The following is a 64,399-nucleotide window of genomic DNA, read 5'->3' on the forward strand; positions in this document are numbered from 1 at the left end:
GTTCCACAAGGACATACTCCTCTAGGAGAGTACCCATTCCAGGAAATCCAGATATATTACATTCAGATGCCCAAAATAGACCCATATGAATTTGTGTTGGACTGTGTAGACCTATTCTCTGGATGGCTTGAAGCTTGGCTAGTAGGGAAAGCTACAGCTAGAGCTATAGCCAAAAAGATCCTTAATGACATAGTGTGTAGATAGTCCCTCACAACGTGGACACTGACTGCGGCTCACACTTCAGAGGATAAATATTTGCAGAAATGGGTCAAGCTCTCAATATACAACAAGCCCTACACACTCCATACCACCTACAAAGTTGTGGAAAGGTAGAAAGGCTCAATGGCACATAGAAAAAAACAATCTCTAAAGTAATGGCTTATACTGGGAAATCTTGGACTGAATGCTTACCCATAGCCCTTTACTCTATTAGAATGGCTCCTAGGAAGCCACATGGTCTTTAGCCTTATGAGATATTATTTGGACGTAACCAAAAATGGGATTATTTTTCCCACAACAACTGCAAGCACTACATTCAGATTTAACAAGATATGTACAGGCTTTGCAGAAGGAGTTAAATAAGATTCATAACCAAGTGTACAAATCATTACCTGGTCCTAATTCCATTACAGATCTACACACAATACAACCAGGTGACTGGGTGGTAGTAAAGACGCACATCAAGAAAATGCTGGAACTTTAATGCAAAGGTCAATTTCAAGTCCTCCTAACCACTCCTACTCCAGTGAAGTTGGAAGGAAAAACTACTTGGATACATGCCAGTCATTGCAAGAAATTACTGCAAAGATGTGACCTACTGTATTTGTGTTTTTTATTTACCATATATTCATTTTCTTTGAAAATAATGGTCTTAGAGGTAATGAGGATCACTCAAATACATTATGGAAAATGCATCTGAAAATAGCACAAAGGGCTAATCGTACTAACTGCTGGGTATGCTCTAGTCCCCCCTTAGGACACGTTACCCCAGCCATGATAGCAGTCGCTGTGCCTTATGCTTTAACTATAGACTATTCTGCCCCATACAACTCCAATCTAATAATCTATATGAAAGAGCCCTATAGAAATTGGTGGCATACAAACATTATGCAATCCAATTTTAGCAGTCATAATCCAATATTTTGTGAAACACTAAGTAAACCTATCTATGTAACTGGTAAACAAGGTAACCCTAAAGTATGCTATAATATATTTAGGAAGGATGGCAAAAGAATTGGAAATACTAGATGCCCTACAGGAGTAACTATAGATATACCTCAGTCTTATGATTTTATAGACCCCACAGCTAATCCTTTGACCTGCATAGATTCTTACTGCGGGCCTTCCATTACTAATCAGACTTATACTTCATTTTTCCTCAAAGATCAAGTGATAAAAAGGATGGGTGAACCAAGGCTTCAATGTTTAGGGCCCCCTGCTCCCTTTTACTTCCTATGTGGTTCAGCTGCATATAAGGTATTACCAAAGAATGCCTCTGGCACCTGTACCTTAGTAACACTTGTACCTTCTGCCTATGCCTTGGAAAATGCAATAGGTGCAGTGTATCAATCACAGATGATATGGAAAAAACACACAAAAAGAGAATTATTTGGTATAAGAGATGAGACATTCTTTCCTGAATACACAGGTTGGGGAGCAATGATGATGAATAGATTAAACAATTTCTCCATTATAATTGATGAGGTACTAAATGAAACTACAGATGCAATATATTTATTAACTGAAGAAATAAGAGAGATACGTAAACTTGTATTACAAGAAAGAATGGCCTTAGATTTTCTATTAGCTTCAGAAGCAGGTTTTTGTATGTTTATAGGAACTGAATGTTGTACATGGATATCAGATTTTGATGATAAAATAGAGGCTCATTTACAGAAAGTTTCTGAATTACAACACCGAGCTAGAGACATAGGCAAGTATGGTTGGGACCCATTTACAGGATTAGGAAGTGTAGGTAACTTTCTATATAGTATAGATACCTGTGTACAAAAAGTAGGAGGCTACATACCTATGTTTTTAGCATGTATACTTCCGATTTATGCTTTAATTCGATTATGTTTCTGTGGAATCATAAAATGTATTCCTAAATCACATGTTATGCTTATGCCTGATGTACCCAGTTCTGAATGTTTTGTGATCCAGAAAATGCCCTCTTCTAAATATCTATGTACCAAGCCAGGTGCTCCATTGCCGCCTGATGAAGACTCAGAAATTTCGGGGCCCCTTACACGGCTTTAAGCTAGGGCCCCCCCGCACCGCCCGGTGTCCGCCCACCGCACAGTGTTCGCGCCGCACGGTGTCCGCAATAACCCCCCCGCACCGCTGAGCCAGTCACACTGTTATTATTATACATATATATACCGCAATGCTGTACAGAGAACACTGAGCCAGTCACATCAGTCTCTGTACAGAGGAGCTTACACTCTAATGTTCCCCCACAATCACACATTATGATTATACATGTATATAGCTCTGGCATATACCGCAGCGCTGTACAGAGAACACTGAGCCAATCACGTCACTCAAGCTTGGAGCGGTGAAAAAAAACAAAAAACGTGTGGCGTGCAATATAGTAAAATTATACAGCAATCAATGCAGAATGGCACTGGCTACAGAGGACTACAAATCCCAGCAATAGTACATTATAGTATCATGTTGTACTATAGCTGGCATTTGTTGTAGTCCTCTATAGCTGATGGTATTCTGCATTTCGCCGTATAATCATTATACAATGCACTGCAGAATACCATCAGCTATAGAGGACTACAAATCCCAGTAATAACACATTATATACAGTACAATGCAGAATGGCACCGGCTATAGAAGAAGACAGCAAATCCCAGCAATACAATATACATACAGTGTACAATGTATTGCTGGGATATGTGGTCCTCTATAGCTGATGGTACATATACAGCGCAATATACCATCAGCTATAGAGGAATACAACAAATCCCAGCAATACATTTTTACAGCATGTGGGGGGGGGGGTGCAGGTAGTCTTACCTGCACACTCTTTAAGCAACTTTCTTCCGAGATCTTGGGACTGTCGGCAGCTGCCGTTCTCCCACACTGCGGTCTCCCTGCAACGACATGAACATCTTGGCAGGCAGCGGCGGGAGAGAGCTCAGAGCTGGGAGAGGCGGGGAGCAGGTGCGGCGTAAAGCGTGCGGTGCGTGTGGAGCCGCAAAACAGGGGCAACTAATCGAAAGCTAACTAATCGATGATGGAAAATGTTGACAACATTTTCCATCATCGATTTTGCAGCACCGACAGTTGTTGCAGCCCCGGTCCCATCAGTCTCTGTACAGAGGAGCTTACACTATAATGCCCCCCCGTCACATCAGTCTCTGTACATAGCAGCTTACACTCTAATGTCCCCCCCCCCCACAGTTACATTACCTGCTGGACGCAGGGCTTCGTAACCCACTGGACACAGGGCTTCGTGAGCCACTGGACACTAGACATGTGCACCGGCAAAAAAATTGTTTAGTTTCATGTTGTTTTGATTCGGATTTTGCGTTATTTCGGGATTCGGACGAAATTCGTTAGCGGTATTCGGTACGAATGTAAATTTCCGTTTCATGTTTGTATCGTTCGTTTCATTGCAGCAAAGTGACATTAACATTAAATTGTCACTTTGCTGCAATGAAAATTCGTCCACAAACGAAAATGCGTACAGACGACTGCTAACGAAATTTCGTCCGGAAAACTAATTTTTCCAAAACGAATCGCACATGTCTACTGGACGCAGTGCTTATGCTTAGTTCACACCACATGCAGTGCGCTCCGGTCCGATTATGGCCAGAACGCACTGCCCGCATTGCGGCCGGCTCACTTTTTTGCCAGGCTGGAGGGGGAGTGGCGGGCCATTGAAGTGAATGACACCGTAGCCACGCCCTCTGGCTGCAATGCGATCACCCACACGGGATCACAAGGCACACTGTACCGCCAGTGCGTTCGGGTGTGGTGCAATAAAAATGCTGCAAGCACTATTTTGATCGCACCACACCCAAATGCACTGCAGGCACAATGTGCCTTGCCATCCCTTGCGGGCGATCGTATTGCGGCCGGAGGGCGTGGCTACGGTGATATTTACTTCAATGGCCCACCATGACCCCTTCAGCCCGGCAAATAAGTGAGCCGGCCGCAATGCGGGCAGTTCGTTCCGGCCAGAATCGGACCGGAAGGCACTGCTTATGGTGTGAACTAAACCTTAGTGACGCAATGGACTCTGGGATTAGTGACCCGCTGGAAAGGGGGCTGAGTGACGACGCGCTGGAGCAAGCCCTATTTTTTGCGTTTGCAGTGGAACGCAACGGTGGCAAAGTCTTGCCACACGTTCGATCGCACTGCGGCGGGGGGTGTGGAAGCGGTGCCATTGAATTCAATGCACCGCTACACCCCTTCCCGCCGCAAAACGCGGGGAGAAGTTTGTTAGCGATCGCGGTGCGTTCCAGCAGCTACCGCTCTGGAATGCACACGCTTTCGGTGTGAACAAGGCCTAAATAAGGGACCAATGCTGGGCCCCAGCTTCGGGCCCCTCTCAGCCCTAGGCACCAGCTGCTTGCTGATACTGTCCTCTGCAAACACACCCCCCAGTGGGCCCCCACCAAGCAGCTGGTGCCCAAGGCTGAATAGGGGCCCGATGCTGTGCCCCAGCGTCGGGCCCCTACCAGCCTTGGGCACCAGCTGCTTGCTGCTACTGGCTGCTGTCCTCTCCAAACACTCCCCCCAGTTAACCCCCACCAAGCAGCTGGTGCCCATGGCTGAATAGGGGACCAATGCTGGATCCCAGCGTCGGGCCCCTATGAGCCTAGGGCACCAGTTGCTTGCTGCTGTACTCTGCGAATGCCCATCTCCCCAGACAAAGTTTTTATAATCATTATGTATAAATTATACTAGCTAAGCAATATAAAATGCAACACCACAACACTCTCACCTAAATCAGATACTTGATTATTCTGCTCACCCAACTCATTCAATAATTGTTAATTTGCTTTATAAGTTTTTACCATGTCAGCATGTATCCTCTTTGTCAACTTGTACTTATATTTGGTAAGTCAACTCGTAATTTTATTTAATATCACACTATTTGCTTTGATCCACCTCTTGTAAATCAGAATTCTCATTGGTTCATTTATTACATATATAAAATGTATCAAAACTACCTCATTAAAAGCTGTACAGAATCTGCACTCCATTGAAGTCTGTTCCCTATGATATCATACATCTTGCACCACCAGTCACCAGACGGTGATAAAAACCACAACTGTACAAAAGTAGAAATCGTTGGCAGAAGCCTTCAGTGTTCAACATAGTTGGCCACAATGGGTATCCAAACAGGTCATATCCACCATCCTCAAACCAGTTTATGACAAACTACAACCAAAATGTAGGAACAAATGATGGGGGGTGGGGAAAGGGGAAAGAAGAAAATCGAACAAGAAAAAGGGCAGAAGCACACTGAGGGGCAGGAAAGAATATAACACAAAAAGAGCAGGGAAAGGGAATAAGGTACAGAGAAATAAAGCAAACACAAAAGAAAATTAAAAAGGAAAAGAGAACAGTAACAGAAGACATAGAGATGTATTCACTAAGGAGCTGAAGGATCCAGCCGTAGCTTCAGTCGAACCCAAGGGCTGCTGTATGGACTATTCACTATATGCTTCGGCTCGGCATATGCTCAGCTCGCCTGAGCCATAGGGGGTGATTTACTAACCTAAACACACGCACGCCCCAGGTGCGTGTGATTTTCACACAGCAAAACGTATTTATCAACCAAAAAGTCTCTAAAAGCATATTTCCACTAATGCCATATATGGAAAAATCATGCACATGATGCATATATAATGCTGCTTCACAGTTTAGACAAAAATGGTTAGCTCGTGCATTTACATTCCTGCATTCATCAACGCAAGCAACACAACATAGAGCTAATTTACACAACATCACCTTGCAATTCATGCAAGGCTTTGCACAACACACCTGCTGGGGGTGTACACACTACAAAGGTGTTTAGATTCCACCCATAGATCATGCTGGGAGGGAACACACTACAGAGGTGTATACTTGTTCGTGGTGTGTTTATAAGGTTAGTAAATCAACCCCATAGTCTCAGCCAAAACGGGGCGAACGATCTGCCAAAGCAGGCCATCGGCCCCGTAAATGACAACATATGGGTGGAGCCAACCGAAATGTCACGGCTGGCTCCGTCCAGTTGTTGTACTGTAATGGCAGATCAGCGTCCTCAAATGACCTGTCAACAGATCTGTCACTAAACAACACTGGGCGTTTTCACTAAACAACAACTGGGCGTTTTCATTTGCCTGGGACCTGCTGGAAGACTCTGGCAGGTGCCCGCCAAATATAAACAGTTGGGCAGAACTAGCCCAATTATTTATGATTTGCCAGCATCTGTCAGATTCTTCATTCTGCGGCGGGAGTTCGTTGCGTGCGAGCAGGTTGGCACAAAAATATATTTTTTTTATTTTTTTATTTTGTCGAGTCGTCGTGGACAACGCTGGATGTCGTGATTTACCCTGGATTACGTCAGTGGATCAATTTTGACTTTTTTTTTATTAACCACCTCTCGGCCAGCCGGGAGCTTCCTAGATCTGAGCGGGCGTATTTAAACGTCCCGCCAGGTCCGCCCACTCGCACGTGCGGGAAACTACCTAAATGTAAAAATAGGCAGCGATGCCTGTTAACATACTAGCGATCTGCCGGCTATAGAGCCACGGATCGCTTGTATAAGCTGCCGGTCCGTGTCCCCCCTCCGCGCCCCCCCTCCCCCCTGTTGTCATGCTGGTCCCGAGCTCTGCTGTGCCAGGTTCGAGCCCAGGACCAGCATAGTGGCTCTGTGACAGGGGATCAGAGGGAGATCGGTACACAATCTCCCTCCGGTCCCCTCGCGCTGTCAGAATGTGGACGTGACCCCGTCTTTTATATTTTACCAACAAATTGGGCAATAATAATTGTTTCCTAACATAATGTAAAAAATAACCTTTTTTTCCCCCATTCCCCCCAACATTTTCAGTAATTTTTCCTTAATATAGTAAAAAAATAAAAATTGCAGTGGTGATAAAATACCACCAAAAGAAAGCTCTATCTGTCCCCAAAAAATGGTATAAAATTAATTTCAGTACAGCGTTGCATGACAGAATAAATACTGCAGCGCTAAATACTGAGAAATGGCCTGGCCAGGAAGGGGGTGTAAACACCTGGTCAGCAAGTGGTTAAAGGATCCTTTGTTGTGTTTTTATTTCAATGAAAGGATTTTTGATCAAAGTGTGGCCTCTTTTTTTAAATTTTATTTTAACCATTTAGTGACTGGGTCGGGGGCACAAGTGCCCCTTACTCCTTCATAGGGGGGTGCATCTGGGTGCCCCTTTATTAAAGGGGTACCCTAATGTGAATAAGCCCCCATGCCCACACCCCTATAATCAACGCCCCAGGGCTTGTGGGGAAGAGGCCCTTGTCCCCATCGGCACGGGGACAAGGTGCTTTTCCATGGGCGACCCTGGAAAAGCACCCTCCCAGTGCAGAGGGCATGTGGCTTGGTATGGCGGGGGGGGGGGGCGTTCGCTCATGTCCCCCCCTTTCCTGCCCTGCCAGGCCTGTGCTCGGATCAAGGGTCTGGTTGGGAATTTTAGGGGGGACCCCAAATTTTCCCAATTTTTTTGGGGTGGGGTTCCTCCTTAAAATTCCTACCAGTCCTTAAGGACCTGGTATGACTTTGGGGGAACCCCTCAGAGGTAGCAAGAAGAATAGCTGAGCCGATTGCCGCTCGGAGGCATTCAACTATTCACTCACTTCCGTTCGACCCCTATGAGAATAGGGGCGAACGGCAGCGAGTGAACTGCCGGAGCTTCGTCTCACCTGGTCCAGATGTTGGGTCGGCTGAGTCAAACACCTTCTGCACTTCGGCTCAGCCGAACCTATAGAGCATGTTCGGCTGCCCGAAGCCAGCCAATGTATGACTGATTTCAGCTGATGTATATAGAAAAAAAAGTCAGCGCTCCTGGAATCAGCTAAAAGCTATTAACCCCAAAGCTGCTATGAGGAAAGGAGAACCTTGTATATTTGAATGATAAACACACCCTTAGCGCTGTGTTTATCATTCAAATATACAATCATTTCAGCTGATGTATGGCTGGATCCAGCCGTAGAGGGCTGAAGTGAATAGCCTTCGGCAGCTTTGTGAATAACCCCCATAGAGGGCCTTGATCCTGGTTTACCTACATCAGAGAACATGAAACTGACCCAGTAAAGCCAAGTTTATTACAGTGTTCCGGTCTTTCCCTGTGGCTATAAATCAATTCCTCCAGCTTGTGAATATTCTCTACTTTATTGAGCCACACAGAAATTGAAGGGGGCTAATCCTTCAATTAGCAGTATTCAGAAGGTGTCTCAATACAGATTTCTTGTAGGTCTTAATGGAAATAGCCTTTTTATGCTGTAGAAAGAAGGAAGGGTCCCGTGGTATATCAGTAAACTGCTGAGATATTCCCCTGACCTCACTCACTCAAACTCAACCAATGCCGGACAGGACCAAAATATGTGAAACAAAGGGGTTTTTTCACTAAGCTGCCGTAGTCAGCCGAGTGAATGACCGACCTAAAGCGAAGTGAGCCGAACGCTGTTCGGCTATTCACTTCAGGCTGGTACGGCTGATTTCAGCCAAAGCTATTCTTATAGATGCCGAACAGCAGTGAGTGAGGACCGAGCAGAACAGAAAAATAGTTTTAAAAAGTAGAAAAAAATAAATAGAAAACGATTGTGCGGAGCTAGCAGTGACAGCTAGCTCCGCCCAACTGCTTTCTATTGGCCGGCGGTTCTGCTGCCGTCAGAATCCTCTGTCCTACACCTCCAACAATGATCTGATGCAGTGGGTAAGGATACAGGCTTTTTTACCCATTTTGTGACAGATTTCTAGAGTTTGCACACTTTTTGTTCTGATGCACCTGGAACATATTTAGCTCATTTAAACTGAAAGCTCTGTTAAGCTGCCCTTACAATTTATCTGCAGATTTTCTGTGGTAAGATGGAAAACGTGCAACAGATTGGCCCAGGTGGAGATTACTCCATCCACACAGTTAAGTGTAGATGGAGGAATCTGTTGCACCTTTTCCATCTGACCACAGAAAATCTGCAGATAAATTGTAAGGTGTGTGGGCAGCTTTAGGCTTTTACAGATGAAAGCCTAAATAATTGTGGGCACTGGATGTACTACAGACTTCATCAAAGTGCACATTACACATGCAGTATATGCTGTCCTTCTGCCCCTCTGTGCCACACCCAGCCACCCCCCCCCCCCCCAGAGCCCTAGCAGTGAGGGGCGGGCTTCCGATCACTGCAAACTGGCAGTGTGCGCGTGCGCACACCGGCCCAATCGGCAGTTGTCGAACAAGCAGGCCACTAACCCGCAGAGAATCGTACGATTCTCGGCGGGTTTTCAAGCCTGCTTGTTTGACGGAAGACGTGCGACCGTACAGTAGAAACGGTCGCACGCCTTCCATACACTGTACGATTATCGTACCATCACGGGATTTCCCGCGATTCTCGTACGAGAATCGTACAGTGTATGGGCACCTTTAGTTTATCCTAACTTGCCCTATACATTTTTTTATTCCTATTTTTCTAACCACTCATATTAAATTAAAAGTGTGAAATAAAAAAAAAATATTTTTTTCCATTTGTAAATAACGTTGTAATGCTTTGTACCAAATTATAAAATATTTTTTTAATTTTTTTTTTAACACAGTAAAATAATTAATATTTAACAAATTATAAAATAACAGTTTTTTTCTACAATGACCGTTTCTTTTAAAACTAAAGCTGGCCATACACCTTACAACCATCGAATGACGATGCGATGTTTGTAAGGTAATTAAAAAAACGTACGATCTGCCCATCTTGGACAGGCAGATCGTACTTGCGATCATCGAAAGCCTGCTCATAAAGGTGCCGATTATCGTACAATATCCATGGGAAATCCCGCGATCGTACGATAATCGGCAGGTGTATGGAAGGCGTGCGACCGTTTCCACTGTACGGTTGCACGTCTTTTGTCTTATGAGCATGTTTGAAAACACGCTTAGAATCGTACGATTTTCGGCGAGCTTGTGGCCTGCTCGTAAGACAAAGGCCGCAAGGGCCAGTGTGCGCAAGCGCACACTGCCCATTCAGCATTGCAGTCATCGGAAGCCCGGCCCTCAGCAGGGTGGGCTTGCGATGATCGCAAGTATGGTCTGCCTGTCCAAGATGGGCAGATCGTACGCTTTTTTAATTACCTTACAACCATCGCAAGACGAAAGTTTTGCGATGGTTGTAAGGTGTATGGCCAGCTTAAGACCATGCAGTAGAAATGGTCGCACTCCTTCCACACACCTGCCAATTATCGTACGATCGCGGGATTTCCCGCGATTATCCTAAGATAATCGGCAGATGTATGGGCACCTCTACACTGATCAAAGTAGAAAAGAGGTTTTTTTTTAGTTTTGTTATGTTTTTGTTTAGGGATTCCCTAAAAATGAAACATTTTTTGCACTACAATATCAACAACTGAAATATTTGTTTAGCTGAAAAAAAATAATAAATGTATTACTTTGTTATCGTAGGTAATAACAAAGTTATTGCTGAATCAATAGACTTAGGCTGGGCACACACCTTACAACCATCGCAAGACTTTTGTCTTGCGATGGTTGTAAGGTACTAAAAAAAACGTACGGACATGTTCGAAAAAAACGTTTTCGAACATGTCCGTAAGTTTAAAGTCGTGTGACCTTACAGTAGTAGAGGTTGCACGGCTTCCACACACCTTACGATAATCGTACGATCTCGGGATTTCCCGCGATTATCGTACGATTATCGTAAGGTGTGTGGGGACCTTTACAGCAGAAATTTAAAAAATGTCTCTGGTCTGTGGGTGGTATACAGGTGTGATCTGAACCAGCTGAACTGGTTAGGAAGGACCTTTCTTCAGTGTTTTCTGAGGACATATGAGAAAAATAATTTTCTCTGCTTGCCATTTGAGACTTTTACAAATTGGTAGCAAAACCAATGCTGAAAGAAAGTGAAATGCTGACAAAATCTGGTGAAAACAAAATGCTAGACTTCACCATGTGCTTTATAAAACAAGCCCCCATTTACCAGGGATATCTCACACATTATATATGAAATATCTTATATTGTGTATATGAAAAAAGATAATAGTAATAATACATTGTTACCAAGCAAGCAAAACATTTCACAGATGTAGATCTAGTACCTCAATTTGAACTAAAATCTAGGTGAGGCTGAATAACAAGTTGAAATCTGTTTGAAGCTTTGATAGATTAGGCATTTTGACACACCCTTTCTAGCTTAACCTGTTCAATTATATGTATATGTACTGAGAAACTTTGAGTTCCAAGCTGCGCATATTCTCAAGGCAAGACCCTGAACATTGGAACAATTAAAGTGACACTAAATTCAGAAGTTAAATCTTAAAAATACATTTAAGTACCCTATTAACAAAAAATGTTCTTATTTGGGTGTCACTCAGCTGTAGGTCCTTAAATCATCTCTGAATTGGTGCTGACACCGTCCTTCCTTCTGGAGGGTGGCTACTTTTCTTCACCATGGTCTCTATGTGTGTGTTGTAAAGTAGCCACCGCTCCAAGCTTGCTCTTGTGATGGACTACAATCGCAATACGAGTTAGTAAACTAAACATGAGATTGTAGTCCATTACAGGAGTGAGTTTGGAGCGGTGGCTACTTTACAACACACACAGGGACCATGGGGAACAAAAGTAGCCACCCTCCAGAAGGAAGGACTGTGTCAGCACCAATTCAGAGATGATTTGAGGATCTACAGCTGAGTGATACACAAATAAGATACATTTTTGTAAGGGCTTGCGGAAATTAACAATTAATTCCTCGATTAATCGTTAATTTTTTTGATCGATTAAAATATTTTTGATCAGTACTCACCTCTCCGCCAGCTTCCGGGTATTTCGGGAGTTCCATTGGAGATCAGGTGACGTCAACGTGCCCGATGCCCGGCTCCTGGTCTCTGACCATCCCGTGCCCGGCTCCTGGTCTCTGACGATCCGGCTCCTGGTCTCTGACGATCCGGTGCCCGGCTCCTGGTCTCTGACGAATTGAGGGTATCCGGGTGGCTGGCGGAACGCGCTGTCGGTCCTAGTGAACCCCCCATGTTTCATTGCGGTGGTCTGCCCGCTGAAACCCAGGCTCTTTAGTGCTGGGGGGTGTGCCCTACGGAACCCTGGTACCCATCGCCTTTCTGTTGGGTCTTCTGCTGGCCTGTGGAGACTTCTTCCGGATCCAGGTGGTGGACTGCTCGGCCTTATGCCTGACCCTGGCGGGGTGGGTGCTCGGCCGGTCCCTGAACTTTGGCACTGGGGCATATGGTGGACTTGGCGGCCTTCCGTGCCCTTGGACTTTGAGGATGCGGATGGACTTTGTGGGAGCGTCCGCTCCTTGAGAGGGGGGTACGTTCAGGATCCAGAGCGCCTCCAGGTGGCGCTGGAGCTAAGCCCTACAGTTTCCGTAGTCACCTGCAGGGGTCTCCAGGCAGCCAGGAACTGCTAGGTACCAGACCTCCACTGGGTGGTGCTGGAAACTGCAACTCCAGTGCTCACCTGCAGGTGTCTCCCAGCTGCCACCAATCATCCACCACCTGGTGCTCCCTGGGAGGTTACTTAAGCCCTCCCTGCAGTAAGGTCTGCGGCTCAGTATTGTTTCCTGAAACTTGAACCCTGATTGTCTGTGAATCCTGAGTCCCCAGTTCTGTCGCCAGTTCCGGTGAACCCTGCTTTCCGTCCAGAGTCCTGTTACCAGTCCTGTACCCTGTTTGTGTCCCGAGCCCGGTTACCCCTTTGCAGTCCTAGATACCTCTTGTTGCCATTACCTGCCTTTCCTCCTGTTGCCATTACCTGCTTGTCCTCCTGTTGCCATTACCTGCTTGTAGTCTTGTTGATGTTACTTATTTATGTTTGCTTTTGGGTGTTTAGTTTTGCTGTTTATTAAACTGTATATAATACATTCTGCCCTGTCCGGTGTGGTCATAAGTGTTTGGTCTGCCTGTGTGGGTACCTGTGCAGTTGTGGGGTCATCTGAGCCGGTATCCTTGACAGAAGCTTTGACTAATTTATACCAGCTTGCCATCTTCCAGGCATAAAAAAGGCTTCTATTGATATAATAGACTTTCCTTACAGAGATGGAAGTTTTGAAATCTTTTCCATAGTTCCGAGTGGAATTCAAGCGTAATAAGTCTTTCTATCAATTCCTGCAGATTTTTACCTCTTTTTTTTTAAAATTTCTTTGTGTGGCCCTTTCCCCATTACCATTGTTGCTTAGACAAGAATTATGTATGTGCGTTATAAATAATCAAAATTAATCAATTAAAAAAAATTTTGATTAATCGAACACGAAAAGTTTAATCAGTAACAGCCCTAATTTTTGTTAATAGTTAAGGTAATTGAATGTATTTTTAAGATTTAATTTCTGAGTTTAGTGTCACTTTAATTTGGGTGGAGCCATATATCCTTCTGTGTAAGAAAGCATACTATACATTGCCGTGCTTTAGAGGAAGGGCTTTTTTGTGTGCTTTGTTGGGTTTTTTATTCTTGTACTTAGGTAGCACCCAAGTCCCTCATTGTGGAGTAATGCCTTGCACTGGAAAGCATTAAAAAGCACAATGCTTAATGCTAATTGTAATAGAGGACTTGTAAATTGTGCTGTGTCTGGATGGGCAGTTAGCCACAAGTACATAAAGGAATTTTGTTGTATAGCTCCACCCACTGCCCTAAACCCTAAGCATAAAGGCATAAACCCCTTGTTTTTTGTGTTGTATACATTTTGTGTTGTGTTATATACATTTTTTATAAGAAGGCACAGTGTACCATTTGATATGCTTTTTAGGAAGTCTTGCAATTTTCTTCTGCAGGATAATTATTTAAGGTTTTAGGCTAATGTATTTAGGAATTTAGAGGTATTTTAAGATGTCATAGTAAGTGAGACAGATGGACAAGAAGCAGCCAGTTTTTCTTACCCATGATTGTATTCTATCAAGTATTGCAGTGGCCAAAGTTTTCTCTGACCTGACTGATCATTTTAGCATGGAGGACTTGAAGTGTATTTCCGCTTCTGCATTCAAATTGGGATAGCACCTATTTTATATTTGTTAAATGTTTGCATACACATAGCATAACTTAAAAAAAGTAAACTTGTTGCTTAAATATTACTTGCTCTTTACTGAAAAAAAGTAAAAGTAATTTTCCTCAGGAATTCAAGGGGGTGGGACATTAATCCTTAACCTAATTAACCCTGCCTGTACTGTTGAGTAACAGTGCTGGCAGACCCCATTATCAATTGTAAACTCGATTTGGACACTGTCTGTCCTAACAGATGGTTAAAGATTTAGGGGGTTATTCACAACGCATGCTGAAGGATCAGCCGTAGCTCCGGTTGATCCTTCGGCTAGCTTCGGCTAGCTTCGGCCGCCGGAGCTCTGTATTCACTATGGCCCCTACAGCTCCCGAAGGCGGCCGAGCAGCTCAGCCAAGCTGAAGGCATATGCTTTGGCTCGACTGAACTGAAGCAACAGCCGAAGCAGGGCGAACGGACGGCCGAACGCCTCGCGAATGATTGTTGGGCGGAGCCAGCTGTGATCTTATCAATAGGACACGGTTGGGCGGAGCTTGCTGTCACTGCTAGCTCCGCCCAATTGTTTTTTTTAATCTTAATTTTTTTAACATTTATTATTTATTTACATTTTTAAACCCCTTGTTCTACTTTTTTTTTCAACTTTTTGCATTGAGTTCCTATTCTGCTCCGTACCATGGAGGTACCGAACAGAATAGCCGAGCCAAATACTGCTCAGCAGCATTCGGCAATTCACTCACTGTCGTTCAGCCCCTATGTGAATAGGGGCAAATGGCAGCGAGTGAGCAACCGGAGCTTCGGCTCACCTCACTTTGGGTGGTTTACTCACTCAGCTGTATTCGGCAGCTTTGTGAATTACCCTATTACAAGTGTTGTACAGATAAGCTCCAAAGGCCTGCTACAGAGACACATCTAAAAGGTAAGACATTTTTATTATTATTATTTTCAGGTATGCTGTGTCAATTGGAACATATAAAAACATAGTAACGTTTTATCATTTATTTGACTGCAAAAGTGGAAATATACTTTAAAGTGTATGTATAATCAAAACATATATTTTTTTTAAACTTTTGGATAGGGTAGGGTTAAAATCCCATCTGTGTCTCATTGTGAAGATTTTCCATCATGTCCTGTCCTGCAGCCACAACCAGAAGCAGAGGTGAGCTCTCCAAAGTTTGAGCATTCCCCTTCTTATCCAGATGTCATCAGAACAAGTGTTCCCCTTGGAAGATGCCCCCTTTTCTCCTGTTCTGGTGACAACCATTACATTTTGGATTTCTAATCTTCTTGTGTACTGGATAGAGAGGTCACCAGGACAATTGGGGAAGGTGAATCTCCCCAGTGGGGGCACACACAGAAATACAACCTGACAAAGGTTCTAACTCCTTATCCAATCTATCCAAAATGAAAAAAAGACTTGGCTATACCTGCACTTTAATTGGTTTCATTGATGGCAGATGTTGAAGTTAGGTGTTAAAAGGAAATCATTGCATATGTTGGTAAATACTGATAAGTTAGTCTAGAATTACTTTGGCTACAAATAAAGTGTAACTTAGCATCACTATGAACCTGTGGATACAAGAAAACCACAAAGGTAATAAAAGTAGCAGACAAGCCCAGCTGCTGTATAAAGTGATTGTATACAGCACAGCACACATGTTATTGTGCCCATAATACATGCACATTGGACTGCACATTGTTGCGTGTTAACATGCATTGCAGTGCTTTCTTACTTTTTCCCCCCAAACTAAATGTTATTTTTATGCAATGAAGCTATGATATTTTTAAACACTAAGTGAGATTAGAGAATGTAGACTTAGCAAAGTAAAATGTTCGCTTAGCTTATAAAAGAGGATTGAAAAAAGAAAACAAATACAGGAGTTCACTTAATTATAATTGGGGTGATTGAAGAAAACAGCTTCTTTTTAATCAATAAGCTAATTAAACAATTTATTTAGTGAAGTAAACATTGCCTACTCTAATAAACCCCTCTGAATGGAATTATTTTAGTATATCATCCACCATTGATTTTTAAAATATGCTGGTAAATTAATTGATATGCTTTTTTCTGTCAGTGTAATTTAGGCAACCATGGAACCCATAAGCAAAAACATTGCTGAATTTGGATGGGACATGTTCAAAGAGATAAATAGCTCCAAAAGTGATAGCAATTTTGTCTACTCTCCCATGAACATTGCCTCTTTACTTTCTCTATTGTCACTTGGTTCACGAGGAGACACAGAATCTCAGATAAAGAAGGTAAGAATCATTGTCATCATCAGGGCTTGAAAAATTTGGCGGTGTCTCACCAGTCAGTCAAAAATTTCAACAGCCCTGGTCATCATGTAATTGCAATATTTTGATAAAAGCAAACTCTAGGCAGCTACATTCTAAAACTGTTCCAAGAAATCTAAATAAACATCTAATTGTTAATTTTTTCATATTTTTTTTTTTCATAATTCCTTCAATGCTAAAAGTGATTTAGTAGGTCAGGTTTCTTACATACATTTACCCACAAAATACAAAGACACACATACCACACATCCATACACACACACAAGATTTAGGGTATAACGAATGTGATTCTACTCCTAACCCAACAACTACTACAATGCTTAGTTGAGAGTTGGACTGCTTATGGGTACACCTTGAGGGCAGAAAAGATAATTACCAACATTTGAAGTGAACATTTTCACCAACCTATTTTTCCAATTTGTTGTGAAATCTATGAGGCACTAGGTTGCCCCATCCCTGTTTTCATTGATGAGGGGAAAGGCAGTGTAAAATCATGCATGTGACGCTGCAAATTGTTGGGCTAGTGATATGAGTAATGCTGTAGGTCCTGACACACATGCTGTCCACTGGTTTTGGGGAGATATCTGCTTCTTCTGCAGCCTACCTTTTTTTCTGTAGGCTTTTTTCCAGAATAAGGCCCCGTTCACACCTTTCCGTTTTGTCGGGCGTTCAACGCTCTATGAACGCTCTACAAAACGTACAACCATGAAAATCCCATTGTTTTCTATGAGTATGGTTCACACCTTTCCGTATTTCCGCCCGTCTGAACGCCCTACAAAACGGCTGACGCCCAAACAAGTACATGTACTTCTTTGGGCCGTTTTGGAGGGCGTTTTCCATTGGGATACAGCCAAGTAGCCTTACTCTACATGTTCAGTACAGTTACACAACTGATATGGTGGCCACACATATGCCAATCTTGCCACATGGCACAATAAATAAGAAAAATGGTTAACCATTTCTTGACCTTCATGTTTTTCTAAGTATGACAGCTGTGCAATTTTTGTCCCATGCCCGATTGACATATAAAATAAAACAGTTACTACTCTACAGCTTGCTAATCTATCAGCATGGTCTTAGATGAGGATGCTGGCAAAGTACAAAATAAGCTGCACCTTAGCAAAACGTTTCTCAAAGTGCAGTGGTATAAAAAAATTCCTAAATACGCCTAACACGCAGGAAAAGCACCAAATTATTGTTCAGAAAGCATTGCAGAACACAATGTTTTTTTTCATGTAAAATGTGATAGTAGTTTTGCTGGATTTGTTCCATAATGATGAAGCTGTTTCAAAGCTTATTGAAGCCACTTCTTTACTTCTAATGAGTGTCAGGAAAAAACCCTGGAGGATCTTTAGCAAACATCACATCCCTAAAGGTGGCCGTACACTAGTACTGCAGATTTTCGGTCAGAAATTTCTGTTTCTGCCATGAACCCTCGTTCGATTATTGCTCGAATACTCCAAGTATAGTCAAATGTACATTTTGGAAATCGTTCGTTAGCCATACTGACCAACCAATTTTTGATGAACGACGGAAATGATTTCTTTTTGCGCATGCGCTGTGTTCCAGCTTAGATTTTTGACAAACGAAAACACTACCGATTCATTAATTTCAATTCGGTCGCAGAAAATGTTCCAATCTGGCCTATCGAAAATTTTCAATCATTATATCAAAAACAAAATTGGTGATGTAACATCAACTTTTCAATTTTCGTTCGAAAGACTTTCCAAATGCAAATCGCACAGTGTATGGGCACTTTAAGTCTTTGAAGCCTAACAATACACTGAGACAGAAGCTTGTGCATCCAAAAGACCCAACCCTCAAACACAAGCAAAGTAACTTGGCACATGCGGTGCAATATAGTGTATTGAGGAATGCACAGACCTGTACAATGCATAAGAAAAAAACAACCTCTCAACAACAAATAGTCCAAAATAAGAGGACGTGTTTGTTGTGTGTTCACACAGCATAAAGAAAATTAGTTTAAAAAAAGTATTTCTTACCTTTTAGATGTTTTGTTGCAGCAGGCAAGATGGCTGAATTTAAGTATTCCTGAGCATCTTGTGATTTGTCCTTATAGTAAGACTTAGGACTGAAATTTGAGGATTGTGTTTCTCTCATTAACTTCACTAACATACAGTGCAGAAGCCAGGGTGGTAATCATCTAACCCTTCACAAACTCTCCTAACATTACAAAGAAGGAGAAGCCACGTAGAAATGTTCACACCCTTAAAGCAAACCTTTGCCCCCTTTCACTAAAAATCACAGCAGCATGCAGCTCTGCATGCTCGGATATTCAATCGGCTGCCTTCGGCAGCTTAGTGCATAACCCCCTTAGTTTACCTTAAACTGAGTTCTTCGTAATGTATTTCAGCATGAATTCAGAGAACAGCTCTAGGTTTTATATTTTACCTCTGATTGGACTGTACCTTTAATGTTTATAATTCATTATGCTGTTTTTTTTGTTTTTTTTTAGGTTCTTCATGTTTCTGACCAAGGACATGCCACCGATTCTCCAGAAACACTGTGTGGTGGTGAATATACAGTAAGAAATTAGAATGCTTTAATAACATTGATGTATTTTCTGTAAAGTAAATGTATATGGCACTATTGATTTCACTGAACTGATTCCAAGGAGTGGTACTTTCTGCACTGCACCAGTGCTGTTATTAAAATGACACTGAAAATTTGTGCAAATGGTTAACAACTTCATGTGGTGATTTGCTAAAGAAGCTCAGTGAATGAGTAATCACTTCAATCATCCAATCATGTATAAAGTAATTTTGTACATGGGTTAGAAGATTGAAGTTTCCTCTCTATTTGGCCTGGTGACCATTTTTATCAAGACAGAAAGTGGAAGATCCAACATTTTACAGTTGGCTCAGTTTTCCAAAGTGGACACCTGTTTTGGTGACAACTGTCTAAAAGAAGAATTCCCCTCACTTTGTAGAGATTTTTTATCACTTCCTGTTGCATCCCTGGGACATGAAGTGAATGGAAATCTCTCCAATGGGACTCAGAAAGCAAAAATATACTAGCCTACTGAAAATGAAAAAAACTTTGACGTAATATTTTATAGCACTTTCAGACTTTTAAAATTACTGGCCAGCACTTTATTCTGGAGGTAAACCTTAAAATGAATTGAAATAACTTACCTATTAACAAAAATGTCCAATATTTTTGTATCACACAGCTGTAGATCCTCATATAATCTCTGAATTGGTGCTGACACTGTCCTTCCTTCTGGAGGGTGGCTACTTTTGTTCCCTATGGTCCCTGAGTGTGTTGTGAAGTAGACACCGCTCCAAACACGCTCCTGTGATGGACTACAATTTCACATTTAGTTAACTAATTTGCATTTAGATTGTAGTCCATCACGGGAGCAAGCTTTGACCAGTGGCTACTGTACAACACACACACACACGGACCACGCGGAAGTATAGTAGCCACCCTCCAGAAGGTAGGACATTGTCTGCACAAATTCAGAGATGAATTGAGGATCTACAGCCGAGTGATGCACAATTAGGTTCAGTTTCGTACACAGTTAGGTTATTTGAATGCATTTTTAAAGTTTAACTCCTGAGTTTAGTGTCACTTTAATTTTGTTTAGGAATGTAACAGAGGAGCCAACACTTTTCTTTAACATTGATCAACATTGTCTACCTCTAGGCACTTGAAAGTGATCAAGTTAGTGTGGATCCAGATGTACACAACCAATTAAAGGCATTGTTTAGCAAGCTGAAATCTGCAGGTGATACAGAGCTGAAAATTGCTAATGGGCTATTCACTCAACTGAATTTCCCCATCTCAAAGGTAGGTTGGTTTGTTTTTATAAGTAACCAAAATATGGTTATTATGTGGCAATATAACTCAGATTTGAAATGACTCAATAAGAAAGACAGTAAGTGGCCAAAAGTACATTAACAAACTTGTCTGTCCAGCTCTCAGTTCATTTCCAAAAGAGACCATGGTAGGTTTCTAAATAAACCAAAACACCAGTTCCCTGCAATAGAATAGGTAATATACTCACCTCTGGGGGCATGTGTATCCTACCTTCCCTTTGTTCCAGCATTGTATTGTTCATCAGTCTATTTGACATTCAACACTTCCTGAAGTAGTCTCCATAAGGTTTAACTTTGTCACTCTCTCTGCACAACGACATGGTTCCATCCTCTGACCCCTTTATCACTACAGGTTGCAGCAGTGATGTAGGAAGTTGGAGGATATAACCACAACACACAGGTGATCTCCAGACACTTTATTTTGGGAAGTGTTAAATACCAAGAGACTCACAAAGGGCAGAGCACAGGAACAGAGAGGAGGTAGGGGACATGGGTCAGCAGAAAGGTGAGTATAATACTGCAGGAAACAGGCATTTTGATTTGTTTAGAGCAGTATTGATTATCTTTCTTTATATAGCATGGCCCCTAATATTACCAAAGGGCCACACATAATATTTTGTGAATTTAATAGCACAAAAAGCTGTCAGACTGCAGACAGGCAACAGGAGATGGTCACACACTGCAGATAGACTAAAAAAGATGGTCAGACAGTGCAGACATACTGCAGGAGAATATCAGAGATTGTGACTATGCTATTGGAGTTGTTGGTGACTGGTGATGTGCTTAAAGAGACAATCATAGACTGGGGACATTACATGAAAGGCCACTTCCCCTTTGCAACTCAACACTTCCACATTTGTGCTTCCTACAGCCCCCTTAAAACTACTTGTGTCTTCTGTCAGCAAAACATTTTATAAAAGAATAATGGAAAAAAGAAAAAAAGGAATGGACAGCTCAGCAAAGTAAGATAGTATGATAGAAATAAACCAAAACATTTAACTACTATAACCCAGTCTAAAGAATATGTTTCCTTTACTTGTCTGAGTAAGTTAAACATAGACTACAGTTTACAGCAGTGGTTCTCAACTCATGGGTCGCGACCCAAAAGTGGGTCGCGACACCTTCTGCAGTGGGTCGCGGCGTCCTTCCTGCAAAGAGCGGCCCATGTTCAGGAGGGAGACATAGAGGGGTGATTTGTGCGAGCCAGCCTGTGGGAACTATATATTGAAAACTGTTCCCTCTCATACACCCCCCTGCGCGTGAACTGACCCGGGGAAATCGGACTATTTCCTCACTTTCGGGCGGCGGAATAATATGGAGAGGCGGAATAATATCGAGAGGAGAATGAGCTGGTCCCGCCTCTTAGGGGCGGAGCTAAGAGGGACGTCTCTTAGCTCCGCCCCCGGGTCGCCAAGACGAGGAAGAGGGCCATGGGCCTGAAGGAGAGGGAAGGTAAGTTTGGAGTGGGAGGGGGCGCTGGGAAGAGGGAGAGAGTGTGTGAGTGTGTGTGTTTTGCTGGGACTTGTAGTCCTGCATAGCTGGTGGTAATCTGCATTGCTATATGATGATTATACAGCAATGCAGAATAGCACCATCTATGTAGGACTACAAGTCCCAGCAATGCATTATAGGGTGGGGTTTGGATGCTGGTGGTATTCTGAGTTTACAGGGACCTGAGGGCCACACAGAAGATGCAAAAGAGTAGCATTCAGTCAGGGCTTTAGTGAATGAATGGGAATGGGAGGTTTAGGGGTAAATGTGGGTCATGCCTGGAGATCACCTTTAATTTGGACCTGCCTATGCCATTGTCTGTGCCTTAATCTGACCCTACATTTGCCCTATGCGTCTTATTTTATATCAGAACACTCGCCAGCCTGCCAAAAAACACTGTCTAACTACCAAGGTTAAAAACAGAGGTCTTAGTTGCACATCTTCTGCAGAATATGTTGAAGCACACTGTGTCGTGTGGTCCTAACTTTGATCTGTGGGAGCCTACATTTTGGAGCATATATGGCAAAGGGTTAATTTGGTGCAGGTTTGCCAGGAGGCAGTCCAACCTCCTTAAAGTTACAGGGACACAAAAGGAACCCTGCACATCACAAAGGGAGCTGAAGCCCCTAGTGTGTCCCCCGCTACAAATACAACAAGTAATTTATAACGAGCTTTAAGGTGCACATGGAAGGCCTTAAACAGTACACCTGTGTGTGTTGTAAAGTAGAGGACTGCAAATCCCAGTGATACATTATACAGCAATGCAGAATAATATGAAGCTACATACTTTGTGTTGCTCACCAAGGCTGCATCCGGGTCTCTCCAGGTCTGTGCGGGAGGGTGCGGGTCTCACCAGGGCTGTGTGCGGTCTCACCAGGGCTGTGTTGACAGGTGCAGGCCTTACCAGGGCTGCGTGCATTGTCTTACCAGGGCTGCGTGCCGGGTCTCAACAGGGCTATGTGCGGTCTCACCAGAACTGCGTGCAAGATCTCACCAGGGCTGTGTGGGCTGGTGTGGGTCTCACCAGCGCTGCGCAGGCGGGTGCATGTCTCAAGGGCTGTGTGCGGGGCCTCAGAAGGGCTTTGTGCGGTGTCACCAGGGCTACACATGGTCCCACCAGGGTTATGTGCAGGGTCTCAGCAGGGCTGCATGCCAGGTCTCTCCAGGGCTGTGTGGGCAGGTGCGGGACTCCCCAGTGCTGTGCAGAGTCTCGCCAGGGCTGTAAACAGCCACCGCAAGGTCCCCACACGGCTGAAGTGAGGTTCCCAGCAAGTGTGAGACCTTATGGCAGCCACTTGTGTTTAACAATTTAAAGCACCAGTATCGGACCTTAGTATTGGGTATATATATCTATATATATCTATATTTGTATATAGATATATATCTATATCTATATACACACACATTTCATAAGGACATAGAAATAAAATGGTGTTTTATCGAACATAGAGATAAAATTGTGTTCTATTAAGTAAACAGCTTAAAGTGTTTCATATACTGGACAAAGATAATAGTTGTTTAGCTGATTTTTTGTTAAAATAAAAAAAAACTAAAACAATGCTGATATTTGAACTAAAGATATTGTGAAAGGGTCCTTCCCTATTCATAGTTGGCTGTATCAAAGTAAACCCTACACTTCTATATAGACTACCCCTCTGCTACGAATATTTGCCTTCCCCATGCTCTCTGCCACCCTGTTCATGGAGGCCATGATAATACCCAGAACTTCCAGCTCTGGGGAAAAATGCTACCTTCTTATCTCCTTCCTGCATTGCAGTGCTCAGTACCTGAGCAGCCAATGACCAGACCCAAGCCCTGTCACATGGTAGAAGAGAGGTAAGGTTCATAGCCCCGTGGAAGCTTCAACACGGACCGTTACAATGTTTAGAAGCTTTCTAACCTGGGCCGCAACAGGTGAATGGGGCAGTGGGGTAGCGTGGTAAGTATTGGGAGCAGACGAGTAGAGCTATAAAGAGAACCTGTTACTGTGCCTTCTATAGACAAAGGGACCAGTTCAAGTAAGATGTTACCCTTAATCAGCCTCTCTATCCTCCATCAAATGAAGCTGCACATAAAGTGTTAACACATCTATTTGTGAATGTTGATGCAATTTTTTATTTGTTTATCCCTTTTCTATTTAGAATTATCTGACATCGTCGCAGGCACTCTATCAGGCAAACGTGAAGTCTGTTGATTTTGGGACGGATAAATCAAGAGAAGACATAAACACATGGGTTGAAACAGAAACAAATGGTATGTGATAGCACTTTTTATACGGTGGAATCTGATTGGTTCAGGCAGCCCCTGGCTTCAGTTATACTTCATCAAAGAGACTTAACTGCCATAGTTTTGTGTGTTTCTGCCCACCTTTGTGTGCTCCAGCTACTCCTGTTTGATTCTCCATAACAAGAAATAAATGCAAAAAGTATATCTAAACCCTCAAATAAATGTTTCCCCAGTCATCTTCCAGGACAGCCATCGAGATATAGGCTCCGCCTGCCTGCAACAGGAAACACATCAACCACATTAAATAAATAGACCCCTCCTTCCATCCCAAGTCAGTTTTTTTTGTGTTTCCGTCGGCTACACAGGACCAGTCCTGTGATGTAGTAGCTGCACTAGACTTTTTTTCCCCAAGCTTTTTCCTTTATATTTCTACCTGGTAATGCTCGAGTAACACATGTTCTGTTCTAGTAGGGCAAAGCTCCACAGTCCTATCTTGTTTCTGTTGTCCTCATGCAGAAGGGTTTCTATATCAGGACATCAGAGACTTATGGATCTTGAACCCTTTCCTATTCTCCATAACAAACAGTGCTATTCTGACTCCGATCGTTGTGATAGCGAAATATATCCCTTGCTGAGACCTCTATGCCTGGCCTGTATAAGCAGATATACTCACTGCGGACAATCCTCGTCAGATAGCTGAACTCGTCAATACCGATTCATTCAAAAGAGGTGTTTATTCTTTAACATCAGGGGTTACAGCAGATAACAGGAACAGCAGATGAATGGTGATAGTATTGTGCGGTCAGAAAATGATGCCTTTCCTACGTACTGTGCAGATCACGTGTGTGTCCTTGTTACATGTGGCTCTTAACTGTGGCCATGACACAGGAAGTACTGCACACAGGAAGAAGGGTGGGGCATACATAGACTGGAAATATGTCGTCACATGGGGAACAGAAATACAGAAAAGACATGTGTGATATCACAAAGGCCACTAGATGGCAGCATAGGATAAGACATGGATTTGCTATGGGGAAAATAGTTAGGCAAAAACACACTATAATAACTCTATCTAAAACAATGCTAATATTAACTGAGGCTATGCATCTCATATTCTATGCCCCGTTGGGGCGGCACAAGTGCCATGGTTCTGTAGTCCTCAGAGATTGCAAGAAACATTGTAATTGATAAGAGACAGGCACAGGCAGAGAGCACACAAAGTGATTTAGCTCACAGGATTTTCTGGCAAGATTAACAAGTATTATGACTATATAAAAGAGATATAACAAAACATTCAATGCTATATTTAGCAGACCAAAAGGGGGCAAATAAAGATGTTATTTTTAGGATTTACATACATGTTAAGTACAGACATTTTGCCAATGGAGTCCCTGAGAAACATACAGTACTTACAGGTGGTTCAAATCCCCAGCATCTAGCACAACTGAAATAACAGTCGAGGTTGGACTTACCTGCGTATTTGTAGGCAAATTAGCTATAATTTTGTGCTGAAGTTGCTAGAGGGCCAACTTTCCACATCTCGTGGCGTCAATGCCAAGAAGAATCACCGCAAGGCAAAAGGTGGCCCAACAAAGTACTGATGGGGTGGTCATAATAATCTGGCCACTCAGTGTATTTGAGTTGTAAACCTGTTTAACACTTCTTTTCATTGTCGCTCTTTTTAACATTATATGTGTCTTTCTTTTTTTAAGGTAAAATAAAGAATTTCTTTGCCCCAAATTCATTGAGTAAGGATACTTCCCTGATCCTGGTGAATGCCATTTATTTCAAAGGGAACTGGATGAAAATGTTTCAAAAAGATGAAACTAAAGGTGCTCTATTCCATGTAAAAGAGGTAAAAGTACACGCCGAACACATTTATCTGCTGCCAAAAGTACAGTGCAACAAAACCCCAATGTAACTTTTTTGGTGGTTGTGAAAAAAGTGGACTTTATATTGTTTTCAAGTAATGGGATGCAAACTTATATATCTATGTAGTACCTAAATGGTTTTAAATGTACAGTATGTTCATTAAAACATGACCTTTTTAAATATAACATCTTTTACTTTGTGCATTGGCACAAGGACTATAGATGTCAAAATGGGAATGGATTTGACTCTGGTATGGCATAATAATCAAAATGCATTTAGTTGATGATAACTAAATTTTGTTTTTTAATTGATATCACTGCCACAATCTTTTTACTACACTAGAATGTATGACTGTATAGGATAGGGTGAGTGTAATAGCTCCCCACATTTAATTTGCAGAGGATCTGGCCGTCATTAGCAATCAGATGTTTACTGCAGATTTAATTTTGTACTATCAAACAGGGCCGGACTGGTGGGCTGAACACCAGGGCTGAACACAATCAACCTGATTGTGTTCGGGCCGGTCCGCTATGCCCGATGGCCAGCTCTGAGAGCTCCGTTTATCAGGAGCACAGAGCGGCACTGTGACCAGGAGAAGCTGTAAATAGTTATGTGGGAGAGGATGGATGGGTTGATGGAGCCTGGTAGCTATTCTGGAATGTGCTGTGTGGCACAGGGAGGGCAGGAGCTGTGTAGTATGTGTGTAAATAATTAGATTTACTTTGTGGCTTTGCTGCTACCGGTGCACCTTGCAGCTCACACATCCCTTAAATCAGTCATTACAAGGAAAGTGGTTTATGCTACCGGGACTTGTCTACCCCTGTGTCAGTTGTGTTACTGTGATATACAGCATTCCCACAACAGTCCTAGAGCTTCTGTACTCAGGCTGCTGAGAGGGGCGTGTGTCAGGGCTTACAGTGAGGCATGTTTTAGAAGACAGAACTGTGGGCATATACAGCCTAATCACTTCTGACCCCTGCACTATGTACATACACGCATCTGACCCCTGCACTCATTATGATACCTACTTCTGACCCCTAAAGTCTGTACAATACATACACCTGACCCCTGCACTTTGTAAACTACATACCCCTGGCTCACTGACCTCTGCATTGTATGTAGGCTCAAGCTTTAAGCTCCTTGCACTGTTACTACAGATGCTAACAGTTAGCTCTGTTAGCACGCATAATGCACTGTGGCACACTGTACACACCACCTAATTTTTCTCTTATTTGTACTCGGGTTGAGCTGGGGAGTTTGGACCCTGTCAGATAGGTTGTATGGGGCCCCATGATTTCAAATGGTGTTCATGCTTCATAAATGTTCTATTAATTATCTGCAGAATGCCTCTGACATTATGTTTTGCTTACCTTCAATTATGTAGCTTTTTTCCCTTTGTAAATTAACTTCTCCCTTCTATACTAATATTGGTTTTGTTCACAACTTGGTTTTTATCCACAACTTGGTTTAGAATGCAACATATCTTTTTTTTAAATGTAAAAGTATTTAATTTACAAATATTCATATTCTTTTTTAGGGTGTAAACATAACAGTCCCAATGATGAGTCAAACGGAAACATTCAATCATGCAGTTGTGGAAGAAATAGATGCACAGATAATTGAACTACCATATGAAAATGGCTATTTTAGCATGTTCATCCTTCTACCCAATAAAATTTCTGGTTTGGAAAAGGTGAGACAGTATTGGATTCATTACGTATTACTTAATAGTGTTTATATTATTAGTTATATTTAGTGTTTGTATGTATCATTTATGTTTATATTCAGTATTAGTCACCTAAACACAAAAGGTTATGTAACAAATACCTGAAAGCCTGAAAGGGCTATATTTGTGGTTTCATGTTGTATTGTTCAGGTCTGCAGGTAGCTTTTATTTTCTTGTAAGCTACATATGCATATGAATATTACTAAAAGAGTGATATCATTTATTGTATGCTAACTAGCTAGGAGCAGGTACATATTGCTGATTCATGAGGCTTGTAATTAAAGTAATTGTAAGTAATTAAACTTTATCTATGAAATAGATAACAGGAGTCCTATGTTTCAGTTTAGCATAGTGAATGCCAGCAAACCGTTACAGTTGTTTTAGAGAATTCTGGGTTGGTAATAGCTCTGTCCATGGTGTTAATCCTGTGTTATACACAGTATCAGCACCTCCCTGGTTCATATATTTAATTCTTTTTTTGTGTGTAATTTAAAAACAGCAAATAAAATCCACATGGCCATCAACTCCCTTCCCCCAAACTCTTTGAACCTGCCACACCAGACTCCAGGCTACTATCTCCATGCAACGTGGCAGTAAAAGCTGACTATGTCATGCTGATTCCAACTTGCATGCAATTTAACATGAAAAGTGAATTAAGTGCTGCTCATGAATGCAGAATATGAGGCTATCGTTGTTGAGATCCTTCTGAGACCAGTAGTTTTCTGGGCGTCTTTGACCTGAGTATTTTCCAGCTCACTGATCAGGGACAAGCATGCAAATGTTGCTTGCGTGCTTTGAGAATAGTGCAATAAGTGAACTATGTGCAGCGCTCCAATTAATAACAAATACAAAACATTTAAAGCACTTCACTAATTCAAACTTAAAAACACCTCAATAATTATGACCAAAACAGTAAAGCTAAATCTGTGTCAAATTGTACATCAAATCAAATAACCATTACATAAATAAGACAAGTGCCTGTTACCCACATAAAGTGCTCAAATTTGAAACAATCTGTATCAGCTATGCAATAAACAGAGTCCCACACTACTGAATAGTGTCCTGTGCAGTTAAACGCAGTCTTTATCAGCAAACAAATAATTCCCAAATCATAAGTGATATCCATTGCAGGTAATATCCTGAAAACTCCTCCCCCTCAGTACTCTTCAGGTGTACCCGCACCTATTAGGATGGACCTAGGTTTACACACCAAAGGTCATACAGAGCTCCTATGCAACCAGATGACTTTCCCTGGGACTTTGCCTCTTCTGCTGGTTTCCGCTACAGCACTCTTCTCATACAGGGCTAGATCGCTCTCAAAGTAAAATAAAGCAAACCTTCATAGTGTAACTCCATCTATTTCTTAATGAAATAAAAGAAGAATGCAATCACATAATAAAGGCAGATCCACAGTGCATAGAAAATAGAATGTCCACAGCTAGCAAGAGTTCTGGCGGCCACTCCGCCCAGCACGATCATGTCACAGCTCCTCCCACCTGATGCGTATTGTCCACAGGACTTTTTCCTTTGTGAGTTTAGTGTATCTAAGTCACACGTTATGTTGTCCTTTACTGCGCTGCGCATTGCATAATTGCACAACAGTCAAACCATTGCTCCTTTATCCTTTTTGTTACTGTGACAATTACAGCAGGTATTAAGAAAACCTGAGTTGCTTAACCCAAGAAAACTTAAATAGATTATCAGAGTTTTTCCAGGAATACCATATCTCTAACCACCAACATTTTAGAATTCTCAGTAGCTGTCACTCCCTGATAACCACCTGAACCTGATAAGAGTTGGTCTCAACTGGAAGCAAACAGGGTGTTTTCCTTCCCCTTAAAAAAGCAGCAAAATCCTCCTTACTCACGCATGTTAAAAAGCCACACGCAAACAATTTGAAAATGCAAGACGCGTTTTCAAAGTGGTTTGCAAGTGTTAAGTTCATGCTGCCAGTGAAGAGACGCCCTTAGATGGATGCGCCCGGTCCGCACCCACTGTACTATAGACAGTATACTATACACAGTTCTGAACTGATCATGCCATCACAAGGACGTGGTTATACCACTCCCAGTGTCAGGGTACCAAGAAATCAGATAGAAACTTAAAAAATAAAAGGAGTTTGAAAACAACAATAAACATAAATGGCAAAAAACAAGGGAGAAAGTCCAGGACGTCATCAGTGCCAAGCCAGAGGTCAGATGCCAATGTGGGTAGTCAGCCAAACCAGGTCAGGGAACAGCAGGATGAATGGAAAGAATAGCCGAAGTCAGGAACCAGAAGATCAGTCAGCCGGAGCCAAGGTCATACACAGACAGGAAAAGCAGAGCAGTTGGTAGATCAGAACACACGCAAGGGCAGAGACTGAATGGACAAGCTGATGGTTAAATAGTGAACTGCTGTTGCATTATCACTCTGAGACAAGAACTTGCCAAGAGTTTTGATAGAGGTTGCAGAATGATGATGTTTACAGCTTTGGCCATAAGAGGGCACCAAAGAGGAATGAACAGTGTCAGACACACTGCACACAAGACAGGCTTCAGGTAACTGGGCAAGGAAGGGTAAGAAACCCTTACACCCAGCCTCACACTGCACAGAGATTTCCCAGCTCACAAGACATCAATCTCACGCCAGCAGACTGGGAGTGATTATAACTAGGCTTGGTTAACTCATTAGTTAACCCTTTACACACAAAATAATAGCTGCCACCATGTGTTGTAATCGAAACATGTACTGTGTAATCGAAAAAATGTAACCCTTTCGCTGCCACCGATGTATGGCATATGGCGAAACACAACCACTTGCAGCTGGCCACGTCACGTGGCTTTTACCCTTCTGCTATAAGCTCATGGTCACTTTAGCGACCATAAACTTATACCAGAAGGGCTCTTCTGACTCTCCCCTGTAAAATAATAGCTGGCATGACAGCTATTAACAAAAATTCCAAGTGCCCCCCCCCCCCCCAGCAAAGGCGCCGGCATCTGTCATCTTCTCCTCCCCGTCATCTTTTCTTCGGATCCCCGCTGCTTTCCCCCACAGGGAGGAGAAGGAGGAGAAGATGACAGATGCCGGCGGCGGCAGTGCTGGCGGAGGGTGCTCAGGATTTTATGGGCTGAGGCAGCGGGAATCCGAGCAGAAATGGACAGCTGCAGCCGGTGGGGGTGGTGAGGGGGGAGCCGTTTGTCATGTCAGATGGCTTGGCTGTGTGCAGAGAGGAGTCAACGGCTGTTGGATCCTGGCTGGCAGCTCTGTGATCTGCATGTGCTTCAAGATGGAGAGCGGGAGAATCAGTAAATATCTGTGATATTTACCAATCCTCTGTGTGCAGAACAAACACTGGAGTGATCAGCTGACTACTCCAATGTTTGTAAACAACAGAGGACACATAGTATTATGTGTCCCCAGTTATGAATGAACAGGAAGTGCTTTACATCAGTTTCTGTTCATTCATGAGTTTCTCAATAGGGAGAAGCACTCACTACAGAGGCTTCCACCCATTCGCAAACTGGTTGATAGTATATATTTTATTATCACCAGTTTCTGAATTAATGGGAAGCCTCTGTACTAAGTGCGCTGCATTGTACTAATATGCGCTGCATTGCATTGTTAGAACACATCGCAGTGCTTGATTTTTTTTATTTTTAAAATAACATTCATTTAACTGTGGCAGTGTATGGCAAAGCGTTGTGACACACAATTTAAATTTACAAATATTTGTTATTTATTAACTCAACACAGTTTTATCTTTTAGATTTAGTCGGAAACGTTTTTTTGTGCACTGATACTGATTTTAGTGTGGTTTTATTCATTTAATTGTGCAGTTTTATTGGGTTAATAATGATTTGATAAACCTTTGTGCAATTATTGCAGAACCTACAAAATTAAAGCACCATCTTTTTATTTTACCGGGCCTATGCTTTCAGAAAATATATGATTTGGGGGGTATTTTACAAACGCTAGCAACCCAGCAGTTGAAGAAAAGCTTAATGATTTTTAAGATCCCTTTTAATAAAAGAAACGGTGCAGGAAAAAATATGCAGAAAAAGATGTCACAAAACAATATAAGACAAAAATATAACGGCAACAAAAATAAAAAGGGAATACAATTGAAAGTACTTAACAGCCCTGGGTTTTGTAAGTTCTGACAGAGTGCAATTCAATAGAAGATGGGTCTGGGTGGCTTTCTCAAAGTAAAGCAAACAGTTGGTTCTGGATGGTAATGCGCTTCTTCTTTTGATGACACCAGAAGTATTCTGTGGATGTTACGAGGAGCCTTCTTTGGATGATACAACAAGCTTCTCAGCTGCCCTTACAGCAGCTTTTTGTCAGTCCTCTAGGGGGTGTCCCTGAACGGAACCATAAGGCTGGGCTGAGGAGGGTGAGCAGGAGGGCTAAATCTTTACAATGTCCTTCATGTTCATAGTTTAGTCCTAAATAAACTATAGATAATTATATTTCATGAAATTAGCTTCAGATGAATCCCAAACTTGGCATGTGTGTGAATTAAGGCAGGCTCAGGATGGTCAATGGGACTTGTCAAGCCTCTGACCATCGTAACCCACCCATGATTGATATGTGTAGATTACACTTGACGAGACACAGTTATTTATGTGATTAATTTTACAATATTATTGTCTGATTCCAATTTATGAAAATTGGCTTAATATTGGAACTCTCAGTCTATGGGGGTGATTTACTAACCTAAACACACACACACACCAGGTGTGTGTGATTTTCACACAGCAAAACGTATTTATCAACCAAAAAGTCTCTAAAAGCATATTTCCACTAATGCCATATATGGAAAAATCATGCACATGATGCATATATAATGCTGCTTCACAATTTAGACAAAAATGGTTAGCTCATGCATTTTCATTCCTTGCATTCATCAACACAAGCAACACAACATAGAGCTAATGTACACAGCATCACCTTGGAATTCCTTCAGGGCTTTGCACAACACACCTGCTGGGTGTGTACACATTACAAAGGTGTTTAGATTCCACCCATAGATCATGCTGGGAGGGAACACACTGCAGAGGTGTATACACTTTCGTGGTGTGTTTATAAGGTTAGTAAATCAACCCCTATGACTCAGTGGGAAACATTCCTTCCTTATCCACCAGGCAATTTGTAGCAAATTAGCTGAACTGTGTGGGACAATTACCGCAGTATTAGCTCTTTACGACACCTGTCATAAAGAGACCATTAAGGCTAATTCACACAAGGCCTAGGAAAAGCTTTAGATAAACAATCAGGTTTTAGTGCAAAGGGCTTTAAATGATCAAAGGGACCAGCTTAGCATATCTGGAGCTAGAGTTGAGAATGTCTAAACAATTTAGGAAGGACGCATTCCTTCCACAGTGAGGAAGATAGACTTCATAATTATTAATGAGATGCTCAAATCTCATTACTGTCACAAGCCCTAACAGTTACTATCTAAAAACTATCTTAAAGAAGACGAAGTTACATTTTATCACCCCAAATAATAATCTTTATTACTTATCTTTTTTTTAAACTAGGTTACTGAAGAGATGACTTTGGAGTTTTTGGCGAAATGTACAGATCCCAAAAATCTGCAAAAGAAAAAAATAGAGCTGAAATTTCCACGTTTTAAGATAGAAGAAAGCTATGATTTAACTTCACATTTACAAAACATGGGAATGATAGATGCCTTCAGCCAACAAAAAGCAGATTTATCCGGTATATCTGCTGTTGGCCTCTTTGTGTCAAAAGTGATCCATAAAGCTTTCATTGAGGTTAATGAAAAAGGAACTGAAGCATCGGCTGCAACTGGAGCTGTTATTGTACCAAAATCACTTAAGCCCCCTATCAATTTTAAAGTAGACCATCCATTTTTAGGTGTCCTCAAACACAATGCAACCAATACCATTCTTTTTTGTTTAAAAATGTATTCACCAAGCCCATAATCTACCGTCCAGATTATGCACACACATTGACACATTTGCTTTATATGCATGCTCTCTTTCATTACTGCAGCTTCCTCCTTTGAGCTATATAGAGGCGAGTATTCTGATTACCTAGTGAAGCTCTGCTGACTTCCATCATCCAATCACATGGAAGCCAAAATGCTGTTTTGTTTTTTTTTTTCTTCAATTTTCCTTGAATGTCAATGGCTATTCTTTGAATTTTTACTACATTCAGTAAAACGCCATTTCAGGATATACAGCCTATTTGCCTCTAGTAAATCAATCCCATAGTCTTTAAACTGACATTTTATTCATTGCCCTTGATGTTTGAAGATATACATGTATAAGAAATAAAGTTTAGTGCCATATCTTGCTGTGTTTAAACTTCAAGTACAACCTAAAGTTGGCTAAACACCAGTAGAATTTTGTTCAAACAAATTAGTTTTTTGAACATTTGTTCCATTTTCAGCAGTTAATTGGGTCAAATTGAAAAATGTGAAATCTGCGCTTATGGAAGGGTTAAGTGTTAAAGCAGCTGCGCTATAGTTTTTAACGACAATGAAATAATGAGTGTGCAGCGCTGTAGGTGTTTTATGTGTTACACATCTATTAACGTGCTAAAATCCCTACACTGTAGGGATTTTAGCACGTTAATAGATGTGTAACACATAAAACACCTATAGCGCTGCACACTCATTATTTAATTGGGTCAAATTGACAATGGTTTTTCACTGCAGTGATGAAAAAAAAATGAAGGGGCAGGATGTACATTTTTTTCTCAAATAGATGAAGTTCTAAGAGCAAATATGGTTTTCATATAAGAAACTCCATTCATTTCCAAAATTGAATGTTACAATCAAACAAAATTTCAAACAATCTACAAGTCTTTGAATGCATTATCGAATGTTCTTACGGGATTTTTCATATGAACTTTCGTGCAAAAATCTACTAGTGTAAGACCAGCTTAAGCAACTGAAGTTTAAGGTTACAATAGGTTTGGAAAGTAAACTTTTTTGTTTTAATCAGAACATTTGGATCAGCAACATGAACTGCTCCATAGAGGATAACGTAACACAATTCTCAACATCCAAACATTTAAAAACAATAATATTATTTAGAAATGTGGAATAAAATACCTTTACTTCACAGGTATTTTGAGCAGAAAGAAGGAGTTGCTATTGCTTTGTAATTTGTAAGATAAAATATGTCCCAAAATTCAAGAAGGGACTTACTATAAGCACTTTAAACATAGAAAATACCTCTCCAGGTCGGTCTACTCTTTCCCACAAAAACTGCCAAGTGCCTGTCCAGCTGGTTGCTTAAGATATGTGCAATAAAACAATGACAGTAATTCAGCATTAAATCGAAATTCAGGTTTTAAATTCAAATCCAATTTCAGTCTATTAAATGGGGTACAGAAAATAGCAGCATGTTTTATGCTCACAGGAGCTTATTCATAAGGTGATTTAAAAAAAACAAAATCCCTTTTATTAGATACAACTCCCTTACTTCCAGGAACAAGTGAAACAGCCTCAGCTGATCAGGAAATACTGATCTTGTTGCTTTCAACCTTCTAAAAACATTATAACAACATTATAACAACATTAAACAACAATGTTAAAGATATAGGATATTTTCCAATTTAACCTTGCAGTGGGGCTACCCCCACACTGCAAGTGTTAAGTGCTCTTTGTGGTCTAGGGGCGAAAATAAAGAAAATACACTCATCTGATGCTCAGTCCCACCTGGCTATTAGACCGGTCCCTCGTGTACAGAGTTAAAGTGACATTAAAGTCACAAATATTTTCTCCCTCCCATGCTGCTTTAAGGACGTACCTTAAATGATGCCTCTTGATCTGATCTTCTTCCTTTCACTGGTATTGAGAAGTGCCTGCAGCGCTGGTGCCAGTCTCTGATATGACTCCTGTCTCTTCCTGTCCCATGGTGTCTGTCAGATATGCACGCTCCTGGCTGCGTGCATTCACCTCCGCTGTGTCTCTCCTCACCAAAGACCTCTACTGCGCATGTGCCCTCCCCATCATCCTGCTCGGTCGCTCGAGAAGCTCCAGATCTTCAGATGGGAGCGAGTGGCAAAGTAACAAAGGTAAGTAAAAACCTTTTTGGTAACCTTTTTATTTTTTGAATTTTTATTTTACATATGTCTACTGCTTGCTAGCAGTAGATATATGCAAAAAAAGAGTGTTCAATTATACTTTAAATTCTCACACTGGATTAATGCACAGATCTGGAAGAAATACACAAAGCCCACCAAGATTTAAGTAAGAATACACACGCCTCTTGTATTTAGGCAATATATGCTTATCCGGGACTTTAGCATTAACTTCTGTATATAATTATCCTTATACAAGCACATATAGATCATGTCAAATAAAGACTGACAGGACTAAAACTAACTGTGTGACACTCATAATTATATCATTAACACAAAACATGCATAGGCAAAGAACAAGTGTAGGAAGAGAATGTTACTGAAGCTAAATCTATGCAAATGAGAGGTAAACTCTTTATTGTTAAAAAATATGCAATGTCCCATTCATGGTGTGAACCACATTGGATCCTTGTCTGCAATATGCATATCCAATGTACCTTCTTTCATTTTTCACTTGTACTATAATATGTATAGTAGATACTTCTCCATTATCACATTTATTAAAATGCTTTGCAACATTTGTGGGGTTATTTAATTGATAGCACATAGGTGGTAACCCTTTTCTTTAAGCTGGCCATACACTGCTTGAATCTGAGCAGGACTTGGCAAAAATTCAAGCAATATATGGCCCCATTGGCACCTCTCTGTTCAGCCAAAGTCGATTTTTCTTCTCTTGTAAATTATTTATTTAAAGTGGACACGGGTATAAAGCACCGACAAAAATAATAACATCAAAATATAGATTTAGCTCCTAATAGTCTAGGCGCAAGCATTTCAGGGCCCTCTAACAACAGAGAAATACAACACAATTACCAAACATATGTGTATGTCAGCCTTCTTCAGATTATTGAAACCTATACGTTGTTGGAAAAATGAGTACACCACAGTCCAAAGTTTGTTACCAACAATTCTTCAAAAGCAGTCATTAGGAAAAAGTTGTAAAGGAGAAGAAAGGAAATGAGAGAAATAAATGAGAGAAAAAAAGGAGGGGAGGGGGAAGGCAGGGAGTAGGAGAGGAGGTACAAAGGTGAAAGTAGGGCGTTTACCTAATGGTCCAGGGGAAGCATTGCGCCCTGGAACCCAGTCCTTAGGATGTAATTTTTTGCATGTCTAATGTAATAGACCTATACTCTTGGAAGCAAGATACATGTATCCATTAGAACCACGTGTGCAGTAATTGCTTATTCCTGTGATGTAGAGATGCAGTGAGATTTTCCATGTTCCTGATCTCAGCAATTTTAGCAAACCAAAACTGTATTGTAAGGGGAGTATCTGGCCTCCAAAGAGATGCAATACAGACCCTGGCTGCATTCACTTGGTGGATCAACAAGGAGCACGTGTATCGGTGTCTGGAAAAGGAGATACGTGGCTTAAATCACTTTTTGTCAAAAGAGCCAATCTGCAGAACAGTTAGTGCAAATAAATCAGCTGCTGTAGTCTCTGTTATTTATTTACTACAGGTATTTATATAGCACCAACAATTCACACAGAACTTTACATAGTGCACATTCACTACAGGAGGGGCAGAACCGAAGGGGCTGCTGTACAGGTTATTAATTATCGCCCGTACAGCCGCCGAAGGTGGCGGAGCGGCTCAGCCTATCCGAAGGCATATGCTTCGGCTCGACTGAACCTGAAGTGACACCCGAAGCGGGGCGAACGGCCTGCCGAAGGGCCAGCCGTAAGCCCCGCATATGACAGCTGGACGGAGCCAGCTGTGATCTCACAGCTGGCTCCGCCCAGTTGTAACTACCGATCAGCGTCCCCAAATGACCTGGAGAAGCTGATCTGTCATTAAACAGAGGATAACATTCAAAATATTAACAGTACCCTATAAAGCCATCCACAACTCCGCCCCCGGATATATCTCAGACCTTGTCTCAAAGTATCACCCTAACCGTCCCCTCCGCTCATCCATTGACCTCCTGCTTTCCAGCTCCCTTGTCCACTCCTCCCATACTCGCCTCCAGGACTTCTCTAGAGTCTCTCCCATCCTCTGGAACTCTTTACCCCAACCTGTCCGTCTATCTCCCACCTTGACTGCCTTTAGGCGTTCCCTAAAGCCTATCCCACCTCGACCTAACCACTGGACCTTCACATTCTCAAATAATTAATTCCCACAGCTACCTCCTCATGTATAATTGTAAAGCGCTGCGCAAACTGTTGGCGCTATGTAAATACTATGTAATAATAATAATTAAACAATAACAAATGGGCCGGCTCCGCCCAGTTGTTATTCATTGGCCGGGACCTGCTGGAAGACTCTAGCAGGTCCCGGCCAATAGGAAGCAGTTGGGTGGAGCTAGCGGTCACTGCTAGCTCCACCCAATTTTTAAAAAAAATCTTTATTTATTTATTTTATTTCATATTTGTTAACATTTTGTAAAATATTTATTAAACTTTTTTTTTTCCTATTTTTTTCACTATTTGCTATTCTGCTTGGTACCACATAGGTACCGAGCTCGGCGGCATTCGGCTATTCACTCACTGCTGTTCGGCCCCTATGTGAATAGGGGTGATCGGCAGCGAGTGAGCTGCCGGAGCTTCGGCTCAGCTGATCCAGATGTTGGATCGACTGAGTCGAAGTGCTTCTTCACTTTGGCTCAGCCGAACATGCAGTGCATGTTTGGCTGACCAAAGTGAAGCCGATGTAAGGCTAAAATTAGCCGTACTGAGCCGTAGTGAATAGCCGAACGTTGTTTGGCTCACTTCACTTCGGTTGGGTTATTCACTCGGCTGCCTTTGGCAGCTTTGTGAATAACCCCCCAAGTGTTTTGTAATCCTACCTACATATTGAAACAGGCATTCACTACATGTAATTACATATACCACATACTGACTGTTGCAATGTTTTTTAGATTTAACAAGGAAACACGTATACATTACTATTTACTTTTTTATGTGCACCTTTCACTACAAATAAACAGTGGACATGTGCTTGAACTACATTTATAATTTCTTTTCAAATACAAGCACGTCTCTTTCAATGTCTTCAGTCCCGGATTTCCCACAAGGCCACCGAGGCCCTGCCTCGGGGCGGCAGAGCGCAGAGGGGCAGCAGCGGTGACCTTGTGGGGAAGTTGCGGGCGCCAGTGTAAGGTGTCCGCCGGCCGCACACTACGGTGACCCCCACCCCCCGCCCGCCATCTGGTTGCCATTCTCAATTGATGGGGAGGGGGGTTTTCTATTTTACAAAAAAACAATGGGTTTATTGTATTTTGGGGCAGTAAAATTAACTTAAGTGCATTTTTCACTAAAGGTTTGGGTTTGATAAAGAGTTGGGCCAATATTGTGCAACAAAAAAATTTGCCATCATTTTATTCTACAGAATGTTGGCTTTCAGAAACTATATAATGTTTGGGGGGTTTGAAGTTATCTACAGGCCTAATATGTGGATTATATCATGTGTGCAAAAAAAAAAGGCTTTGGCAGTGAAAGGGTTAAATAAAAAGTGGCAGCCCTTAACCCTAACTTTTGTAGGATCGAAGAATATAAAATGTAAACATCACAGGTGATCCATCCATCATCATCTTGCATGCTGCCTTTTTCCGCTGTGCACAAGATAGCACCGGAGGTCACCACACCCCGGTAACTTTAGTTGGAAATATTTTACATGTGGATTGGAGCATGCTTTTAAGGAAAATTAACCCAGTATGGACACAGCTAATTTCTATGAGCATAGGAAAACACACACAAGGTTATCAATGGACAAAATGTCACCACAAGCTGTTTGAAGTAACAGCTTTGTGTTACACATAAGTAAGTAGCTGCCACCTTTTGGCAACTTGGCTATACTGCACTGTATCTCGAGACAAAGCTTTGTTTTTTATTTTGTTTCCCGTTGAGAAAAGTTACAACCTTGGGCAGGTTTTTGTTATCACTTGTATCCCCTCTGGTACACAGACATCAATTGTCACCAGGACAGAAAGCTAAGACAACCGCAACATTTGCCACCTGTATGAGGTGATTTCCCCAGACTTCAAAGAAACTTCCACTTGTTTCCCACTGTGTCTTTAAACCAGGAAGTGAAGTGAAATCTCTACACTAGCACATAACCGAAAAAAGAGTTGAGAGAGGTTTTAACCATTCCTGACTCTAAAAGTAATACATCATCCAGAGCCTAAAAAAGCCTGTTGCCTGCCAGCATGTGTCAGAGTGGGACCCTTGCTCCATCTGTGGAAGCAGTAATCTCCTTTGCCTAGAGATACAGTTAACTCTTAACCTGAACCTAACTTTTTAAACCAACCATTATAGTCACTAGTACTCTATTATCATGGCAATAGTTGCAGTAAATATGATACTAGAAGCCATGGCTAGATCCTTTTGCAACCGAACCGAGGCAAGAACAGAAAATTGCTCTAGTCTGCAGAAACTAAAAAATTTTACGAAGCTGTGTCACTAAGGGGTTAAGCAGGTGGGCTATATTTTAAAACACAAACGCAAGGCACAGAACAATCTAAACTGCACAGTGTGTTTCTGGGCATTGTAAATGTGTGATGGGGCCCAATTACAATTAATGAAAATGTTCCATCACATAAACACTGCTTTGCAGTGCGTTATACAACACAAGGTATGTGCATTACGCATTACACAAGCTCACCATCTAAGCATAAAAAGCAATACTTTACATGGGTTACCTAAACTCTGTCCTAGAGTGCACCAGGGAATTTTAGTCATGGTTGCACAGTGCTCAAATACCACTGCTTAGTGTTGTCTATGCTATTCATGTAGCAGGCTGGCAGGGCTACTAGCTTGCCTGCTAAATTATAGTATACACAACACTAAGAGGCTAACAAAAAACAGAATTTTTATACTTACCATGAATCAATTTCTTGGAGTTAATTACAGGAGAACCATTGAGAGAGTAAAATATACTCTTTCCAATGGTTGTGACACTGCAGCTGTAACATGTCTGTTCTATAGCTCGAGAACTGAGCAATCACAAACCGCTGATAACTCGGCTCCTGGCACCACTCCCCACAGGGACTCCCCCCTACCCTCTCTGTTTCTCCAGCGCTCATTGGAGGGACAGACAGGGGAGGGGGCAGGTCTCTAAAGAGGCAAATACAGCTGTCAATCAGGCATTGGACGGATTTCTGACACATGTGACTAGATATGTGAATATGCACATCATCTCAGGGGAGGCAAATAACTTCCCCTGCAGTCGCGTGAGATTACAGATGAGATTTCCCAACAATGCTCTGTTGATGACAAGGCAATCCCAGTGTGCATTACTTTGGCAAACTGAAGTCATTTTGCGCTTTCATAGTTACATATTGTATTTGAGGTTGAATAAAGACACAGCTCCATCAAGTTCAACCGTTATGTGACTGTGTGTGTGTGTAGTGCGTGCATGTGTATATATATCCCTGTGTGGTCTTAGTTTTTAAGAGTACCTGTACCCCTGTATGTTATGGTCTCTAAGAAAGGTATCTAATTGAAAGTAGGAAGTGAATGCTCTGCAAGTGTAAGTATTTTAAAAGCGCAGCATTTTACACCTGACATGTCTATATTATTATATATCATCACACATACAGAATTGGTAGAATTTGATTTTTAAGTGTAACAGTCTGCTTTGAGACAATTGGGATGTCCAAAATCAGTCCAACTGATGGGTGGGCAACAGCCACAGAGATCCAATGAATAGGAAACATTTTAACTAGAAGCACTCTATGCTTGAACAGAGCAGGATGAAAAAATAGGGGTGCCAATTATGGAAATTGCTAAACCATCAAGAAGAGGTTCCAGCAAACGCTGGGGGAAGACTGCTAGGTAAATAATGATTGACCTCAACAAGAAGCAGAGGACAACCAGTAAACCGCCATAAGAAAAAAAAAATCAGGTTGAAGTAAACATAGAACAACAGCTAATTTGACAACAAAAACAAGCCAAAACCTAGGATACCAAACCCTGAACCTCTGGGAAAACAATATGGGAAAATATGAGGAAAGAAAATGCTAACTGAATGTAAAATGTAATGCAATAGACATATAGGGACCTCAGAATGGGAAAGATGAGAAGGAGAAATTTCAAAATCTAACCACAATAAATACAGAGTTGTGACAGTCAAAATGCAATTGGGTTGATTTACTAAAGACTGTTCACTTAGCAAAGAGAATTTTCACTTTGCAAGGAAATTTTCCTTAACATTGTGAATGAGTAGAAGCTCTGCTGACTTCCATCATCCAATTATGTGCAAGCAAAAATACAATACAGAAGTAGCTCGCGATATACTGAGCTTTGGGTCATGGGAGGATGCTAGTTTATGTCCTCCCGTGACCCTTAGGAGAACTATGGGGAAAAACACCTACCCCATAGTTCTCCTTTACATAAATGTTGCACCAGTTAGTGGGAAGCAACTGACCAAAAGTGAGGCAAGGCAACGTGTACTCACAAAACCAGACAGTAGAAGCTAGTAAGAATTAAAGGCATCTTAAGGTGACAAGGACACTGAAGGTAGGCAGTGGAAAAGACCGGTGAATAGACAATACACAATGCACTTCAGCAACGTAAGCTCCTGGAAGTACTTGAGCTGAAGGGCAGGAAAGGTAAAAGCTTGTGTGACACTGTCTCTAGTAGATGGCGCCATCACTAAGTCAGCACTAAGTTCCTCGCTCAGGAAAAAGGGCAGGACATTTCAAAAGAAAAAAGAGCGCCCGGCAGACAATATTGTGACGCAGTTCCCTTGTTGCAGCCTGCTGGTCCTACCATTAAATGTGTTAGGAGGGGTTGTGTCCCATCTGCAGGTTGTGTCACAGCTCCAAAAATAGGTAGAACTCCGCCAAAAACTAAAAACAGTACACAGGCAACAAAGAAGTGATATAAGGCAGAGTTATATTAATCTAAAAACAGAGAATTATTCAGAAGGAAATAAGCTACAGACACTGGGTCACACCAAAGGTTGTGCCACAGCTCGGGAAATGGAGGGTAGTTGCGGCAAACTGACACAGTACAGAAGGGTCTGAAAAATGCCACAATTTAGAATCCATAATGGTATCGTATTAGAGCATTCGGAGATGAACAAAACAAGAGACCAGAATTTGTGACACCGCTCAGGGATCAGGGGAGCACTTTCTGGGAAACTAGGTTAGTACAAAAAAAAGTGTAAAACACGATGATGCAGAGTACAGAGTTTAAAGAACATACACTAAGATACCTAACTTATATAGTACACAAAGGTCTGTAAAGTGCCATAATGCAGAGCCCAGTGCCCAAAGGACATTTAGTTTGTCTTTGCCCCATCCACAGATTGAGTCCTCTGAAACTGGGCCACACCAAAGACTGTGTCACAGCTCTGACCCTGGAAAGCGCCCTGCACTTACTAACACAAAACACTAAGGACTAGAAAGAACCATTGGCACAGTCCAGTGCCTGAAGGTCACATTCCAGGCAGGCCCCACTGTCTTCGGTCTAGCAAGGTTTTAGAGCACCATCAAAATACAGCAGCATGACAGTTGGAGCTGGGCTTACACAGGGAATGGCTTAATATTTTTGTTAGCTAGTGTCCAAACCTCCTGAAAGCAGCAATAACCCAATTGCCTTAATAGCTGAATCCTGTGTCCCTTAATTAATGAGAATGAAATGTGATCAGACCTAGGCAGCAATCGGAATAATAAACTGTGTCATGAGATCAGCATTAATTGCCATAGAGACCCTGAAAACTAGTCAGTCAGTCATGGAAGCTGTAGCAAGGAAAGTTTGAGACATACACAATAGGCTGACAATTATGTAGACACTTTAATTTTTTCAAATAAAAATGTTTAGCACCGTGCCAGGACTACCTGAAAAGCCCACTAACATTCTACCGCAATAAAAAAAAACAGATGATGCCATTCTTATTGCAAGGAATACAGTATATGTTTGCAATTGCTTGTATATGTCAAGGGAGTTATTCCTTATATAAGAAATTATAGAGACTCGCAAATCATGGCTGGAAGCCAATGAAGCCAGTTATGATTTGCAGATCTCCACCTAAAATTCCTTGAGAAGGTGTATATCCCTCGCACTTCTACTGAAGTGGAAAATGTATAATGCTTCATTCCTGTAAAAGACATGTGAGTTAATGTTACATTAGCAGAGTAGATATCCAGAAAAAGTAACAGCCACAGGTGCATTCTGCAATAACATAGGTGCTAATGCACTAAAGAACGAGTTTTTATTGCCTATGTTTTGTCAAGGTCCGGCGACCGGGGCACACAAAATGACTAAAAATAGCGTGCAAAAAATGGTGTCTGGGATAAAGATCACTGAAAACACAGAAAGTAGGTGTCTGTGCGTTACCAGGGACACACTAGAGGCGCAGATTCTATAAAAGGACAGGTGTTCGAGAGAGCCTCTAATAGTGAGGATGATTGGCTGCTGGACACCTTCCAAGTTGCGGCCCTCTAGCATGCACACACAGAGGCTAGTTACACCACCAAGGTGCTGGATACAACACCAGGCAGGGGTGAAGCCTATACACAGACAGTAGTTCTTGATATTGAGGGACATTGAGGGTAGCAGTCCAAGTAATAGTGTGAGAGGAGGCAGCAACAACATGACAATCCGGGATACACTGAAGAGCGAGGCTGCATGGAACAGGCAGCCACACAAGATGACAGACACACAGGTAAGCATAGGTGCAAGGACTCACTGAAGATGATGATAACAATCCACTTGCTGGATGTGCAGGATCTTACTGGGAGCAAGAGGGAATCCAGAGACACACAGGGAACAAGGTAGGTAATAGCAAACCGCAGGGATTTCAAAGGCAAGTGCTAAAGTGCTGCCGCTGCCTCTCTCCTCCTCACCTCTCACCTTCAATCCCGGGATCCGCTACCCCATCTGCAGCCCAGGACCGGCTCGGGAGGGTGTCAGGAGGTAAGATGGGAGGGAGATCAGCATCTTCCTCCTTGCTGACCTCCCTGCGTGCTGTGAATATGGAAGTAATGTGTAATTCATCACTTCGGCATTGACCTATCAGTCAGCTTGCTGCTATAGCCAGAGAGAAGAACCTGATGAGGCAGATATCTGCTTCGTCAGCTTCTTTTGGGGTCCCCGTCAGCTTCTTTTGGGGTCCCCAGGTGACATTAGGGGTCTTAGAGACCCCTAATGTCTCCATAAAGAGGACCTGTCAGTGTGCCTTTGCTATTATATAGGGGGGTTGTTATCCCCCTATGTGATAGCAATACCAATAAGTGTAAAAAAATAAAAGTCACATTTTAAAAAAGTTAAAAAAAAAATAAGTCCCCCACCCCCACGTTTACGCACATAAAAAAGTAAATACGCATCCGGTGCGCCAATGACAATTGCGCTACACGTTACATATCGCCGCAAACGTCTGAGTGTGAGCAATAATTTTAGGGCCATCAATCACTGATAACACTAAACTGATGAGTGGTAAAAGCTTTTAAAGCGCCGCCTACTGTCAATTTTGGGTGTTGTAGCTTTTTGAGGTTTCGTGCGCAGTTTTAAGGCTTGACATGTTTGGTGTCTTTTTACCCGACGTGACCGCATCTTTTATATTTTACCAAAAAAATGGGGAATAATAAATGTTTTATCATTTAATATAGGGGAAACTGTTTTTTTTTTAAATCGTTACTTTTTCCTTAATATAGTAAAAAATTAAAACCCTAATGGTGATTAAATACCACCAGAAGAAAGCTCTATGTGTCCCCCAAAAAATTGTATAAAATTAATTTCAGTACAGCATTGCATGACGGAATAAATGTCAGTCAAAGTACCACAGCGCTGAATACTGAAAAATGGCCTGGATAGGAAAGTGGTTTAACACCTCGGACTTCAAGTGGTTAAACTACTCAAAACAGGTTACTCTAAACCCCAATCAAAAAGAAAGGAAAGCTTTTGAAGAAGAAGCAGCAGACAATGCAAGTGCCCAGGTATACTGCCATAATTTGTATTCCAAATTTAGGGGTTTATTAGCACAACAAGAAGCACTAAAAACTTTTCAGAAGAATCTATTCTAAGTCTATCGAAAACAAAAACATAAAAAAGGTTTTGGCTCATGTTGGGCTTTAACTTTTCCTCATCTACCAAAACTCAAAATAATGGTTTTGGGTGGACTAATCCTTTAATTTAAAAACCATTGTCTATGCACCAGGGAAACACTCCTGGCATAATATCATGTCACAGCTTTACATTTCAAACCATACAATAGGCAAACAGTGCACTAAACCAGATTCTGAATTACTGGATTGTTTCTGTTTCCACAGTATCCACGGAAGAAAAAGGCAATCAGGGCTAGTAAGGAAAATGAGAAATTTGACAGGAAAGGTGCTCGACCAACATAATAGTAATTATTCTGTAACTGGCTTTGGAATACAAACTGTCTTTGGGCTTCTCTCTGTCTCTCTTCTCTCTTTAAAGTTTTTCTAACTTTAGTACATTCTTGAGAGGACACTGCTGGATTTTGACAGCTTTGTCATCTTATTACAATAGAGGGTGTATGATTAGCAATAGCAGGAGACATGCCTATTCTAGTACACTTAAACATTCTGTATTTTTCCTATCCACCTCCCACAATTTTTTATTGCTGCCACAGTTTGCAAAGACATGTTTAGTGCTGCATGCCTATCAGCTTTTTTGTGATTCAATTGTGTTGGCAAATCTGCTTCCTGTGAGCCAAGAAGTAAAAGGTACGTGCTGAGGCAGGGGATTAAAATATTTCAGGAAACAGTTGTTGCTTTAATTGATGTTGAAAGTATAGTATATATTTGGGTGTAGTTAGCAATGTAACAGTCAGCTCTGAAGAACTTCAACATACCAGGTACTTTATAATGTTATTGACTACATACAGTGAATCTTGTAAACTGTAGAATATAGAATATGACTAGAGATGAACATATTATGCTATGTTGATACTTAAAATTGCAGTCTAGATGTATTATACAGATGTAGGTATTTTAATAGTTTCAACATTTTAGCAGGAAAAATATAAAAAATACCTACTAAGGAAGTCCATGATGCAATGAACATGAATTTAGAGTAGTAAGCCAAAGTAACCCATCACATTTTAGTAGTCCTACAGTAAAACACAGCATATGCATGGTGGAGATTTTTTTTTTACTTTATTTTATTTTGCAGATAAATTTATTCCTCCCGTGAGGACAGTTTTATTTTGTGAAGTTTAAAACAACTATGGAAGCATTGGTTAAATCGTACAATGAAGTCTGCATGAAGCTTTATCAGAAGCTTATTGAAGACAATGACCAAAACATAGCATTTTCTCCATGGAGTATTGCAGCCGCTGTGACCATGGTTTATGTTGGTACTAAAGGCAATACAGAAGTCCAGATGTCTGAAGTAAGTACCTCACTGCCAAATTCACAAACAAGCAATTGTTAAAGTGGTCAGCACTTTTCGAAATAACAAACCAGTGTTTAATAAGGTAAAACACGGGTAAAGTGCAACTCCTGTAAGTTGTAGCACCCAGGTACTATAGCAGGCTCAGATAATAGATGATTTTGGGGTCACTGCACTTTGCATGTCATTATTTCTTTTGGCCTTATTGGATTCATCTAGTTGACTTGCCTTAGGTTTACCTAACTGCTATAGTCACAAACAAGCAATTGTTGAAGACCCTTTTGTTCTGTGGTCAGCACTTCTAGAATTAACAAACTAGGGTCATATTAGGTAAGACAAGGTTTAAGTGCAACTCCTGTAAGTTATAGCAACCAGGTACTATAGCAAGCTCAGATAATAGATGATTTTTGGTTCACTACACTTTGCACATCATCATTTCTTTTAGCTGTATTGGGTTTATCCACTGGATTTGCCTTAGGCTTTCTTATTGAAATATATAACAGGATACAGCTTTTAATAGTTAAACTGTATTTAGCAATAGCTTGTCTCTCTTCCTCTTTAGTCCCTCTTCAGTTGTTAATTAAAATACAGTTATGACCCATTATCAGGTTTAGGTTACATACCACTCTGTGGAATATTATAGTGTAGTGCTCCTCACTACCTCTTCCACTTATATATCCAACAGTGCAAAGAACAGTAAAAAACATCACATTAACATTAAATAGAATCTGTCATGAGAAAAACCATGAAGGTTGCCATTGCTGAACTCTCTGTTTGAGAATGCTAGTTACCTGACTCCCATGCTGATGCCTTGGCCTCAGTGCTTTGAGTCACTTACCCATAACAAGTATAGAGATAAATAATTCTGACTTATTTCTGATAGCAGATAGAAAAAAAATTAAACAATTTTTAAGCACAAGCAGTGCAGACCTGAATTTGACCTGGTATCAGTCTCTGTACAGTAGACCTGAATAGAGAGACAGATACAGCAACACAAACACATTTTCTTGTTCAGTGGAAAAGCATTAGAACTGTGTTTTCCTGTCCCAATGATACGGGGTATCAAGAGGACATAAAGTGAGCAAAAATCTACCCGTCGGAGTCATAGACAACAATACAGACCTGACAGAAGTTCTCACTTTTCCCCACTCAAAAACTCTCTAAAGCTATACTGGATGGACTTTAAAGTAATAGTAAACTTTTTTCAATAATTAATCCAGTTTAAATAAATATACATTGCCCAGCAAAGCATTGCTTTACTTTTTTGCCCAAATACTTACAATCATCAGGTTTCTGAACAGCTGCTTCCAAGTCTCTAAGGTTCACTGAACTTCCTGTCTGGTGCAGGATCACATAGGGCAGAGCAGACTGCAGCAACTGTTCGTCTACTAGCTTGGAGTAGGGAGGAGAGAGGGCCAGGGAGGATGGAAGTAGCTCAATTTGCTGTGTCTGTGTGTTTGTGGAGACACACACAGCTTACTAGCACACACAAGTGTGACTGCATAGCACTCTGCTTGAAAAAGGAGCCACTAAAACAGGAAGTCAGGACCAGTGCTCATTGGACCAGCTGATTCTGCAGGAAACTCAAACTTTTAAACATCAATGAGCATCATCCATTGTCAGTGATTTCATCAGCATTTGAAATAGCTTAAAATCCTTTTGACTTTAATATCCCTTTAACATCAGGGCATAATGTTTTCCAACATGCTGGGAAAGTTATATCACTAAAGCTAGAAACGTAATTTCTTTACTGAATTACTGACTTATTTTATGTTACCCCATGAAGGTATGTGCGTTACATATTCAAAACAAACAAAATTCCTTTTTAAAATAATATTTTTTGAATTTTCATAACATGACCTTGCCCACTCAGGGAAATGGGACAGTTTTTCTGTAAAGCCCACTGCTGAATGGGCAGCATTACTTTAGGGTTCCTACACAGTCTAGATGGTGATCGACTGTGCATGCGCAATCCTAATGCTGAAGATCATTCTTATGAACAACGGTCATACAAACAAGCAGGTTTACATCAGGCAGACTTGCCTATGGAGAAGAATGGGGTGGAGCTTTGCAGGAGCTCTTTGCAGAGAAAGTTAAAGTGTTAGGTGGAAAAAATAAGATCCTGGCCAATTCATTGTTTTTCTGAGCAGGCTCAGGCAGGAGGCATTGGAAGCATGTTCTCATGTCTTTAGCCATTCTTGCACCTACACAGAAGACAGTGGGGTTGATTTACTGAAGGGAAATAGGCTGTTTATTTTGCAAGGGAATTTTCCTTTAGCTTAGTGAATGAGGTGAAGCTCTGCTGACTTCTATCATCCAATCATGTAAGGAAAGATACAGTTATTTTACTTCCTTGCATGTAACTGGGTATACTTTGCAAAGTGAATTTTCACCTCAATCACAAGGAGTTAAATCTTAAAAATACATTCAAGTACCTTAACTATTAACACAAATGTATCTTATTTGTGTATCACTCAATGGTATTTGACCACACAATTGTGCAATCATTTACAACTTCAAAATCAATATATAAGTCATTTTTGTAACAGAGCGGAGAAGTTCTAACCCTCCCCCGCTCTGCTAGAAAATAGTTTTTGCTCCTGTCTTTCTCCCTATAAGAGATGGGGTTTTTTGTATCACTTCCTGTCTCCCTGACACCCTATCACTGTAACCGGAGGTGACTGGAAATGTACCCAGTGGAAATCCAGACAGCTAGTTGGAGATAGGAAATAAAGATAGCATAGGAAATTCCTATACACCTGGGCTCCATCTAGTGGCCACAATGTACTGTGAATTTTATTTGCATAGCTGTTCGCTATGCAAATGGTTTATAAATCACCTCCTTAATAAATATATGCAAAAATGTTCATGAATCTCACCAGTTAGGGTCTGTGTCAATGGGCTTTTGTTCATGTCAAGTGGGTTTTGCATTCCCATACAATGAATTTTGAATAATCTCAGAAGCTTCTCAAAACAATGTCAAACTGATGCCGTCTATACAGGCCCTTATGTTAATTATACGCTGCAGTGGAAAACTGAGTTTATTTGTTGTACATTATGCTTTCCATTCTGCATCAATCTCATCCAAAAAAATCATCTTTATAGGTTTTAAACTTCAAGAAAGCTCCAGAAAAACAAACCTGTTCAATGTCACAGACGAAGCAAAAGGTAAAGTAACAGAACGCTCGTGGACATCTCTGTTCTAGTAGTATTGGACAGCAATGTGCATTTTTGACATAACTGCTCACATTGTAGCATTGTTCCTGTATGCGTTGCTGGCAAATAGCAGCAGCCAAGTCTTTTTGAAATAAATCAATACACTAAAATGCGAAAAGCGATACTGTTTAGTGCCAAACTAAAAGTATTTTTTATAAATGCAAGCTTTCTGAACACAAGGTTGCTATTTCAGTTATGTTGGCAGGCAAAAGGTAAGGTGGTAAAGTATAACAATATAGAGAGAGCTCCAGAATCTGTATATACTGTATTTTTGTATTTAAAAAGCACACAACACTTTAAGTCAAATATCGGTACATACTGTATGTAATTGTTGATAGCAGCTTTTGATAATACCCCTTAAAATGCAGTGTAAAAAGTGTACAAGTTTTGGACTTTTAATTGTTTTATATATTTTTAACAAGCAGTAAATAAGCTTTAAAACAAGACCTCACTGACCTGCAGGCATATTTTACCTTTTCCAAAAAATTAATAAATGTCCACGTTGTAAAAAGAAAAAAATGTGCATTTAATAATAGTTTCCGATTTATACCTGCAAACAATTGCATCCAGAATTGCAACTACGATCAGCAAATTTTGGGTGCATTTCCCAGTTGACTGCAGACTCTTTCTCCCAACCTCTGTTTGTACCTAGGTATGGGCTTTTGATTACATGGCTGGAGGAAGGAATCAATAGACTACAAGTGTGGTGACGTCGCCATGCTTCTATTCCATTGAGAACTGCAAGTCCCTTTGTCATGGGGGACAGATGGACCTTGTAGTCTTTTCATTCACACTGTGAATTTATGAGTGAAAAAAATGAAGTGGCTGTGCCAGTGGAGCCATGCACAGCCACACTAAATTCAAATCCAACCAGAGTCTTGCATGGAGAAAAATACCTGTTATTATAGTAAGAGCTGCCCCAAGGCCAGGTTCCTCAAAGCGCCCCCCTCTATAGTCTTCTATTGCTGTTTGTCATTCTCTATTGCTGTATATTCATTAATTATACAGCAATGGAGAATGACAACTGGCTATAGAGGACTACAGATTCCATCAATCTATGATTACACAGCAATTATACAGGGGTGCGTGCAGATCGCACCAGGCTAACGTTTGGGTCTCACCAGGGCTGCGTTTGGGTCTCAGCAAGGCTGCGTGCAGGTCTCACCAGGGATGCGTGCAGGTCTCACCAGGGATGCGTGCAGGTCTCACCCTAGGGCTCTGCATGCAGCTGCTGGGCTCTCTAGGGCTGAACCGGTGGCATCCGGCTGGCTTTTTCTGGGCTCCAGGAATGTGCTGGTGGGTGTGGGGCTCCCAGCAAGCTCAGGACCTCAGGTAGCTGAACTTCCTAAAAAATGTAAAGGACCAGTATCATATGTGCTGCCTCTCTACTCCCTGCCGCCCCAGGCCACGGCCTCGGTGGCCTTGTGGGGAATCTGGCCCTGGCTGCAACCTAAATATGGGTGTACCATGAAACATGGTCACAAAGGTGGAGTTTGCTTCTCAAGCTTACAGAGGAAGCTCTTTCACTTTCAGCAGCTGAGCTAAACTTGCTCCACCTATCAGCAGTCAGTTGGCAGCCTGCCAACCTCCCAATGCTCTGTGTGAACACAGAGCAAGTGTACTGGAGGGGAGCAGGAATGAGAACTGATACCAGATTGAAACAACTTCAGTCCTGCTCTCGTGAAATGAAAGGATGAATTTTCCCATAGAGTCTGCAGCTACAGAGATCATTGATGGCTTGTTGTAAATCTAATTTACTGCTTATTAACAATATGTAAATACTTGAATATCCATAAGCATTCCAGCCCTGAGGTGTGGTGACTGCATTGGTTTTTATTTGCAGGCTAAGAACATTTCAGCAAGTCCAGTATTTACCCCTCTGGGTGATCGGTGTTCTATACAAGGATTTTTAACAAATTTTCTTACAGTTCCCTACCTGTATCTGTTCTGAAGAAAAAGCTGCTTGTTGCAGCATGTCCTTTCCAAACTGATTCCTGAATGGGAGGGTCTGGGTTCATTATAATCAGATGGTGGACTTCCTGGGTTATAATAGGGAAAGTTGCAGTGTCTGCATCCCTTTAGTAGTAATTAACCCTTAGGTAGTATCTTGCCAAAAATGAAATTCCTATTGTAAGGAATGCCAAAAATTATACTTTTATCTTAGTGCAGACTTCTGGGAAAATCAGTCAGCCAATCACAAAAGCAGTAAGTGACATTTCTGAGGTTGTTCTGTACACCAGCTGTGTACAGAACGCCTGCAGGTCGCCATATTGCACTGATTTTTTTTTACAAATTTAGAGCATTACAGTTTTAAATGGAAAGGTAATCTTTAATAACATAAAATTATAAACTGCCGTGTGTGACAATAATATACGTTATATTCATTTTTTACAGATTCTTTCATTTTTATTTTTTTAAAGTGTAGTTACACTTTAAAGCAAACTTTTAATTTTAACAACCCTTTAAATGTGACACAATAAGAGGATATACTATGCCTTCAGATTATTTTCATATCCTCCCTTTTCCTTGTTTTAATCTTTTCTGCCTCATATGTTCCACTGCTTGCTATCAATATCCATTTGATGCCATACCATTGATAATGACATAACATTGATAATGAAAATGTCATGTTGAAATTGGTCATATTATCTTTTCTTTATCTTGATCACTAACATTGGTAAAATGACTCACATCCCTATGATTTCTATTCTTTTGAGAAATCTGTCTATTGTTATTGCTATGGTTATCTAATGTGATGTACAATATGTTGTACAATATGTCGCCTTAAAAAATGAACGAAAGCGAATTAAAGCAAATGTTAAAACTAACTCTGTCCACAGAATACAGGCACTGTACATATACAAAACATCCCCAGGGCTTTTGAAGAGCTTTTTTCAAATGTCAATCAACGCAGGAATCAATTTATTCTGAAAACCGCTAACAGGCTATACAGTGAAAAGAGCTTCCATATTGTTCAGGTAAGGCATTTTCAAGATTCCAACACGCACATTTAAATGAAGTAATAAAAGGGGAACCTGTATATTAAAAACTGTAGCACTGTATAACTAGCCTGCTGGGACTAATAATTCAAAGTAAAGAAGCAGAGTACCACCACAGCAGCTTCTGAAACAAAGCAAGATTGTGAGCCCATTTGGAAATTGATTTATGCTTTCTGGAAAGCACTGTGCAAAATGCTATGTGATATAAATGCAATAAATAAACATTTATTTTAATTAATTTTTTATTCATTTTGAGTTTTGGATAGAATGAAAACATTTTGGGCATGCGATCAGGTGTTATTATTTCTGGTGTCCCCTGTAGGAAGATTTTATGTTTTTATATTCCTGATGCCATCAGTACCTGGAATAGAAAGTACAAAAAAAAGCACACATCAAAAAAAGCCCAAAAGACACCAGATCATACCCTACCTAACCCTATGGGGATGATATATACAATTTCGGCCCAGCGTATAGCTGGTGAATGCCGTTTGCACGGCACTGCCGCCACCAGATGGAATTCCGATGCTCCTCAGCGCCATCTAGTAGTGGTATTGCCATGTGAATGGCATTCACCCAGCCATACGCTGGGCAGATGATTTATAAAGAAACAGTAAAAGTGTGCTCTTTTACTATTACTTTCTGCTCTGTGTAGCACCAGTAACCAAAGGAAATGGAGGGAAATCTCACCAATGGTGACAAATCAGCAATAAAACCCTGAGAGAGGTTTCACCAGGACAGGGCCTTCATTGCTACTCATTTTATTTTCCTAATCCACTTACTTTATTAACAGTAGAGCCACACAGTTCGCTGTTTTATACAAAAGAACTAAAGTAGAGCTTCGGGAACAGTGACTGTGTGGCTCTGCTGTTCATAGAGTGCTGCTTTTGATGTATTTAATCATTTTCCATTTATCCTAGCAATACCAGCAACTAATTAAGAAACATTTTCGTGCTGAAATACAAGCTGTGGACTTCGCTCAAAAAGCAGAAGATGTCAGGAACAAGATTAATACTTGGGTGGAAGAGCAGACAGAGAGTAAGTTTGATCATGTTAGTGTAGCGCTTCCCTCGAAAGGGCCACGGTAATATACAGGTCTTCCATAGCCTGTCTGTCTATTTTAAGCAACCTGGATATCCCAATAGCTCTTACCACCCTCTGTGGCGACCGACAAAGCAAAGTCCAGACTGCAGATAACTGCTAAGAGACTTTATTGCTGAACTTCAGGGATAGAGGGTTAGGGTCATGACCATCCAGGACGATGTAGACCCCTTCATCAGTATAACACAGTAACTGTATGTAATTGAATGTGCAGCGCTCAGGGTCACCAAATAGTGAATCAACTCCGTGTAACACAGTTGACATATAAAAAATAATCTCAAATTGTGCAAAAGTGTATAAATCAGATATTGAGCAATAGTGCCTCACATATAACAGTCACAGTGATATCTAAATCTCAAAAGTGCATAGAATTTCTATAAGATAGATTCCAAGAATCGAAAATTAATTAATTAATTCAGGTGTTAGACTGAGGAGGAAGTCAGGGACAGTGCTGTCCCTGACTCCCTAATAATAAAATCTAAAAATATAATCTAAAAATAAAATAGAACTACAATTCCTGGAGTTCTACTTTAAGCTTCCTTAAGCATTGGTCAAAAGCTCCTCTGAATATGAACAAATGGAATCCTTATATATTTTATAGCATAACACCTACTTTATTTAAAATGTTGGATATAGTGACAACCTAGGTGAGCTCACTGAAAAATGCAGACAACATGCCTCCATGTAGAAAAAGTTTTAATTAGCTGGGGAAAGGCACAGTTGCAACCACGCCCCTGCTCACAGGCTTGCAACAGTTTCCAGATAAGTTACATTTACATTTCTTCAGAGTGCTCCTGTAGAGCAGAACTAAAACTGATATTGGGGGACACAGTGACTTTAATCTATGTCCCCCCCGACGGTGAAAGGTGAGGGTTCGGCTGGGCCCCACGCAGCACCGAAAGAGGCCTGGCCCTAGCAGCGCCGGGCCCCAGCATCCAGCGGTATCAGAGCAGGCTGGAGCCCCATCGGCGCCGCTGCTCTTCTGATCTCGGGCCGGCCGAAAGTGACCTCACGTCACTTCCGACCAGTCCGGCAACAGAGGAGGCCAGGCACTTGCGGAACTACCAGGGTCCCAACCTGAAATAAATACATTCAGAGAGGTGCCCCTCTCATTTCAGGGAGGTGCCCTCTGTTAACCCCCCCCCCCCCGCAGGGGGGGGGGGTGCCACAACAAGGAAGAGAGCACCCTCCTGAAATGATGGCAGATAGCAAAGAAGCTAATGCTGTCAGTTAGCAGAGATGAACCTGATGGAGAACTTCAGGAACTGATTGACAGCAGTGGGCAGGTACAATAGCTAGCCTGCTATTGGCTATTGCAAATTGAAATAACCAATAGCAATCTAGCGATTAGTTACTATGCTGTTTTTTGGGGTTTTCTGACTGACAGCGGCCGGCGGCCCCAATGTCAGAAAGAAAAAAATAGACAGCACGGAAAGGTTTACTCTGCGTAAACCTTTCCGGGAGAAAATGTTTCTCTCCTGGGTGTCCGGGGGCCGCTATCTAATAGAGGGAGACTCCTGGAACACCCGGGAGAGTTGAGATGTCTGCAAATATAAATGTCATCTGTGTATTTAGCTGTTTGCCTGGAGATAAGCTGGAGTATTTTCTCCAATATGTGATTTTAGTTTGAACAGAAAGGATCGGCAGCTTTATAACAATGGTCAGTGTGCACCTAGAATTCTATTCTTTGTCTGAAGATCAGCATGACTCAAGCACTGGAAATTGGGGAGTGTCACTCACTGGGCATGATCACCTTTATTCCATCTCTGCTGGTGTGCTCTGCAGCAATATAAGTTGTGGAGCAGTATCATGTAGGGTGAAAAATGTCCTCAAAAGAGAATATACAGCCTCAATTAGAGCACTGTATAGAAAACATTTAGGAGCTATGTGACTGGGTATGGGAAAACAGAGAACAAAACACAATCCCTACTGTCACTTCTGCCAAATGTCCTATTTGTACTTATATTTTGTAATCTACAAACGTTATTTTCAGATTCCCCAACATTTAGCCTAATTTCCTGTTATGGAGTCATTAGGACAGGTGTTTGGTAGGGGTTTTTGCAAATTAAACAAATTTACCTGCCAGGTTTTGTTAAACAGATCCCCTAGCACTCCTGTTCAGTGACATATGGCCTAAACTTTGCAATGGGTTACAACAAGATCTGTAGTGGTTCTGCGGAAGTATTATGGGTGACAGTGTCGATTCTTTCACTTGCTCTGAGTGAAGACTCTGCTGATATCAGCACCTAAGTGTACTGCAGCTTTATGTCTCAAGACTCTGATCTATATTGTCATGCAACCAGCTAAATAAAGCCAACAGGTACATTTAGAAAGCCTTTTTCATCCCTGACCACCTTCTATAAAGCCTACATATTTTGATTAAATTGAACACAAATGTAGAATTCGGATCTGCTTTAAATATCTTATAATAATAATAGACCTTATGTTCTAGCCTAGTGCTCATTGTGCCTATTCCCTTAGTAAGTTCCTCAATGTACAAAAATTGAACACAAATGTAGAATTCGGATATGCTTTAAATATCTTATAATAATAATAGACCTTATGTTCTAGCCTAGTGCTCATTGTGCCTATTCCCTTGTTAAGTTCATCCTCTTGCTATTCACTATTATTTGTAAAGGAAAATTCCATATTAAGCCTAGTTTTTATTTCCACATCCTATGTTTTTCATAGTCTAACTCATATTTCTATTTCCAATTTAGGAAGATTTTTTGATCTATGGTACGGGATATGCTTTCTTATAAATGTTCAAACGTGGCATAAAGTCTGAAAATAGATTGCATCATGTGTGCCACCAGAAAACTGCCTGTTGCATGTTAAAACATGATACTTCCAAGTATCTTCAGCTATTTTATCCACAAACAAGTTACATATTGCATGAAGTGTAGAATATGATGATATGAAGAATATGTTGATGTGGGAATGGACTTTTGTAAACATAATGGTTGTAAAGTGTTTAAAGTGACACTAAACAATGTACAAACATGCAATAAATGCGTGGAGGACAACCAAACACGACCATCACAGTTGGCCTACGGGATTTTATGTGTAAAATGTTATTGATAAACCATTCCTATGTTGGATTTTCCCTCACTTTTATGCGTGGAGGACAACCAAACACGACCATCACAGTTGGCCTACGGGATTTTATGTGTAAAATGTTATTGATAATTCAATTCTATGTTGGATTTTCCCTCACTTTTTTTCTTAGTGATAATGATCACCAGGAAAATTAGTGGTGGATCTCTCTAATGGGGGGACACAGTAATAAAAACTTGAAAGAGGGTCTAACACTTCCCCAAGACTATAAAAAAAGTTTTGCTTAGAGATACACTTTATACATACCTACAAAACCTCTTATATAGATAGCAGTCCTAGTGCTGCAACACACAGTTTCTTCAGCATTAGCAGAGGAGTAGTGACTGTCAACACAAAATTTGTATGATTTTCATTAAATTGCATGGAAGCACTGATGATATAGGACACTTTGTAACCATTATTAATGTAAAAAGTAACTGTGGTTAAATTAAAAAGCCCATCAATGTTTTTTTTTTTGTTTTTTTTACCTTCAAGGCAAAATAAAGGACCTTTTGCCTCAAGACTCAGTTGACTCGCTAACAAAGTTAGTCCTGGTGAACGCACTCTATTTTAAAGGAAACTGGGATGTAAAATTTCCTGAAGAAAACACAGAACAAAAACCATTCAGGCTGAGCAAGGTTTGGAAGCATTTTCATAAAAATGTGTTGTATACACATTGCGTGTGAAGACATTAAAGTGACAATAAACTTGGGAGATAAACCTTAAAAATGGATTCAAGTACCGTAACATGTAACAACAATGTATCTTATTTATGCATCATTTTCAGTTTACTAATTTGTATTGAGATTGTAGTCCTTCACGAGAGTGAGCTTGGAGCGGTGGCTACTTTACAACACACACAGAAGGAAGGACAGTGTCAGCACCAATTCAGAGATGATTTAATGATCTACATCTGAGTGAAACAAAAATAAATGTGTATGTAATAATGAAGTAATTGTGTTAATATGTAAGGTACCTTTATGCATTTTTAAGGTTTAACTCCTTTAACTAAGTTTAGTGTCACTTTAAATGATGTGTGTGCTCCACCTTTATAAATATATCTTCTCTTTATACAGACAAAAACTAAAATGGTACCAATGATGTTTCAGAGAAACAAATATAATATGTTCTACATCGAAGAGCTTGAGACAAAGGTGCTTGAACTCCCTTATGTTAATAAAGAAACAAGTATGATCATTTTACTGCCAGATGACATTAAGGATAACACTACTGGACTGGAAAAGGTGAGCTATTTAGTTATAATTCATTGTTTATGTACACGTGCATGCCCTACACGCACATGTTTATTTGCTTGCAGATGGCGAGGGCATCAGGGTTGGTTTTCATTTATTTGATTACTTTTTACCAGTTTTTAATTTTTTTCTCTTAACTTTATTTCTATCATAAAGGGGATAACAATCCTCTTTGTGATAGTGTTTGGAGGTGACAGGTTCTCTTTATGGAGACATCTGGGATCAATTAGACCCCTGATGTCTCTTCTGCCCTCCAATACAGACACTCAAGCACAGGACTGTGCTTGATTGCCTAAGTAACTGGCTTCTGACAGCTCTGAAGCAGGAAGCACTGAGAGCACGGTGCTCCTTGCTTCACTGATCACAGAGCAGATGGGGAATGGATGTTCATTGGCCTGCTCCTGTTCTCCATACTGACACTGTTTGCTGTGATCCTGGACCCCCGAGAGGAGCCTGGGACCCCAAAAACCATTGTGGAGGTACGGGGAGGCAGCACATTAGCAAGCTGCTGTACAGCAACTCAGATCAGTTGTATTTAACAAACATTGCCTGCTGAAAAAGATGATACCAAGATCATGGCTGCAGCAGTACATCTGGCAGTCCTTAAAATGGTTACGGAGTAAAAAACTGACTTCAACACACTTTTTGATGGTAACAATTGTTAAAATACTGCAAGAAATAACGCAGGTGATATCTGTATTGATAACGTGAGGTAACCCCTTTTATAGATTTACTAAGGTGGTGTATCTACATAGGTGATAAAAATAGCCTATAGTGTAACACATAACACACGCAGTAACGCTTTTATCAAATTATCCCATTTGAGCTTAAAGGGAGACTTAAGTCTGGAAGCTGTATCACAAAAAAGCAGGCAGAGGACTAGTCATCAGTATTGCCTGTGGTCTCCTTTTTGCTAATCTTTCTCCATTACTGTATTACCATGTCTAGTTCTCCACTGTGTCTTTGTGTGAGGGTGGTTGAGGCAGGACATTGCTTCTTCATGTCAGAGTCTCCAGAAAAGAGAACAGTGAGCAACACAATAGTGATACCACCACATCTCAGTTAAAATCTAAAATGACTACAGTCCTTGGAAGGAGCACTACCTGAGATCTTACACTGAAGATATACAGTAATAATACTATAGGCACAGGAGCGTCTGGGCACCCAGAAAGTGCACTGCTATGTTTCAGAATAAATTGTGGGCAAAAGCTATATTTCTCAGGGTTTTGTTCAGACACAATTAACAATTTTAGATGCCCTCTATAACACAGAAAATATTAACTTTCAGTTCCGTTCCACTTTAAGGTGATAATTATTATATTGATTACATGGTTTAATGTTCTGCAACTCAATTTTATTGCATATTAATTGAAGTGCTCATACCTATATTTTTATTTTCCAATCATCAACAGCTGCAAAAAGAACTCAACTATGTGAACCTGAAGGAGTGGACCAGTGCTGATGGGATGATGTTGACTGAAGTGGAGCTGGAACTCCCACGTATTCGTCTTGAAGAGAACTATGACCTGAAGTCATACCTGAGCAAAATGGGAATGAGTGATCTCTTTAATCCAGAAAAAGCTGATCTGACAGGAATATCAGAGAAAGGCAACCTTTATGTGTCACAAATATTTCACAAAGTGTTTGTGGACATTAATGAAGAGGGCACAGAGGCTGCAGCAGCTACTGGGGCTATTGCAACTGTCAGATCAGGCCCCATAGTGGTAAAAGTTAAGGCAGATCACCCCTTCCTGTTTATCATACGGCATAACAAGACCAAAGCTATCCTGTTTTTTGGTGCCTTCACTTCTCCGTAGATGATAGAATTAATGAACAAATTAAAGAAAGAATTTATAACCTAGACTTTAAAATAACATGTGTAAATCAGATTTCACCTTAAAAGAAAAAAAATGTATAAATATATCATAATTGGGATTAAAAGTGCATAAGTACAGTGAATACAATACCTGTGGGTATTTGGGCAAAATATCAAGTAAACAGTAAACATATCTTTACACATTAACAGTTGTCAGTTCTTCACCCCACAGAACATTTAAGTTGTATTAAGTATTGTAAGTATGTATACTGCAACATGAAGCTTTAAAATGACACTAAACTCAGCAGTTAAACCTTAAAAAGGCATTCAAATACCTTACCTGTTAATGAAAATGTATCTTATTTGACCATCTCTCAGCTGTAGATACTCAAAATATATACCTCAAAACATATATCATATTTCAGAATTTGTGCTGACACTGTCCTTCCTTCTGGAATGTATTGTAGCCACTGCCCCAAGCTCACTCCCATGATGGTCCTTCACGGGAGCGAGCCTGGGTGGTGGTGCCTTTGCAACACACACAGGGGCTATTGGGAACAAAAGAAGCCACCCTCCACAAGGCATGTGTATGTTGCGCTAAGGTACTTGAATGCATTTTTAAGGTTTAACTCCTGAGTTTGTCACTTTAAGGCATGCTCCATGCATGGCATTTAAAGGACTTTTGTATTTTCAAGGTTGCCATTGAAACCATTCAAAAACCCTCTCCTCATTGCATTGGTACATGTACATGGAAGTGTCCAGCTACTCATGCTCTTTTTTTAACAAAAGTTTGCAAATTATCCTTAAAAAGGCCAGAGAAAATGATAAGATTTGCATTTCACGGACTTGATTAAGGTTTAGTGTTATGTATGGGGTTCATGGACTTTCCTGCAAGGTTCACAGAATGCAAACTTTGCTTGGTTCTTAGAAGCATGATTAAGGCTAATGTATATTGGCTTTTGGCTGCATCTAAGTTTCCATTCTTCCCTATACAAGTGTACTCTGCATGCATCTCAGAGGCAGAAGGTCCATATAGCAGCTTGAAGCCAAACCTTGAGCTCAAATCTTAGCTCAACACATGTCAGAAACATCTTAAAGCATGCCGCATTTGCCTTGTTTATGAGTTTGAATTCCATCTACAAGCCAATATAAAAATACTATGACAAGCCTGCTGCTTTGGGGTTATTGTGGTACTAAAGTCAGGGGCAAGTAGATCTACTTAAAAAAAAAAAAACATTTCATTGGCTGCTTCTTTTAAGAACAAGCTACACAGAGCATTTCACATTTTGTAATTCTAGCTTTGATAATAAACAATCTCAATAAAACATTTGATCTGTTAAGACAGCTATTTGTTTTGGGGTTTTTTTAAGCATGTTTGTGTAATAATCTTGCCCAAAAAAACTGCACTTTGTTCTCCATGTTACCAAACATATTTTGGTGGCACTTGGTAGGGTTGTTTCTATTTTAGATGGCTTCCAAAATTATATTTAAGACACTGGATAAGTGGCAGGGATACTTCACTGATAATAAAGACTAAGAAACTAGTGCAAACTTGAAAGAAATGTTACTGCTTGCATCCATAACTACCCCGTGTTATTTGGGTGAGGGGGACATTACGGCTTAACTGTTCCACATTTATTGACACTGGGCGATTGCCAAACCCATTAGACAGCAGGGTCATAAAACTTTTTTGTAGTGTTTTTATTTAAACATCAGATTTTAGTTTATTAGGTGGATTCCTAATGCAATGACATACTATAAATACTCTATGGAACCCATATCATCTGTGAGGATGGTATATTATTTTGGTGAATAATGTTTTTTGATTTGTAAACTCCCAGTTACAGAGTTTAGTGATGGGAGAGAGGTAGTGCAAAGATATTCAATCTTATTTATCAGTTAGGAGAAGTCTTCTTCACATTCCATCAGGTTGGTGTGGATCTCATTTGCAAGGGTTATTCTCAAAAGGGTGAAGAGTTTGGAGAAGGCAGGAGAAGTGAACAATCTAGGACAACATAGCTGAACTGGAAAGTGAGCTGAATTGGAGACCTTTTCCAAATCAGCTATTTTGGCCTAGATTGTTCACTTCTCCTGCCTTCTCCAAACTCTTCACCTTTTTGTGAATAACCCTTCTAGTGTCATGACATAGATAATTGTATTTTTTACTGGGGAAGATACATAGATTATATGCCATTGCTGAATTAGCTACAAAAGACTGAATCTAGAATTTGGCTGTGTGTGTAATTAAAAGTAGTTTTTAACGTGATAATAAGATTACTACTAAAAAACTTTTACAAAGTAATGAACTGTAATGGAATAATAATCCAATGGAGCAGATTGTTAGACTAAGAAAGAAATTCCACGGGTGTAAAATCTGTTAAAAGAAAAAAATATTAAAACATATTCTGTAAACAAAGATATAAGCAACAGGTATTATTGAAAGCTAAAAAAAAATGAAGATAACATCATTGCTATTCGGGACCTCATCCACCTGAAAATGCAATTTGGGAGCAGAGCTGTCATAATAACAACTCTGCTCCCGAATGTCAACAAAAGGGACGGAATGCGGCCCGTGACATTATGACTCGCTCCGCCCATTTGTTGGCATTCAAAAGAATGGTTGTTATTATGACAGCTCTGGCCGAAGCACCCTCCCAATGTTGACGGCATGTGGCCTGGTATGGTGCAGGAGTGGGGGCACATGCTCGTCACTCTCACCTTTTCTGCTCTGCCAGGCTGCTGCTCGGATTTTAGGGGGAACCCCACGCATTTATTTTGTAAAAAGTTTTTTTAGTGTTGGGGTCCCCCTAAACATTCTATCAGACCAAAATGGTCTGGAATGAAATAGGGAGGGGACTCAGTGTTTTTTTTATTTTAAAGTTTAACCAAAGCGGAAAAAAATTCAGAAAGAAATTTGGATGCATCTGAATGTCCAAATTTGCCGATATTCGTACAAACTTCTATTCAGAATCAAACTAATCACAGAAGTTTTTAAAGTGCAACTGAAGCCAAAACTTTTTTTGGGGATAGAATGGAGAGGGATTAGAACAACTGTCAAGTTTTGATTGATGTCTGTGTCTCAATTAGGAAGATTCACCTTCTCTATTTGTCCTTGTGACCATTACCATTGAAAGTGACAAAAGAATCCCAAATTTTGGGTTGTTTTCAGAACAGGAATAGAATGGACATTTTCCAATAGGGACACTAGTTCTAGTGACCCTGCTGACCACCAGGGATTTACCTTATTGTGGAGGAAGTTCCCCTCACTTTCTGTTGTGGCTGTCTGACAGGAAGTGAAGAGAAATCTCCTCAGTAAGACATAGAGGAGAAACAAAAATCTGGCTGGTTTTTAACCCTCCCTTACGTTATCCAAAACATAAAAAAATGTTGGCTTCAGTTCTACTTAAATTGAACATGTACTATTGTATTATAGTGTGGAAAGGTCTCCAGGAATGATTTACAGGGCTTTGAAAGTGTAGCCCCCTTGCCCAAATGTTGTAGTATGCTTCATTATCAGCTTTTTAAAGAATTGTAATTTCTTTCATTAAATGTATCTTACAGACCAGCAATATCCATTGTGCTACTGATGGTAGCAGAATATATTTTGTGGTTAAGCTTTAGGCCACATTCAGGAGGTCAGGTAGCACTAAGTTCTTATATTTAGGATATTTAGGGACAGGTCAAGCTGTGTTGTATATGGATCAGGTATTATATGTATTTCATGTTACAGCTATATATATACAGTATATTTATATGATGACATATTATATGTATAGTTTACACAGAGGTTGATGAATGTAGAGCAGGGGTGCCCACAAGGTCGATCGCGATCTACCCAGGCCCGGATTTCCCACAAGGCCACCGAGGCCGGGCCT

General features: G+C 41.0%; 2 protein-coding genes across 2 annotated transcripts; both read left to right on the forward strand.

The window, feature by feature from the left end:
- Positions 1 to 33,178: 33,178 nt before the first annotated feature.
- LOC108793658 (leukocyte elastase inhibitor-like) lies at positions 33,179 to 33,575 on the forward strand. Its single transcript, XM_018564664.1, has one exon. It carries the CDS (start codon positions 33,180 to 33,182, stop codon positions 33,573 to 33,575), a length of 396 nt encoding a protein of 131 aa, XP_018420166.1. The 5' UTR covers position 33,179.
- Positions 33,576 to 45,488: 11,913 nt separating this feature from the next.
- Positions 45,489 to 60,525, forward strand: LOC108793659 (leukocyte elastase inhibitor-like). Its single transcript, XM_018564665.1, has 8 exons — positions 45,489 to 45,623; positions 46,286 to 46,379; positions 46,850 to 47,046; positions 53,103 to 53,240; positions 54,179 to 54,296; positions 57,951 to 58,093; positions 58,532 to 58,699; positions 60,121 to 60,525. Exons 1-8 carry the CDS (start codon positions 45,489 to 45,491, stop codon positions 60,523 to 60,525), a joined length of 1,398 nt encoding a protein of 465 aa, XP_018420167.1.
- Positions 60,526 to 64,399: the final 3,874 nt, after the last annotated feature.

This window comes from Nanorana parkeri, unplaced genomic scaffold (assembly GCF_000935625.1).
Source record: "Nanorana parkeri isolate BGI_ZX_2015 unplaced genomic scaffold, ASM93562v1 scaffold771, whole genome shotgun sequence".
Taxonomy (NCBI): domain Eukaryota; kingdom Metazoa; phylum Chordata; class Amphibia; order Anura; family Dicroglossidae; genus Nanorana; species Nanorana parkeri.

What these genes read in the sequence shown, in the direction of transcription:
- LOC108793658 (XM_018564664.1), top strand. Translation starts at nt 33,180, where the DNA reads ATGACTTTGGAGTTTTTGGCGAAATGTACAGATCCCAAAAATCTGCAA.
- LOC108793659 (XM_018564665.1), top strand. Translation starts at nt 45,489, where the DNA reads ATGGCCTGGATAGGAAAGTGGTTTAACACCTCGGACTTCAAGTGGTTA. An exon ending in TGTGAGCCAAGAAGTAAAAG is followed by an intron (nt 46,380 to 46,849) that starts GTACGTGCTGAG and finishes TCCTCCCGTGAG; the next exon opens with GACAGTTTTATTTTGTGAAG. An exon ending in CAGAAGTCCAGATGTCTGAA is followed by an intron (nt 47,047 to 53,102) that starts GTAAGTACCTCA and finishes CTCTGTCCACAG; the next exon opens with AATACAGGCACTGTACATAT.